The sequence below is a fragment of the Lactuca virosa genome, chromosome 2 (assembly GCF_052849685.1).
Source record: "Lactuca virosa cultivar CGN04683 chromosome 2, Lactuca_virosa_CGN04683_v6, whole genome shotgun sequence".
NCBI classification, from domain to species: Eukaryota; Viridiplantae; Streptophyta; class Magnoliopsida; order Asterales; family Asteraceae; genus Lactuca; species Lactuca virosa.
In genome coordinates, this window is record NC_136427.1 from 11299872 (window position 1) to 11371960 (window position 72089).

General features: G+C 37.5%; 1 protein-coding gene and 2 long non-coding RNA genes across 5 annotated transcripts; 2 read left to right on the plus strand and 1 right to left on the minus strand.

Annotated features, from left to right (window-relative positions):
- Positions 1-23335: 23335 nt before the first annotated feature.
- On the plus strand, positions 23336-25723 carry LOC145158885 (uncharacterized). Of its 2 annotated transcripts, none has more exons than XR_013737347.1 (4): positions 23336-23484; positions 23664-23727; positions 24510-24582; positions 25364-25723. It is a non-coding gene; the product is annotated as an uncharacterized LOC145158885 (long non-coding RNA). The 2 variants fall into 2 exon arrangements; XR_013737346.1 differs by having other exon boundaries at positions 24520-24582.
- LOC145158884 (uncharacterized) lies at positions 24540-46945 on the minus strand. Of its 2 annotated transcripts, XM_079077743.1 has the most exons (9): positions 46858-46945; positions 41519-44222; positions 40843-41385; positions 39578-40225; positions 27544-28029; positions 26369-27019; positions 25284-26077; positions 25105-25157; positions 24540-24992 (listed from the first exon to the last, which is right to left on the minus strand). In XM_079077743.1, exons 2-8 carry the CDS (start codon positions 44192-44194, stop codon positions 25118-25120), a joined length of 5838 nt encoding a protein of 1945 aa, XP_078933869.1. In that variant the 5' UTR covers positions 44195-44222; positions 46858-46945; the 3' UTR covers positions 24540-24992; positions 25105-25117. The 2 variants fall into 2 exon arrangements, with proteins under 2 accessions (XP_078933869.1, XP_078933870.1); XM_079077744.1 differs by lacking the exon at positions 27544-28029.
- Positions 30788-31308, plus strand: LOC145158886 (uncharacterized). Its single transcript, XR_013737348.1, has 2 exons — positions 30788-30986; positions 31076-31308. It is a non-coding gene; the product is annotated as an uncharacterized LOC145158886 (long non-coding RNA).
- Positions 46946-72089: the final 25144 nt, after the last annotated feature.

Consider the following 72089-nt stretch of genomic DNA (forward strand, 5'->3'; position numbering starts at 1 on the left):
CACCAAGATCTCTCTTCCAAAGCTCTATCACACCAAAGAAGCACACACACACGATTTAGGGTTTAAGGGTGCCAAGGAATTGTAAAGGGGAGGTTGGGGAAGGCCAATGATCCTTTAAATAGGGTGCAATACCCCGAGATTTAGGGTTTCATCTGCCAGCTCCTACTCGTCGAGTCCCTTCTTGGACTCGGCGAGTAGGTCACTAAAACACACGGACCAACCCGCTGCTACTCGACGAGTGGGGCAACCAACTCGTCGAGTAGACCTTGGAAATCAAGAAAATTCTTATACGAACCAATACCTGAAAATCGGGGCGTTACAATTCTCCCCCACTTGAACTAGACTTCGTCCTCGAAGTTTGTCGCGGCGAACAGCTCCGGATAGTGCTCCCGCATTTCTGCCTCTGGCTCCCACGTCCACTCGGACCCCCTACGATGCTCCCACTGTACCTTCACCAATGGTATCTCCTTGTTCCTCAAAACTTTCATCTTTCTCTCCAGTATGGCTACAGGCCTCTCCACATAATTCAGGCGTTCATCGACCTGAATATCATCCAACGACACCACTGCCTCCTGATCCATAATGCACTTTCGCAACTGCGAAACGTTGAAAGTGTTGTGGATCCGACTAAGCTCCTCCGGTAGCTCTAGCCTGTAAGCCACCTTGCCAACCCTGGAAATGATCCTGAATGGCCCAATGTAACGGGGACCTAATTTCCCTCTCTTCCTGAAGTGGATCACAACCTTCCAGGGTGAGACCTTCAGGAGAACCATATCACCTACCTGAAATTCTAGCTCAGATCGGCGTCTGTCGGTTGTAACTCTTCTGCCGACTCTGAGCGGTCTGCAGTCGCTGCCTAATCTGCTGAATCTTCTCGGTAGTCTGAAAGACTACTTCCGTCTGTCCCATCACCCTGTTTCGGACCTCACCCCAACAAACCGGGGTGTGACATCTCCGCCCATACAACAGCTCGAAAGGTGGGGCGCCAATGCTGGAATGATAGTTGTTGTTGTAGGCGAACTCTGCAAGCGGTAGGTTGGAATCCCAGCTCCCACCGAAATCAATGACACACGCCCTCAACATATCCTCGAGGGTCAGAATGGTCCGCTCGCTCTGGCCGTTGGTCTGCGGATGGAATGTTGTACTAAAGTGCAACCGCGTGCCCAGTTCCTCGTGGAACTTCTGCCAGAAACGAGAGGTAAATCTAACATCCCGGTTGGAGACAATGGAGACCGGAACCCCATGGCGAGCAACGATCTCGCAGACATATATGTCAGCCAACTTCTCGGCCGACGAACTCTCCCGTATTGCCAAGAAATGGGCACTCTTGGTCAATCCATCCACGATGACCCATATAGCATCAAACCCCTTCGCCGTTCTCGGCAACTTGGTAATAAAATCCATCGTGATATGTTCCCATTTCCACATGGGAATCTCCAGGGGCTGCAGTTTGCCATGCGGCCTCTGATGCTCGGCCTCTGATGCTCGGCCTTGACCATCCTACAGGTCAAGCACCTCTCGACGTACCAAGCGATTTCTCGCTTCATGCACGACCATTAGTAGCTTAAATTCAAATCCCGGTACATCTTGGTGACCCCCGGGTGAATAGAGAAGTGAGACTTATGAGCCTCCTCCATGACCGTCTGTCTGACCCCACCAGTCATCGGAACCCATACCCGACCGCATCGGGTCAACAACCCCCGGCTATCCTGCACAAACCGGGCGTTCTCACCCATGATCCTCTCCAATTTCCAATTCTCTAGTTGCATACCCTCCACCTGAGCATCTCTGATCAAACTCACAAGCGGAGAATCCACTGCTATCCTCATACATATCGCTGGGGTGGGAGTCCTAGCTGACTTGCGGCTCAGAGCGTCCGCCACCACATTCGCTTTACTGGGGTGGTAAAGGATCTCGCAATCATAGTCCTTGACTACATCCAGCCACCTGCGCTGCCTCATGTTCAGGTTCGGCTGATCCATGATATGTCTCAGGCTCTTATGATCCGTGTAAATGGTACAACGGACCCCATAAAGGTAATGTCGCCATATCTTGAGAGCGAACACCACCGCTCCCAGCTCTAAATCATGTGTATGGTATCTCGTCTCATGCGGCTTCAACTTCCGCGATGCATAAGCTATCACCCGTCCCCTCTGCATGAGGACCGCCCCTAAACCTGTGATGGATGCATCAAAAAACACCACAAAATCCTCAACTCCCTCCGGGAGTATCAAAACTGGAGCCTCACACAAACGCTGACGGAGGGTCTCAAACGCCCTCTGCTGCTAAGGGCCCCACCAGAAATCCACCCCTTCCTCGTCAGACAAGTGAGGGGTACTGCAATCTTGGAGAAATCCTGTATGAATCTCCGGTAGTACCCTGCCAATCCCAGAAAACTCCTAATATCTGAGGGAGATTTCGGAACCTCCCACTGCATGACTACCACGATTTTGGCCGGGTCTACCAAAATCCCATCCTCGTTAACGAGGTGCCCGAGGAACTAGACCTCCCGTAACCAAAACTCGCACTTCGAGAACTTGGCATAAAGTTGCTCTTGTCTCAGAACTCCCAACAACTCCCTGAGATGCCCCTCGTGTTACTCTCGAGTCTTGGAATACACCAAGATATCATCTATAAAGACGATGACCGAGCGATCCAGCATCGGTCTGCAGACCCGATTCATCAGGTCCATAAATACTGCTGGCGCGTTGGTGAGCCCAAACGGCATCACCACGAACTCCTGATGACCATAACGAGTCCGAAACACGGTCTTCTCCACGTCCTCCTCTCTGACCCGGACCTGATGATATCCCGACCTCAAATCTATCTTGGAGAACCAAGATGCCCCCTGCAACTGATCAAAGAGATCATTTATCCTCGGGAGTGGATAACGATTTTTCACTGTTAACTTGTTCAACTCCCTATAATCAATGCACATCCGGTGCGAACCGTCCTTCTTCCCGACGAAGAGGATCGGTGCTCCCCATGGAGAACTACTAGGTCGAATGAACTGCTTGCCCAGCAGTTCCTGCAGCTGTGATGACAGCTCCTGCATCTCGGGTGGCGCCAGTCGGTACGACGCCATGGCGATAGGAGCCGCACCCGGCACCAGGTCGATCCGGAACTCGACCTACCTCTCCGGAGGTACTCCTGGCAACTCCTCCGGAAACACATCAGCAAACTCTCTAATCACTGGAACCTCTGAAACTGGAGTCATATCCCTAGCCCGCGTATCCACTACATACGCTAGATAACCCGCACACCCGTGCGGAATGTACTGTCGAGCCCTGGCAGCTGAACAGAACCCTGATCCCACTCTGGTGCCCTCGCCATATACAATCAGTTCTCCCCCACTTGGGGTACGAACTACTACTCGTTGGCCCTCACAATCTATCATGGCACCGAACCGACTAAGCCAATCCATCCCTACAATCACGCACACCTCCCCCATGGGAATCGGTATCAAGTCTATCGGAAAGGACACTCCGTAAATCTCCAACTCACATCCTCGGTAGACTGAAGAAGCAGAAATCCCTTGTTCGTTGGCGATGGAGACTCCCAACGGACACTCGAGCTCACCTACTGGCATACTGAAATCCCTACTGAAAGTCTGAGATACAAACGACCGACTTGCCCCCGAGTCAAATAACACCAATGCGGGTAAGGAGTTTACTAAAAAAGTACCCAGTCACAGGTACAACAGATAAGCATACAACAAATATAACAAATGGGAGTAAGGATAGAAACATACCAGCAACCACATATGGTGCTGCCCTGGCCTCCTCGGCTGTAAGCTGGAAGGCACGACCCTGAGCCTTCGGAGGCTCTGCCCTGACTAGTCTCCCATCCGTGATCCTCAAAGTGGTCGGTGCTGGAGCCTGTGCTGGCTTGGCGGCTAGTAGAGGACATTGGGCCTTCATATGGCTCACCTGCTCACAATGATAGCAAAGCCCGATTCCGGAAGTCGGATTCGACTGCCTGTAATCCCTGGCTAGATGGCCCTGTTTGCCACATCGGTGGCACCCACTCACTCCTCGGCACGTCCCTGAATGAGCCTTTCCGCACTTCCCACAAGTGCGGCCTGGCTGTCCCCTAATCCTGGTATCAGCGGTCTTGGACCGCTTCGGCGTCGGCTGCGACTGCGCTGGGGCCTGCCGCTGCTCCCTCAACTGCAGCTCTAACTCACGCCGCCTGGCGGCCTCCTGTAACTCCAGCAGAGTATCAGATCTCTGAGTGGCAACAAACTGACGGATGTCAGTCTTGAGCATGCTAAGATAGCGTGTCATCTGTGCCTGCTCCGAGGCAAACTCCAAGTAAAACATCGTCCTCTCAGTAAACATACGGGTGATCTTTGTCACTGTCTCAGTACCCTGTCTCAGCTCCAAAAACTCCTGAGATAATCGCTCACGCTCGACCCTCGGAATATAGCGAGTACGGAACATATCCCTGAACTGCTCCCAAGTAACATCAGCTCTCTGGTCATCTGTATACGACCCCGTCATCAATCTCCACCAGTCCTTTGCCCCGAACCTCAGCAGGTTCAGGGCACATCTGACCTTCTGGTCAGTAGGACGTGAACAAGAAAAGAAACACCCCTCCACGTCCGACAGACACCTCATGGCTATAATGGGATCCTGAATACCATCAAAAGTCGGGGGCTTCGTGTTATCGAAGTCCCGATACTAAAAACTCAGCTCGTTCCCCCTCTGCCGCTGTTACAGCCGCGGTAGCTGCAGCGGCAGCTGTCTCAGTAAGGGTTGCATATCTGTCATCAAAGTACTCCATCATAGTGGACTTGATAGTCCCAAACAACTCCGGAATCTGACCCCGGATAATCTCGACCACCTCCTCGCGGATGATCTCCTTGACTCGATCCTCTGTCAACAATGGCCCCTCCTGGCCGATAATCTCAGGTGCTGCTGGGGCCTCCTGATCACCCTGTCCTGATCCCGAGCCGGATCCTACCACGAAACGCCTCATAACCACCATACTGAAAACATAACAGGAAGATATAAGCAAATCCACATAATGACCGGGAACCAACTCTCGACTAAACCCTAGGGATTGTGACTTCCTTGCTACGCGTATGGGTCCTGTGCGTTCAGTAGTATGGCCCCCTACTACCTTCCACACCTACCCATATTTGTCTCAAGTATCACCTCAAGTATCACTCCTAGAGGAAGGCTAACTATCTCATAACTGACCTATCGGTCTCGCACAACCCACCCATCCATGAAACTTCCACCAACCCTGCAGCAATAGTGTATGCTAATCATACATAATGCTGGACCCTATAGACTTTCGAATACCTGATCCTACCCTAAGCCCTTCATCAAACAAGAACAGGAAATAAGGTCAAACCAAACATTCTCAGGCTATAAGATCTTAGATATGTACGATCGCAATGCATACATTAAGCAACTATAGTAATGATGTCAATTTCATATAAGGAAAACCCTAGGCTACCAGGCATCATGTAATCAGGCAATTCCTGACGATCCCTAGCCTAGCACTAGCATGCTGTTCTAACATATCACATAATCAAATAACTGTATGGTATTTTGGGGTCACTTACTGGCTCCGGCTGATCGTACACCCTGCATCCTCCTTTACTTATTTTGAAAACCATTTGAAAATCATTTTTGAAAATCTTTTCCTTGATTTGAGACTGGAGTCACACGAGTGTTCTTCCAATTCACTCAAACCAAGGCTCTGATACCAACTTGTAACACCCATAAAAATCATGCCAAATTTAAACTTTTAAAAACAATTCAAACCATTAAAAATCATTACAACTTGTTTTCAAAATAGTCTAATATCAGAGTTCATCCCAGAAACATACATAAAAACATGAGGAGTTGTACGATCACGCCTTAGCCTTGTCACGATCCCATGATGTACCTGAAACAATAAACTGAAACTGTAAGCCCGAAAGCTTAGCAAGTTTCCCCCAAAATACCCATACCCACAACAATACACATATAACCATAAACAGCATACTATGGGTCTAGTCAACCATCGGGTTGGAAAACCCCAGGCCCTCAACCATCCGGTTGGAATGCCAACATATTATGGGTCCAATCATCCTTGGGATGGAATGCCCCAGGCCCACAACCAACAGGTTGGATTGCCCACATACAATGAGTCCAATCATCCTCGGGATGGAATACTCACGGCTCACAACCAACAGTTTGGAATGCCCAGGTCTATTGGCTTTCGCACAAAGCAGATAAGCCTCAACCGCCAAACAAACATGTGCACATATAACAGATAATCACATAATAGTCTATAGACAACAACTGATCTAACGCATCATACCACATACCACATAATATTATCCTACCCTCTAGGATACCGAACTAACAGGTCATACCACATGTCACATAATATCATCCTACCCTCTAGGATACCGATCTAACAGATAATACTAGCATAACTTAACCAATACCAATTCAAAGGTTCGGCCTTGGTGCCTTAGACCCTTGAGTATAGTGAGGATAACTCACCTCACAATGTCGCACTGAAAATGATAGGCTCAAACTTTAGAATCACCGACACGAACTCCACCACCTATAGTTTCCATGAAACCCTTTTTCCATAAATTTCCAAATTACCAAAATACCCCTAGAGGTCAACTTGGTCAACCCTTGGTCAAAGTCAACAGTCAACAATCAACATCAACAGTCCATGTTGACCCGACTCGTCGAGTGTAGTTCTCCGACTCGTTGAATCCTTCCTGAACTCGAGAAGTCATGAAATCCTTGGTTGACTCGTCGAGTTACCCTATAACTTGTCGATTTCATGCGTGTCCAAAGGTTGGGAAAACCCCTAGCCGACTCGCCGAGTCATCCACTGACTCGCCGAGTTCAAGGCAATCTTCATCGGACCCGCAGAGTCACTCTACTGACTCGCCGAGTCTACGTCAACCTTCATCGGACTCGCCGAGTCGTTCATACGACTCGCCGAGTCCCTTCAGTCCTTCATCAATACAGATGCTTTTTAAGCCATGCAAAGGCTCCAGATTGCAGATCCAACCTTCCAAGGCCTGTTTATCACGTAAAGTTGCAAACTTTACGTGCATGCAAAGCTTTAAGGCCCTAAAATGGCAAAACTAAGCTTGAAATGAAGTCCAACACTTGAGGGAAGGCTCATACTTGCCAAAGATGCTACCTTTATGGATCTAGAGAACAAAGGGAGTCCAGATCTGAAGATGCAACTTCAGATCTTGGCTCAAACACAAAAGCCTTTCCTAAAACACATTCAAAAAGAGGTTAAAGATGAGATGAGTCAAAGAGACAGCTTAATACCTTCCAGAGAGTGTCAATTGATGTATATCTTTGCTTCCCACAAGTTTCTAGCTTCGATTTTACTTGTTTACCTCAAGTGTTCCTCACCAAGATCTCTCTTCCAAGCTCTATCACACCAAAGAAGCACACACACGATTTAGGGTTTAAGGGTGCCAAGGAACTGTAAAGGGGAGGCTGGGGAAGGCCAATGATCCTTTAAATAGGGTGCAATACCCCAGGATTTAAGGTTTCATATGCCAGCTCCTACTCGTCGAGTCCCTTCTTGGACTCGGCGAGTAGGTCACTAAAACACGCGGGCCAACTGAATGCTACTCGACGAGTGGGGCAACCAACTCGTCGAGTAGACCTTGGAAATCAAGAAAATTCTTATATGAACCAACACCTAAAAATCGGGGCGTTACAGTCTAAGAAATTTTGATGATCATTTACTATTTTTCCATGATTTTGTGATTATTCAAGAAATTAAAATGGTGAAAAATAGTTAGACAATTAAAAAATTCAAGAAAATTTATCTTAAGGTCTTTGACTTCAGTTAAAACTGAAATATAAAGTTGGAGAAATTTTGGAACTATATTGATTTAGTTTTTGAATATTTAATCATTGGAACACCTCCTAAAATATCAAATTTTAACATTTTAATAATGAGAATTTCCACTTAAATTTATTATACAACAAATTGATTCATAGAAATCTAAATTTCATAGAAAAATGTTTGTAACTTAACAATATTAAAATTTTGACCCAAATTGGCATAAGTCTATTGTAGTAGTAAATATACTACTATTAGATTTCGATTAGAGACTCATTAGTGTGTAACATTGTTAGGCGTGTCAAACCCAACAAATAATAAGGGTACGATATACTCCTAAAGAACACTACTATATTGCACTAAAAAGTAGTACAAGGCAAGTAGGGTCGATCCACAGAGACACATGACAATCAGTCTAATACCTCTTTGCGCAAGGTACTTATTCACAAAAGATAAGGATGGGGGTTTTGAATGCAATGATTAAACAAAAAAATTAAAGACAAAAGTAATCAGCTAAAAGAGTGAAATAAATTCAGAAATTGTAAGGACTCCAACTTCATGCATGACAACTTAGCGATGTGATTCAAAGATGACAAGATATTTGTTCAATTGTATCTAAGTTGGTACTTGAAAGTGTTAACAAGCTCTAACACTTCCCATTCACCACATTAATTAACTAAAACAAGCTCTTTGATTAACCCTAAGCTTACTAACCTAATCTAAACAAGCTCTTAGAATTAGATTAAAAGATTGCATTAAGATTTATGTGAATGTTCCCAACAACATCCAATACTCCTCATAAGCTTGGAAGCGTAAGAATGTGTGAATAAGATTTACACTAAATTCATTCAAAAGAATTCAATTTGGTGCTTCTTGCTTGTTCAATTTCACAAAACAATTACAGATTTTGCAAAAGAGATAACTTAAATAACCTAACCCTAATTCAAATGGCCAATAAGAATCATAATTAGAATCAAACTTTCGATTAAAGCAAAATCAAATTCACTAGATAGAAATTAAGAACAAACATTAGGTCATATCATTGAAGTCACTACTTAGATGTCAAAACATAAAATTAGAGAAACTAGGGTTCTAGCCACACGTGGCTAGAACAAGATCAAAAGTCAAAAGATGGAAATAGTATGCAATTACAACTTACAAATAAGAGAAATAATGTTTCCAAATGATAATTGATCAAATCCTTGAAAAAACATTTGAAATCCCCTCTCAAAATTTGCTCTGATATGATGTAATAGTGTAAAAATGACCCAAATCCTGTGATATGAAAGATAGAAAAAACTGTCAAAAGGCAGTTTTTGGGTCGAACACGGCCCGTGTTGAAATAGTCTAAACTGGCCCGTGTTGAAATAGGCTAAACTAGCACGGCCCGTGTTCAACATGGTCAACAGCTTCTTCTTTGTCAAACACGCCCCGTGCCCACTTTTCAGTGAAAATCCAACACGACCTGTGTACTCCTCTGACTCCGAATCCAAACTTGATTTTTCCAAATTTTCCGTTTTGTGTCCGATCATCCCGAAATCTTCGCCCATGCTTCCCGGCACTTCCTAAAGCGCGTTCCAACCTCCGGTTTACCTAAAAAGAACTTGAAACCATGCAAATAAGGTTCTTCTAGAGACTAACATGAATATGATGAAATGCAAGAAAAATGAAGAACAACTATGCTAAATAAATGCATAAAAAGGGACTAAAAGGTGTGCAAAAAGGTGCAAAAAATACACCTAAAAAATCTCCCCAAGCTTAGACCTTTCTTGTCCTCAAGAAAGAACAAGAATCAGAACAGGATGATTTCTAGATGGCAAAAAGAAATATAGAGCAAAAAGGGACGGAAAGATCCTAAGGGCTAGGAATGAATGCATGCAATGAAAACCATGAAAAAGGAAAATATGTACAAAAGCACTTGAGAAACAAAATGAACCAAAAGAAAATTTTAAGAACAAAAGCAAATCATGTACTTTTATAAATAAATAAAAATACGATCAGACTTTACATCAATGGGGCTCTAATCATTAATACCTAGGCGACCATCCTGCTTCCTTCCACATATCACAGACTCCCAAAGTGAGGAAGACCCAAAACGGTGTAATCCAATAATCCAACCTTAGTTTTATTTAAACTTAATACCTTAATTAGCTTTATGGGCGAAAATAAAACAGTCCAGGATCTCATGTCCTTAAGAATAGATGGCCAAGAATCAGAATCGACGCATCCTTAAGAACTCGTCACAGCGAATCAGCTTTCGCTGAAACAGCGAGCCCACCCGAAGGGGCCCAGCTCCTATGCTTTCACTTTTTCGAGAGCCACAGGTATCATATCACACAGTTCTTCATTCTCCAGATTTGACTTTGAGATGGCTTTTGATTTTGATTGAACTTGGATTTGTATCTTCATTTTGAGCTTGAGTTCTTCAATCAAGTTTTGAATTTCTGATAATTTCTTCGTTTGAGTGCTTGAAATTCTTATTTGGGTACTGGATATGACAGTTGTACCCGTTCTTCTTTCTTGACTGTGTGGATCTGATACTTAAGCTCTCTGTTACCCTGAGGGTAACGCGTGTCAACAAATAGGTCCGTGTTCTGTGGGTCCAGAGTTGTCGATAAAGATTCTTTTTAAACATTCAGAAGCAAATCAACCTAAAGTTGTTATTACCGCCCACGAAACATTTCAGTGTGCAATTTTTTTTATTATCTAAGGTTGTGGTCTCGAATTAAGGTGTTTGGGCCCCTAGTTATGACAACTGATTCTACACTTCCGGTAGCTATCCGGTCGCCTCAGAATTTTTTCATTTGAGTTCTCATTTTCCCACTTCATGGAGCTATTGTATGTAAAGAGTGTCATCATCTCGTAATTTTTTTTTGAAAATGCATGCATGAATATGAACATGAAAATGCACCTAATGTACAACTCTACCCCTCCCCAAGCTTAAAGATAAGCATCGTCCCCGATGCTCGGAGAGGGTGGAACAACCTAATCATCGGAAGGTGGTACGGGATAGTAGTTGGGTTGGGTAAGGTCCAAAACAGTCACAAGTGCACACAAATTGAAATTTTAAGCAAAATGTGGAGGATTAAAGATATGGAAAGAATTTACCGAATCGTTCTTGGAGCCTTGCAGTTGGTGGTGAGAACCTCCTCTTCAACCTCCCCAAGCTTTCCTACGTGAAGTATCAAGCCTAAAAGCACAAAACAAATTGTGAAAGTTTCGGACCTAGGGGTTCTTGGAAGAGAGAAATTGTTTTGGGGGAGAGTTATGGGTTAATGGGGTGATAAAAACCATATTTGACACTAAACTCAATTTTTTTTCAATTTTTTTTTGCTGCTGCGTCAACACGACCCGTGTTGATTTGCACTAAACTGAAATGGGTCGTATTCAGCAAAAAAGTCTAAAAATGGCATTGGACTTTGAACACGGCCCATGTTAATTTGCCCTAAACTGACACGACCTATGTTCAGCAAAAAAGGCTGAAAATGGTATTGGACTTTTAACACGGCCTGTGTTGATTTCAAGCCAAAATGGGCACGACCCGTGTACGCCTCTGCATGCAAATGCTAAATTTTGAACCCCCGAAATCCCAAATCGTTTGGAAAAAGGATTTTTGTACCCCCGAGATTCATTTTGAAGGCTTAAAAACATGTTGCAACACATTTGGAACATTAAAAACTAAAAAGTTTCAAAGAAACAGAAAAGTTTTGAAGGAAAAGACGAAAATACCCCCAGGTTGCCTCCCGGTTAGCCGCCCTTGTTTTAAGTCGTTGGCTCGAATTGGCCCCAGAATATGCTTTATTCGAAGTATGTGGGCCTTTCCAACACATCAACCTTCTCGCCACCTCCTTCAATGGGACATTCAACCTTCCTTTGGTTTTCTTTTTGCGCACAAACCAAAAAGGACTTAAACCTTTAATATCGGAGATTGTCCACTCAATCCTTCTTTGGTATTTATTCAGCATGGTTATCAACTCCTTCTCTTCCTTCTTCGATAGTTTATTTGAGTTGATGACCGGTTGAATGCTCTCCTTCTTGACATGTATATTCTTTAAAGGGTCCGGTGGAGTTTTTGCTCCCGAATCTTGTGCTTGTTCCACCGGTGGAAGGAATTTGGCTTTGGTAGTAGGTGGCTTGGGTTTCATATCATCACTCCTCATATGCTTACTGTCATCAATAAAATCCAAAATCACCAGCACCTCGTTATTTATATCGAGCTCCTTTGCAAGTTCTTTGGCTTTGTTCCTGTCTAGTTTTCGTGACAAAACTAACTCTAGAAATTCATTGTTAGACAAGTTTAAACCTTTTTTAGTTGAGGGCTGGATCATATTCACAAGATTGACATATTGAACATCGGAAAGAACCTTTTTTGCTTCATGAACATTGAAGTTGATAACTTCACCATCAAATTCCATAGTTAAAGTTCTGTTGTAGACATCAATTTTTGTTTTTGTAGTTTTAAGAAAAGGTCTACCCAAAAGTGTGGAACTTGAACTTGGAGAGTCATCATCTCCCATATCCAGAACATAAAAATCAGTCGGGAAAACAAATTCATCGACTTGCACTAACACATCCTCTAATAACCCTTTAGATGTACCAAAGACCGGTCGGCAAGTTGGATGATCACGCCGGTTTTCCTCAATGTTCCTACACCAATCGATTTAAAAATAGAATATGGTAGGACATTTATGGATGCACCTAGATCGACCATGGCTCGGGGTACATAAAGATTCCCCAATTTGCAAGCCACGATAAAGACACCGGGATCCTTGCACTTTGGGGGCATCCTCTTTTGCAAAACCGCAGATACATTCTCCCCAACTGTTACGATTTGGTTTCCTTTTAATTTCTTTTTAGATACACAAAGATCCTTAAGGAACCTTGCATATCTAGGTACCTGCTTGATGGACTCGAGGAGTGGAATGTTGATTTGAACTTTTTTGAACATTTGCATGATCTCACTCTCCTCCCGTTCTTTCTTTGTGCTCTTTAATCTTTCGGGAAATGGAGCAGGTGTGGCTTTACACTCAGTGACGAAGGGCTTCTTTTCGATTGTTTTATCTTCCTTCTTCTCTTCTTTGGTTGCCTCTTCGACCACTATTTCTTCCTCCTCATGATCAACCGACACTTTTGAACCATTGTAACTATTTCCGCCTCTCAATGTGATGGCACACACGTTGTGCCTTGGGTTCATTTCAGTTTGGGCGTGCAACTTTCCTTGAGATTCTAGTTTGCTTACGGAAGTAGCAAGCTGTGAAACTTGTTGCTCTAAGTTCTTTATGCTTGCTTTTGTTTCTTGTTGGAAAGCTTGTGTGCTAGTTGCCAAACTCTTCACTATGTCCTCTAAGGACATACTTGATGAACCCGCTTGTTGAGGAGGGTGTTGTGGTTTCCTTGGCTGAAGGTTTTGTGGTGGAAAAGGTGGTCTTTGTTGGTATTGATGTGGTTGACTTGGTTGATAACTTTCGTGTTGATGTCCTCCCCAACCTTGATTGTTGCTCCATCTTTGATCACCCCGTGGCTGCTCATATTCCCTTTGATTTGACCCAGGAAAGCCTCCCATGGCTTTTGCTTCTTCATAATCCTCATCTTGAAGTTGTGGGCACATATCGGTTGGATGCCCCACTTGAGTGCAAATACCGCACGGGCGGGGTGTGGGTTGCACACCTTTGTCTTTGGCTAGCATCATAACCACTTTCGTTAGCTTGGACAATTGAGTTTCAATTTGATGGGTTTGAACTTCTTTTACACCTCGGGGTGCATCCGTGTACTATTCTTCATCATGGCTGGAATGTTTAGAATCTTCAGTCATGTTCTTGATTAGGTTGTGGATTTCGGTTGGAGTCTTGTCGGGTAAAGATCCGCCACTTGAAGCATTAAGAAGCCTTCTTTCCATTGGAGTCATTCCTTCAATCAAAATATTGGAGGAGTTGGTACGCGGTAATTCCATGCTTGGGACAACGGGCACAAAGTTTCTTGAATCTCTCCCAATATATGTGAAAAGCTTCTCTCTTATGTTGCTTGATTCCAATGATTTCCCTCCGTAGGGATGAAGCTTTCATCTTCGGAAAGTATTTGTCTAAAAAGAGTCGTGCAAGATCTACCCAGAAGGTAACCATCCCCGGTGGGAGGTCATAGAGCCAGTCTTTTTTTGCATCTTGCACCGCGAAGGGGAATGCCCTAAGCTTGATTTGATCCTCAGTAACATTGTGTGACTTCTTTCCCACACACAGAACATGGAATTCAGTTAGAAACTTGTGAGGATCTTCATTTTCCATGCCTCTAAAGGTTGGGAGTAGATGGTTGAGTCTGGACTTTAGTTCGAGGTTTGTGGCTGCGGGATATGTGATGCAAAGAGGTTGTTGTGTAACCTCTTGCATCGCCCGTTGGCGAAGGGTTTGCTCCGGTGGTGGGTTTGGAGTTGGATTGCCTCCATGGTTATCTCCCATGGTGTGAGTGGTGGGTGATGTTTCTGTGGGTGTGGTGTTTGGGCTATTATGACTAGCTGAAGAGGGTGGAGTGGTATTTATGGGTGAGGATGGTTGTGGTGAGAGTGAGAGGCTTTCTATTTCTGATGCAGATACACTTAAGAGGGGTATGTCCTCCCAAATGTTGATGAATGGAGGGTTAGATTATGAAGAAGTCACGGAGCCCGGTTGCTTCTTACGAAGCTTGGCTTGCTTCCGTATCCTCTTTGCAGTCCTCTCTATCTCCGAGTCAATTGGCAATGGTGTACATATACGGAAAGATCTAGGCATAAACAATCAGTAACACCGTGTCCCCGGCAACGGCGCCAATTTGTTAGGCGTGTCAAACCCAACAAATAATAGGGGTACGATATACTCCTAAAGAACACTACTATATTGCACTAAAAAGTAGTACAAGGCAAGTAGGGTCGATCCACAGAGACACGGGACAATCAGTCTAATACCTCTTTGCGCAAGGTACTTGTTCACAAAAGATAAGGAGTGGGGTTTTGAATGCAATGATTAAACAAACAAATTAAAGACAAAAGTAATCAGCTAAAAGAGTGAATTAAATTCAGAAATTGTAAGGACTCCAACTTCATGCATGACAACTTAGCGATGTGATTCAAAGATGACAAGATATTTGTTCAATTCTATCTAAGTTGGCACTTGAAAGTGTTAACAAGCTCTAACACTTCTCATTCACCACATTAATTAACCAAAACAAGCTCATTGATTAACCCTAACCTTACTAACCTAATCTAAACAAGCTCTTAGAATTAGATTAAAAGATTGCATTAAGCTTTATGTGAATGTTCCCAACACCACCCAATACTCCTCATAAGCTCGGGAGCGTAAGAATGTGTGAATAAGATTTACACTAAATTCATTCAAAAGAATTCAATTTGGTGCTTGTTACTTGTTCAATTTCACAAAACAATTACAGATTTTGCAAAAGAGATAACTTAAATGACCTAACCCTAATTCAAATGGCCAATAAGAATCACAATTAGAATCAAACATTCGATTAAAGCAAAATCAAATTCACTTGATAGAAATTAAGAACAAACATCAGGTCATATGATTGAAGTCACTACTTAGATGTCAAAACATGAAATTGGAGAAGCTAGGATTCTAGCCACACATGGCTAGAACAAGATCACAAGTCAATAGATGGAAATAGTATGTAATTACCACTTACAAATAAGATAAATAATGTTTCTAAATGATAATTGATCTAATCCTTGAAAAAACCTTCGAAATCCCCTCTCAAAATTTGCTCTGATATGATGTGATAGTGTAAAAATGACCCAAATCCCATGATATGAAAGATAGAAAAAACTGTCAAAAGGCAGTTTTTGGGTCGAACTCGGCCCGTGTTGAAATAGGCTAAACTAACACGGGTCGTGTTTAGCAACCAACACGGCCCATGTTGAAATAGGCTAAACTGACACGACCCGTGTTCAGCATGGTCAACAGCTTCTTCTTGGTCAAACACGCCCCGTGCCCACTTTTCAGTGCAAATCCAACACGACCCGTGTACTCCTCTGACTCTGAATCCAAACTTGATTTTTCCAACTTTTCCGTTTTGCGTCCGATCATCCCGAAATCTTCACCCATGCTTCCCGGCACTTCCCAAAGCGCGTTCCAACCCCCGGTTTACCTGAAAAGAACATGAAAGCGTGAAAATAAGGTTAGTCTAGAGACTAACATGAGTATGATGAAATGCAAGAAAAATGAAGAACAACTATGCTAAATAAATGCATAAAAAGGGACTAAAAGGTGTGCAAAAAGGTGCACAAAATGCACCTAACAAACATCGTTGTAGGAATCAATAGTGGTACAAGTGGAGCGTAGTTTAAGGCACTATTTGCATTATTGTTTGTTGTATTTAATTTTACTTATATCAAAATTTGATTGCTATATTTTGTTATGTATGTGTATGCAACTTAAAACATGAGGCCTTATCGTCTTAAGTCTCATACACTTTACTCCAACCATTAACTCTTTGAGCCAATGGTCATTGTGGATAATGCTATTAAGAATTGACAACTCCTCACTCACCCGAATGCTTGGGTGCATGATACCATGTCTATTTATGGAACAATAAGCATAGATCTTGATAGGGTAGCAGTCACAGGCTTGGTTGTGAACTCATTGTTTGCTCATAAACATATAAACTAGCTTACTCATTATAGCAACAAACTTCTATTACTGGAAACTTGTATACTCATTTTAGCAATGAAACTTGTTTATTTATTTTAGCAATGAAATTTGTTTACTCGTTTTAGCAACGAACTTTATTTCACATGAGAATATGAACTTTGCATCTCATTTTTGCAATGTATGTTATTTCTCATGATGACAACAAACTTTGTTTATGCAAACTTATTTACTAATTTTAGCAATGTACTTTTATTTATGGAAACTTCTATCAAAATTTTGATTACGATTCATGAAACCAATATTTTTTTAAACCTATGGACTCACCAACTATTTTTATAGTTGACGCTCGTTTTACATGCTTTTTCAGGAATCATCGAGTAAGTGGCACATAGAGACATATCATGTAACATCCCCCTCTAGCACGTATCACAATATTGTCCGCTTTGGGCCACTCGGCACGAGGACTTCCCAGGGGGTCACCCATCCTGGTACTACTCCCGCCCGAGCACGCTTAACTACAGAGTTCTTATAGGATCTGCTGCCCTCACGGCTTTAAAACGCATTGTGACAAGGAAGGTATCCACACCCCTTATAAGGAAGTGTTTTGTTTTCCTTCCAAGCCGATGTGGGATCAGGTGTAGCCCACCTAATATGGGTTGCACCTGATCCCACATCAGCTTGGAAGGAGAACAAAACACTTCCTTATAAGGGGTGTGGATACCTTCCTTGTCACAATGTGTTTTAAAGCCGTGAGGGCAGCAGATCCTATAAGAACTCTGCAGTTAAGCGTGCTCGGGCGGAAGTAGTACCAGGATGGGTGACCCCCTGGGGGAAGTCCTCGTGCCGAGTGGCCCAAAGTGGATAATATTGTGATACGTGCCAGAGGGGGATGTTACAAATGGTATCAGAGCTGGGGAACGGGTCGATGTGTTTGACGGGGACGTCAAACCCTATAATGGGGGGTGAAGATGGGTTGCACCTGATCCCACATCGGCTTGGAAGGAGAACGAAGCATTTCCTTATAAGGGGTGTAGATACCTTCCTTGTCACAACGCGGTTTAAAGCCGTGAGGGCAGCAGATCCCATAAGAAATATGTAGTTAAGTGTGCCCGAGCGAGAGCAATCCAGGGATGGGTGACCCCCTAGGAAGTTTTCGCGCCGGGAGCCCACAGCGGACAATATTGTGATAGCATGTGTGATACGTGCAAGAGGGGATGTTACATATCACTTGTAGGAGCATTAGCATGTGTGATTCTTTTTATATGTTGTAATTACTTTTAAAAGTTGTTCAAACTTATTTTAAATTGTAATGCTTTTAATATTATGGTTGGTGTTGTCTTTTAGCTTTTACTATGAGACCCTTTGTACTGTTGTACCTCGTGTTTCCGCTTTAGCGGGGTGTGACATGTGGCCCGTTTGACCACAGTTGTAACATCCTGAACTCGTCGCCTGACATGTCCTACTGTGTGGCTTGCCACACTTGCTGCAACGTCCTCGGCCCTGTTGGCCCCTAGAATGAGGCTCCGAAGTCTTGGGCCTCTTAGCTTGGCCCACAACTGTCTGCACCTGCTCCGGCTTACGCTTTGTTTGAAGCTCCAACTCAATCTTCTGCTCACAGGCTCTCTCAATCATGTCATTTAGGGTTTTACACCATGAAAAGCTCACAAAATCCAAGATATCTTCCCTCAACATGGCATGATACCTCGTCTTCCTCGTCTTCTTATCCGCAGCGTACTGCAGGACCAACAAAGCCCTCTCTATGATCTTAGTGGTGATCTCCGCCACAGTCTTGGTCGTCTGGCGAAGGTCCTGGAAATCTCTCGCCAGCTGTTGCACCTCGATAGCTGGTGAAAACTCGCTCTGGAATCTCTAAACAAAATCCTCCTAGGTCATCTCTGCCATTGCCGCCGTCCCTACATCTCGGGTAATATCCTCCCACCAGTCTCGTGCTCTATCCCTCAGCGGGTAGGATACAAATCCCACCTTTGCCCCAACAGGGCAAAAGCTCACCCGCTGAGCATTCTCTATGTCAGCGATCCAGCGTCGGCTAGCAATGGGTACTTAGCCCCAAAGAACTTTAGGGATCCACACGCCTTGAACTCCCGGAATGAAGGAGTCCACGCTCCAGTCTGACCTGCAGAAATCTCGGCTCGAAAGGATCTGATTCACTCATCCATCAGCTCCATAATCCCCTCCTTGATGGTACCAAACATCACAGGGGTACCATCCAAGATGCCACGAGTAACCTCGGCTACTATGAGCTATCACAACCTCTCATCAACTAGTTCTGAGCCAGATCCAGAACCAGAACCTGAACTTGGGCCGGAGCCCATCAATCGAGTGATCACCAAACTCAAACTGAAATATAAACATATAAATGATCAGCATAAACTCGGGAAAATACCAACACACGGACCCAATACTACCTTTCACACCTATTTGTACATTCCTTAAGAACTGATCTGATTCCTCTAAGTCACCACACTAGCACTATAAACCAAACCTATGCTAAATAACATACATATCCTAGACTTTCCTAGGAATCCTCATCTCCCACTGCTTATAATACTGAGAACTTCAATTAATATTGTTGGTTGCCTTATGTATGCAAGTTATACACAAAATGGAATCACATAAACTGTCAAATGATAATTCTACACTAAGTCCACAACCAAACGATGAACATGAAAAGAGGCTAAATTGATCATTCTAGGGCTATATAATCCTGATCTTATACAACTTTGAAAGCATACACTTAGCAATTAACTGAGCCGATATCAATTCCAAGTAATACATAGCATCCAATTCTACTAGGCTATAAGGCATCTCACAAATCAGGCAATTCTATCATATGATTCCTGAAGGTATCCTTAGCTTTACTCTAGCATGCAATTCACATATCAAGCATACTAATCACAATAAATAAGTATGGGTAACTTGGGAAACACTTATTTGAGCTCGGGGGATTGCACGCATCGTACTCCCCTTTTTATTTAAAAATAATATTTAAAAAATTCAATTTCTTTTTATTTTGAAAAGATTATCATTTCCTCAGTTTGAGTTCTGACACACCTAAGAGTGTGCCCAAATCCCTAACCAAGGCCCTAATACCAACTTTCAACGACCCAAAAACCATGATAAAATTTTTCATTTTTTAACAAGAGTTACAGTCATCAAATTGTTCCAAAACCATCACATAGTACAGATGTCAAATCATCAGAGTAACAATATCAAAAAGTGCGGAAAATCCTGAGGGGAGAATGATGTGTCATCATGTCGGGCCCTTCCTCTTACTACCGGATATACCTGAAACCATAAAGATAAACGGTAAACAAAAGCTTAGTGAGTTTCCCAGAGTACCACATACCATACATAAATAAGTTAATGCTATGGGCCAAATCATAGTCTTACAAGCAATTTCTGTTATGGGCCAAATCATGATTTTCCTTGCAATGTCGAGGCCCAAATCTCGGTCTTCGGTATAAGTGCTAGGGGCCAGATCCTGCTCTTTCATACAGATGTAAGGGACCATATCGTGATCTTTCATACAATTGCCAGGGATCAAATCCTAATCTTTCATACATATATCACAAAGATAGCCAGTATCCTATATCATAAATAATGGGCCGGCCTTGGTGCCTTCGACCCATTGATACAGTGTGAAAACTCACCTCATAGACAGATGAAAAGCTGAATCAACAAGCTACTCTGAAAACCGACTCTACTGGTCAACTTTACAAATAATAGCGACCAGAACTCAGTTTATAATTCAAATTACCCAAAATACCCCTAGGTGAAACTTAGGTCAACATCCAAGTCAAGATCCAAAAGTCAAAGTCAATGGTCAAGGTTGACTCCACCATGCCGTGTTGCACCTTGGACACGCCGTGTCGCACAAAAAAACTCAATAGTCGGGAAAACTTCAGCCAACACGCCGTGTTGCCCCTTGGACACGTTGTGTTTGTCGAGGTTCCAACAGCTTAATACATTAAGCTATTTTGTTCGACTCCAAGCACTCTAAAGCTCAGATCTAGTCAAAAATGTGATCTAGAAGAATGAATTTTCTGACTTTATCTAATAGGATCACCCAAAAGGTCCAAAACCCAATCTCTAAGTCCCATAAGGATTAAAAATGTAAGGACTTAATCAATAAGCACTTATTCAATAAAGTTTAAAGTCCATCTCTTGCAGAAATGATTCCAACATCAAAACTAACCTAAAAGTTGGTTCTTTATAGTCATCCATGTCCAATGCATGTCTTCAAGCAATATTACGTTAAAAAGAGGTATTATGACCTAAATCTTTATGCATGACATCAAAACTTGATTATAGTCCAGATCCAAGACACTACTAGACCACCTTTACCTGGGGATTCTTAAAGTTGCAAACTTGATGAGATCTCATCACCTAAATCAAACCAAATCATGGGAAAATGGGACAAAAGCAAGAGATCTATCAGCAAAATAAGAAAAACTGGAGTCTTGGGTACTCACGAAGGTCCAAGAGATGAGCTAAGCTGAAGAAACAAGGCCTTCCACGAAATCACCTCACCAATTTCTTCCTTCACCTTCTAAGATCACTAAAAGTGCACCAAAATGAGCTCACAACTTCAATGTAGGCTAGGGTTAGGGTTTTTGAGGTTGTATGAAGGATGGAGGCTGAAACTCTAGCCTTAATGTTCCTTAAATAGGGTCCAAGGCCTGAAAATTAGGGTTTTCACTAATTGCATCCACCATGTCGTGTTGCCTCAAGTATACGCCGTCTTGGGTCAATTAAGTACCGCGATACAAAATGACACACCGCGACATGGTGATGCCACAGCATGTCGTATTCACCCTCAAAAGAATTAAGGAACAATGAGAAATGATTCGCGCCAAGACTGAATGTTACAACTAGTGACAACATTTAGTGACAAAATGGGTCGTCACAGATTTAGTGACGAGTATATTTTAGTCACTATTTAGTGACCATATTTATATTTTGGTCACTACGTATATGTGGCCTCCCCTCCACCCTTTCATAGCAGAGAACATTCACTGCTTTCTCTTACTCGCACCACCACCAGCTGAAATCTATGTGTGTATGTGTGTGTGTGTTTCCTTATTCACTAGAGAAATCCTAAAAAACAAATGCTAATTTCTTTCTAGTTTTCGTAGGTTTGAGTCTCACTAGAGTGTCATGATGAGGATATGGCGGGTGTGAAGGATCCACAATTGTTGTTGATTAATATATGTAAAGGAGTGGGGAGCAAATTTTGGTGTCTTTTTATTTCTTAGAATATTTAATCCAACAAAAAACGATTCCCAATCATGGCTAATTTTAATAATTTCTTTTAATTTAGTGCATTTCTTGTAGGTTTTATCCTAATTTTTTTTTTCATATACGGATCGATTTTGGTTTTTTGGCAGGTTTTAATCAAATAAAATAGATCTCCAACTCCACAGAATCCCAGTGATGGATGATACATGGATCGAATTTGGTTTTCATAAAGTCTAATCGATTTATGTGATCTTGGTTTTCAATTTTATAAATCGATCAATTTTGTCTTTCATATTCAGAAATTGATCGATTTTGTTCTTCATTTGGCTTTCAGGTTTTGGTTTGCATTTTTATTTTTGATTTTTGATTTTCAATTGATCTAAGGTTCTACGATTTTGGTTTCCGGTATCAATTTTCCGTCAAGGGTTATGATAGGTTAGGTGGCGGTGGCGGTGGAGAAGACAATGAAGAGAATGTAGAATGGAAAGGGGAAATGAGATGGATGGAAGGATATTAGGGAGTGGTGGTGGTTTGCCGGAGACGAAATATCATAAGAAGGGGGTGAGGGGAAAGGGTGGGTTGGGTGGGAGTAGGAGGGGTGTTGGGACCCAATGGTTGTATCCAATAATTAAAATATTTATTTAAATAATTGAAAATATAAAAAATAGTGGGTATGGGTAGTAGAGTAATTTTAAGATGGGAAGGGACGAAACCTGCAACAAAATAAAACCATTGGGATGGTTCTCATTAAAAAATAGTTAGGGACAATTTGTGTAGAAACCTACATGTTTTCCGGATAATAGAAACCTACACACACTTTGGCTCTATCAATTTGTGTAGTATCATTTATTTGTTACATATTAAGTTTTATTTTGTTGTGGAAATGGCTTTTGAAGCTTTTAATACACAAATTCAAAAAGGATGATTCTTTTTAAATATTTGTAGATAAACTTCAATTTTCGCAGATGAGAAGCTACAATTTCATTTTTATTTTCCTCACATGTAGTTTTGGGACCCACTTTTGCGCAAATGGCCATCTACGAAAAATCCTCAAAACGGTATCGTTTCAAAGTTTTCGCCACCTACAAAAATCATTGCTATTTTGGTTAAGTAACTAATTTTTACTTAATTTTGGAAGTTTTTGATGATATTAGTGTGATCGGTCTTTTTCTCTTATTATTTTGAGATGTTAAAATCAAAATTATTAATTTTAGCAATGACCGTTACCAGATAAGAAAAGTAATTTGAAGACTTGTGTTATAAATTTATAACGAAGACTGTCAATTTTTATTTTAACTAACTGGCCTTCCTTATTTTGTAATTAATAAGGGCAACATTCTACCTTCATGTACAACAATGACCAAAACCATAACAAAAACATACCATAAGAAGGGTCTGACCAAAACCATAACAAAAACATACCATAAGAAGGGTCTGAGTTAAAAAAGAGTTAGGAACAAAATATGCCACAGGGACCATTTGGGTAATTTACTCAAAAACTAATTCAATCTTTCATTTTTTTTTTTCTATTATCTAATAGGCTGTAGCGACCATTGAGATATATTAAATTTTCTTAGTATGTTTATCTTGAAATTATTCATGTGATTATGGTCATTCATAGGTTACCCCTTACCCTTGGGGAGTGTCCATAGATCACCTATTTTCATCTACATAGTCCACATGATTATTAGTACAAGTTGTTAGCAACGGAGTTTGTTATGATAAGTGTTGTAAGGGAAGGGATATGATTGAATACGTACGTATCTTCATCACTCTATTTTACTTTGTTATTCCTTAATATGTCTTCTCTTAATTTCAAGAGTCGTTCTTCTATTATTGATGGTTCTGGTTGCTGATATCATCACTTCAGCACAAGTTAATTCAGTCTCAAGTGATTTGTAGCAATTTGATTTTGGGTTTTGTTGAACTGCATAGAGTTATTTTAGGTTTTGAAGCTGGTGATCGAAACAGGAAGCAGAGAAACGTTGGTGTACACCAGGTGTTTGATTTTTTGCCTTAATTAACATATATGAGAAAATGAGAATCAAATTTTATTTGGTTTATATTACTTCAAATTACTGACACTATTTGCATCCCTTTTCACCTCAACAAAATGTCTATTACTTGCATCCCATAGGCACTAAATAGACCCTACACATCATGGTTATAAAAAACATGGTTCTTAACCTCTTTTAATAACATTATCCATGAGATTCATCTTGCACCTTCAGTGTTCTTGACTTCTAAACAACTCAAAATCCAATAATCTCCATAAATACATACATAAACGCTACAAGTGCACCACCAAACACACTATAAATCCTCCCTCTTTTATTTATACAACAAAATGCCAGATTCCACCGATTGCACTTGATATGTAAAAATCTAGGTGAAGAACTGAATACCTCAAACCGGAGAAGCAAAACCTATGAAAATTGTGTAGTAATGAAAAACCTATGAATTTATTGATCCTCAACACATGATGAGCTCATATTGAATAGTTCGATTTACTATAATACAATTTTAGTCTGAATGGTTGATTAACATTGTTGTAGGATACTTTTGTAGTTTTGTATTTCTCAGTTGAATCCTAGTTGCATACAGTTTGAAACTCATTTAAATCTTTTGAATTTACCTTTTTCAAATCTATTGGGGTGTATTAATTTTCTTATGTTACTATGAACTTATTTGTGCCTTTCTGATGACAAATACTTATGAAAATTTGCACCGATCTCTTTTCTTGGGTGGTAAAGAGTAGGAATAACACTAAACTTTAATCAGATTTTTGCAGGTAAGAAAGGAAACAATAAGTTGCTGAAGATGGAAGCAAATTCTGCTTCTAATTACTTTCATGGTATGTGCTTCAAGAATACCCAATAATATTCTCATTAAACATCTCAACCTACCAATTAAGTTTCAAGTATTTCACCATTGCATTTTGCATATATTTTTCACAAGCCATTCCTATTTTTCCATGCCTGAGTACAGCATTTACTAACAAAATAATCTAGCTAGGTTAAGTCATTCGTTATCCCACTAACACTGATAAACCCACATAATGATACCAACGAATCTGAAACATTGAAATCAACATCTTCAACCAACAAACTTAGATCAGTGAGTACTTTGTTATTTGATTCATATGTTAACATCTTCACATCAACCATGTTCTTCTTTAGTATCCTCCTTCATATGATGAACAGTTCTATCCTTGAATACTATCGACAGATAGTCAATTGGTTTAGATGGTCATCACGATTAAACCTAACAATGAATAGGGTATTAGAGCATTTACATTATCATGAAGAATACATCCGAAAATCATGAATTAAAAGGCCATTAATAGGCAATCAGGAAACATGAAAATAGAATTTACCTTTAATAGTTACTTACTTCACATTAATCAGACTCTTCGTCTTTTTTGAATTCCTGCATAAAGTACATAAATATAAATTTGAATATTTAGGTAGCAGATTCTGACAATAACAAAAAAACTTACATGGAAATTTTCAAATGTAGTTTAAGAATTATTAAAGCAAGAAAGATCTAGTTTACCCTTGTTTGATCTTTATAATAGAGGAGTTGATGTCTTCCTCTGCATAAAACAAGCCAAAATTTATTTCTATTTCTTTTAGCTGTGGAGTAGCAGAATTTCCTTTGGTGAAAGTCGTTATTGCTGGGCAGTTGAAGATTTCCAAAGTATCCAATAATGGGAATGAAAAATCCTCCTTCCCCAAGCTAAACCCCTTAAGACATGGAAGGTCTTGTAATTTCAAGGACTTTAGACGAGGTAACACAAGTATCTCATTCCTCTCGCCATCAAATTCTTCTGCTTCTACAACTACATTTGTGTCCTTGCCAATCACCTCCTCCATATGTCTGCAGTTCAATATACGTAGCTCTTGGAGTTGCAATAGACCACCAGCCATGGAACTTGTAAATACATGTTTTAACTTTTTGCATTGATTAATATCAACTCTTGTTAGGTTTGGATACTCAAATGTTGTTCCTTGATTTCTCTTCCATATATGCCTCAGATGAGGTAGCCATTCTAACTCCACTTGTGTTAGGTTTGGAAGATTGACAAGAGTAGTAGTAGTAGTTTGTGACGATTCATCAAAACCACTTCCACTTCCACTATTTCCATTTCTCCCTGCTGCTTCCAATGTTTCAAATACCTCCTCTACCCCAAAACAATAGCCTACATGAATCTTTTGCAGCTTTTGCAGTTTCAGCAACTTACTGGATGGAATAATCTTTTTAACATTAACAAACTGATGTTCCACATGTAATTCGATCAAGTTATGAAAAGACCAAGGCATCCCTTCCGAGGTAGCAGGGAATGTGGTCTGCAAGTCCAACAAAGACACACACACCATGAATTTGAAATGTCATATGCCATAACTATAATGAAATTTGAAGAGTAATGACGAATATCAATATTGAAGAGAGATTATAATTATTATTAAAGATGATGATGCTAATTACGTACCCCAACCAGAAAAATTCGATTTTTGATATCATAAAGCAAGTTATCGATATGTAAAGTTTGTTTAAATGCAAATTTTCTGTGTTTAATTAAAACACTTTTACTTAATTGGATGATGTGGTAAAAATAATAATAATAAAAAAAGTTATACCTGAAAGTTAAGCCCATCGTTATCGACACTATATATGCCAAAGCTTGTTTTTATATACTTGAGCTTGGGAGATGTTGATCCACCAGGTGCGAACATCGACATTTGGGGACATTTTTTGATGGTAACATCATCCAATGATGGCCACCGGAACTCATTCTTCCCCAAGAAGAAACCCTCCAGCTTTGGCAGACCCACTAGTTCAATGGACTTGAGACGAGGAAACACCACAACCTCCTTAGAAGATGCATTTTCTTCCTTCTTCACAATCACTTTCATTGCCTTGCAATATGTTATCATTAACTCTTCGAGCTGCCTCAGGCTTTCGAGTGCAGAGAATGTGAAGGTATGTTCCAAACACCCACAATTGTGGATTTCCAATATCTTTAGATTGGGAAGCATAATAAAGCTATCTTGTCTTGGAATTCCACCATTTCCTTCTTCACAACCACTCTTGTTTTTGTTGCTGCTCGTCCCTTTAGTTTCAAATACCTCCTTCATCCCATCACAAGACCATATTCTCAGCACTTGAAGCTTTTGCATTTGTCCTTCTCTATAACATGGAATCACACTTGACAATGCATCACAATTCCTTATACGTATCTCTCTAGAGTATTGGCATAAGCTCCAAGAAACACCGCCTGCTTCAGACAACTGCAAACACATGGAAAATTGATGTAAAATCAAACTACTATATACTTAGCATAGCTTAATTGTCTGTTACCAACATACAATACTTTGGTATAAGAAAATTAATTCAACAGTTAACGTTTAATGATGCTAAATGACACCAGTGTTCCCACATCAAACATGTAGTTATGGTTTTTTATAATTAACACAGGGATTCATTATAGATCATACAAATGGCCAACTCAATGATTTCTATTAGTTTGGTTGATGATGAAATTGGTTTTGGGTAATATTATACATCGCTGTTAAATTTTGTGCATAAATTACAGCAAAAGCAATTTCATTTATAAAATATTTGATGACAGGAGAACGTTTTTTTGGTTGTTAGTAAGGAGACTGGCCGGAACCCAACCAACAGAACCAGTTCCGGTTCAAAAAATAGGGAATTGGGATCAGTTCCAAAAGCATTGGTTATATTTTTTTTAAACTTCAGTTTTGTTTAAGCATGATGGCCACCGGAACTCATTCTTCCCTAAGAAGAAACCCACCAGCTCTGGTAGATCTTTTAGTACAATGGACGTTAGACGAGGAAACACCACAATCTCCTTAGAAGAAGATGCCTTTAACGTTGTTTTTGTTTGCTGCTCTCCATATTCATCTTCTTCCTTCTTCACAATCACTTTCATTGCCTTGCAATACTTTATCGTTAACTCTTGGAGCTGTCTCAGGCTTTCGAGTGCAGAGAATGTGAATATATGTTCCAAACTACTACAATTGCTGATTTCCAATATCTTTAGATTCAGAAGCATAATTGTGTTATTTACTCTTGGAATTCCACCATTTCCTTCATCACAACCACTGTTTTCAAATACCTCCTTCATCCCTTTGCAAGAGCTTATTTTCAGCACTTGAAGCTTTTGCATTTGTCCTGCTGCATAACATGGAATCACACTTAACAAAGCATCACACCCTTCTATTATTATCTCTCTAGAGTATTGGCATAAGCTCCAAGAAAAACCACCTGCTTTAGACAACTGCAACACATGGAAAATTGATGTAATATAAACTATAGACACAGATTTTGTATAAGAAATTTAATCCAAAATCTAGTTTTTTTATACTAAATGACCCGAGTGCTCTCCACATCAAAAATGTAGTTTTCTTTTTGCTTTTTTTTTTATAATTAATATCCGGATTTATCGAAGGGACAGTAAAAGATATACCACTTTACAACCTAAAATATAGGAATGCAAATTCAATGAAATTAGTAAAAGACATACCACTTTATAACCTCAAATATAGTAATGTAATTTCAGTGAAATCAAGAAAAAACATGTTTAATACAACAGGCTTAGAAAAGTTAGTTTTGGGGTAATATTATAAATTGTTGAATTCTATCCTACAATACCTGTCCTCTGATGGCCCCTAATATCTAAACTAAGTTACATGTTTAACACAACATAGGGTTGTTTCTTAACTCTAAATCTATATGAATTGTTATGTTTTGGTTTTAGAAACACGGAATTGTCTTTATATCAATTTATGGTTGTTGTTTATCAGGGGACAACTCTGATATACATATTGTTTTTATGCAATCGTACAACAACTTGATGAACCCTATCAATATTTTTTACCCGTTGCTTTTAAAATTTCTAATTTGGCTAACTCCTCTAGGGTTTTGCTTTTGATGTTCCTCTTAAATGCTTCTATTTTTTATGGGGTTTCTATGTACCTTGTCGATTGCTCCAATAAAGGTTAGTGACCATGTTTAACAGTCTTTGTGTTGTTGTAGTATTGTTGTAGGTTTCCATCGATCTCATTAATGTAACTAAATTCTTTACAAAGCAACAGATTATGAGTTATCTTGCAAATAGAAACAGCAGTCCAGCTGGACAGAAGGAAGTATTCATCAGCCAGTAGCATCAACCAGGGACGGACGTAGGAATTGACAGTAGGTGTTGCCGATTTTTTTTTCCGGTCAAACATAATATAAAACCAAAAAATAATTCATTACCAATCAAAATCGTTAAACCATGAAGGAACGAAGCTTCTTAATCTATCACCTATTTTCTTTTTTGGAAACTTGTGTAGTCTTATTTGACAAGGTCCTTGAAGCAAATATGTCCTTCTTACATCATCTCTTATTTTTGAGGCATAACTTGTAATCATTGGCCTGTCCGCCGGGTCCTTTGGAAGATCTTTTAAATCAACACCATCATTAGTTTTATTAGAGCATTGTGTTTGTGGAATTGCATTAGAGACCGAAGGAATTGATTGATTGGTGATTGGTGTTTGGGAAGATCCTTCACCACTTTCATTAGGATTAGGTATTGGTCTTTTGGTAAGAAAACCACCAAGGGTAACCTACAATTACGGGTGTAACTGAGCCGAGCTACTCGGGATCGACTCGTTAAAAGCTCGACTCGAGATCGAATTAAACGAGCCCGAGCCGAGCTCGAGCCCAAATATGAGGCTCGTTTATTAAACGAGCTCGAGCCGAGCTTCAGTTAGTGGGCTCGCGAGCCTAAATGAGCCTAAATGAGCCTATATATATATATATATATATATATATATATATATATATATATATATATATATATATATATATATATATATATATATATATATATATATATATATATATGTGTGTGTGTGTGTGTGTGTGTGTGTGTGTGTGTGAGAGAGAGAGAGAGAGAGTGTGTGTGTGTGTGTGTATATATATATATATATATATATATAGGCTCGTTTAGGCTCGCGAGCTCACTAAATTGTTCACGAGCCGAGCTCGAGCTTCATTTTAAGGCTCGAATCGAGCTCGAGCTCGAGCTTGGTTAGGCTCGGGCTCGGCTCGGCTCATTTACACCCCTACCTACAATTCAACATTAAGCTAAATAACGAATAATTTCACCAAATCATCCAATAGCTTCAATAAAAACATACAAATTACAACAAATCAAAATTGAACTTCAATAAAGACAATAAGACATAGCAATTTTATTTCACCAAATCAATCAATAAGTCAATAACATCAATAAAAACATAGCAATTTCACCAATTCAAGATAAAAACATAGTAATTTCGATTTCAACCTAAACAAATTGGTAAAATTTCAATTTTCAAACACTTACTTGTTTCATTCTTAGCTAGGGCTTGGAGTCGAATTGAACAAATGGGAATCGATTTTTGCTACTCAATCAACAAGACACTTAAGAAATTAGAAGGAATTAGCAATGGAAGCATCAAGCACCAAGCAAAAGTCGTCAAGTCGTGTCTTCATGAGTGAAGGTGTCGTGCGTGTGCATCCGTTCTTGACTCCCTGTGTTCGATGGCTTGATGGTTTTTTTTTTCTGTTTTGCAATTGTCGATTACTGATGAATTATCTCCCGAACGTTTTTGTCATTCTCCCAATCGGATCAAAAGATCCAATTATCCAAATGGCATTGGGCTTTATTAGTTTTTTTTGGGCTAAAATTAATAGGCTTTTTGGACTACCAATTGATAAGTCTAAGTTATAAATATATTTTTGGGCTTGGTTGATCCAACAGGGTGACTATTTTGTTTACGTAGTTGCCAATTTTTTTACGTAGTTGCCGATTTTTTTACGTAGTGGCACAATATGCAAAAAAAATAAATAAATAAAATAAAAAAATTGGAAATTTTTACACTGCATACACGGAAACTAGGTGTTGCCGGTGCCACACCGGGCACCTAGTCAAAACCGTCCTTGGCATCAACTCTGATATTCTTCTTTTTGTAGTTTATAAATCCAATTCTTCGATTATAACATTTTAATCTCACAAGCAAGATATTTTATCTACTATTTGTTGAAAATGACATCTTTTTCAAGGTATTCATTACTTTACAGTTTACAACTTTCTATTGATGGGATTGTTTGAGAATCTTGAATTCTAGAAGATGAAATAAGATGACACTGAGACAGGAGACCCGATAGATGAAGACATGTGGACAAATTATTTTAACTCCAATAAGGGTTAGAGACCATGTTTAAAAATATTATTTATTATGTAAAACCAAAATCCTTAGAATATGAAATGAACATATGTTTTTTTGGTATGACAGGTAAAAGGAACTTGAGGTGACTCGAGCACTAATAGACTTTGTTTTGCCCAAAGTAGGAAACAGTCCCAATTTCAACCGGGCAGGGGTAAGAAGCTGAGGTGTGTCATGTATCTATGTTAAACGAGTTAGCTTTTAGCCTTTTCCATGTCACCTTCAAAATGATATTGTTTAGATCATTATTATTACTACTAACACATATAATATTTTAATTAAGGGAGAAATATTGAATTTGATCTTTTGGCTAATTGTTTTGTGATGGAACCTTGAGTTTTGAAGCTATTTGTGGGGTTCTCATTATGATTGCTACTAACACATATAATATTATAATTAAGTCTTTCATCTCATTTGGGGGTTTCTTTTATGTGTATATATGGCTTAAAAACAGTCCTGATTGGGTATAAGGTCTCGTTTGATAATTTATGTCCGAGAAAATGCTGTCTGGTAAAGTGCTTTATGAGAGTTTTCTGAATGGGAAAGAAAACCATGTGTTTGATTGTAAATCTAATTGATTGTGCTGAATGATGAAAAATGACAATATTACCATGCTGTTCTATATTGTGAAGGATAAAGTTGTTGAATAATTATAAAAACATACAAATTGTCATACAAAATCAAAATTACACAATAATCATTAAAAAAATCCAAATATAATGCCGATTAAGTTATTTTTAGTTTATTGTTTGTCAAGTTGATGTTACGTTGTTATTCTTTCTAGCCATTTTTTTATAACTCAACATGTGATTTTGACCCGGTTTATGTCCGATAGTGGTGGGATTGATGAAATTTTTTAAAATGTATTAAGATGATGGTGTTGTCCACAAAAAAAATTAATCCAATAAAAATGAATTAAAATAAATTAATAATCTAATAAAGTAATATTATATATTTATAAATAATATTTTTTAATATATAATAATCCAATAAAAAAGAATTAATCCATAAAAAGGAAATAAAAAAATAATTATTTAAAAGAAATTAATAATCAGAATAAAACAATATCAATTAATACATAAATATTATATATTAAAAATAAATTTATTAATATATAATAATTCAATAAAGAAAGATGCGGAGTTTGGGGCATAATTGTCTTTCCAGCCTATTCATCCAGAAAGATATGGTTTTGGAGTTTTCTGGGAAAGACATATCTTACCGGAAAGACCTATTTTTTGTGCATATCAAACAGTCATCCCGGTCCATTTATCAGAATTTTCCACGGTTTGGTTTTTGATAGATCTTATATAATACACATTTGTTTTTTGGGGACATAGGAATTTCAATGCTCTGTCATATGGTTTGCATCCACCAAGGTAAAACAAATAGCTTTAAGATCTAAAATCTTACTTCTTTTCTCTGATTTTTTCCATCTCCTTATTTTGCAAATTTCCATCCAGAAGATGCATAGAACTCATGGTAGATATTGGTTTCATGAATCTTTGTAATCATTTTTTTCTGGGTCTTCTATGAGCCTCTACAATTTATAGTTCTTCATATCCAAATTTTTGTTTGTCATACTATATTTTTTCAATAAGAAGGTAATTTAACTTTTGTTTAGCTTCCATAGGGGGTATTTGATCAGCTTGGAAAGAACTTAGCATGTGAATGGGGAAAACAATCTTTAATGGTGTAGAATGCCAAGGATATGAGAGTAAAAATTTGGCGAGGATTGGTCAACACTTTTTAACCATTATTTATCAGTTTTTATAAACTATCATCATTTGGATAATATGTTTATTGGTAAAAAAGCTTAGTCAATGCCAACTTCCTATTTTTGCTTTATATTTGCTCAAATGACTACGTTTCACTTGGACTCTTAAAAAAGCTTAGTCAATGCCGACTTCCTATTTTTGCTTTATATTTGCTCCAATGAGTATGTTTCACTTAGACTCCTAATTTTATTTCAGTTTGTCATTGCATTCTAAAAGATTGGTTTTCTGTTTTACATGTATTTCACTTGGAATTTCAATGGATTTTATTTTCTGTTTGACATATATATATAGTAAAACATACATGTTACAAGGTTAATGAGTTTGACGTATAAATAGTAAAGCATCAATTCATTATCCACTCATTTTAAGATTTTTTTTACTTTAGATTTTAAAAATGTTCTTATAAAATAAATGTGGGATTGGAACTTTTCAAGAAAAGTACAAATAAAAAATTGGTTGCATTTAGATGCTAAGTAATGTTAATTGTTATTTATGATGGTTTTTAAAAGTGAAGTAACTAAACCTAATTTTGATTGTTCAATAAGAAAAATAAAAGGGAATTATATTTATAATAAACTGTTAAATAAAGAGCATTTTTAGCTTAATTGTTTTTTGTTTAATACATAGTTTTATTTAGCACATGGTGTCGTTTATAAAAAAAGGTCATCTTGTCTTGTGTTTGTATCTTTTTCATCTCAACTAGAATGGAACAAAATCTTTATTCAAATTTTATATAATCAATAAAAAATTCTAAACAAAACTTATATTATTAGTTTAATAAAATTTTATAAATATTTTACCCGTGAATTCCACAGGTTGTAACCTAGTTTAACTAAATACTTACTACCTTTTTTTATTTCTTTCCGTTTAGATTACAACACATATCTTGGTTTTTATTTATGCAGAAATGCAAACATATATATATATATATATATATATATATATATATATATATATATATATATATATATATATATATATATATATATTGGTTTTTATTTATGGGGAAACAATAGTCATTTAATTTTTGTTACGATATTAATGATATTTATGAACTTTGTTATGATATTAATCATTTAATTTTTCAAAACTCAAAAAAGTAGCAATTTATGGCCCCCGATTAATCACCACCTAGCCAATTAAATCATTAACCCCAGACCACTGACTAGCTAACGTCGATCGTTTTTAAAAACCAGAAACTATTAAAAAAAAAAGCCTTTGAGACGTCTAATATTTTTTTTGAAAACACCATCCATTAAGTCGCTTATTAAGCACTTAATTCGCAGAAAAAAACTAAAGTTATTTTTTTCATATATGCACATTTTCACAACTACATATATTCAAATCAAAAAATGTGCATAGATGCACAAAAAAGACCATTTTCTAAATTTTTTATCAGCGAATTATGTGTTTAATAAGCGACTTAATGGTTTGTATTGTCAAAAAGATGTACATGTATTAAAGCATTTAAAAAAAACGAGAAAAATTCTCAGGTTTTCACGAATCTTTGAGTTCTTAAACGATCCTAAGTCTCTCTCTCTCTCTCTCTCTCTATCTCTCTCTCTCTCTCTCCTTATATATATATATATATATATATATATATATATATATATATATATATATATATATATATATATATATATATATAAGTTCAGTTGAGTAAAAAAAATAAGGAAAATGAGGGAATCAATCTCTCATATACATTTATTTTGCTGCCAACATTTATCGTACCGAGGGAAAGAGAGAAAGAAATGCACGTGTGTTTTTGCAAATTTGTAATATATTTCCTTAAACTATGCTAATCATTACCTTAATATATGCAAACAACTTATTTTTTTGTTTTTTTTTAATTTTAAATAAGTTACTTTATCAAAAGCCGATTTTAAATATATAATATTTCGTAATTTTCTATTCTCTATAAATAGAAATTCATATTGACATAGTTTTAGTATAAAATATTTTTTTTATAGTTTCAGCTATCGTTATTTATAAAGGAGTAACAATGTATCAACTCTTTACTACAGTATATTCGTTATTCACTTATAAATAAATCGTTTAAGTATCATTCGTATAGGAATAATTACATGTTATATTCATATATGAATAAAACGTGTATTCGCTATTCTCACATGTTATATTCATATGTGAATAAAACATTTATTATAATTTTGTTACAATTCATTTGTTATTAATATATGAATAAGTAGTTCGAATTTTCAAAATACTTCGTCTTTTATTAACAAAAAAACGTATTCATATATGAATATCAAATAAACTGTAACAAAAATCTGATAAATATTTTGTTCACATATGAATATAATATATGACAAGAGCTGATACACGTTTTATTCATATATGAATATAACATGTGACAAAAGTTGATGTAAAAAAGTATGTTTAAGGTAAGAAAAACTTTATTACATGTTATATTCATATATTAATGAAACTTAAACTGTAAAAAAAATAATCATACATTTTATTCATAAGTGAATAATGAATGTGCTATGATAAAAATCTGATGTACTTTTATTCATTTATGAGTAACGTGAGTTGAAACTATAAAAAAATTTATTTTATGTTAAAACTTCATCAATATAGATGTCTATTTATAGAGAATAAAAAATGATAAATTTTGATATATTTAAAACCGTTTTTCAATAAAAATAGCTTCCTAAAAGTTTTAAAATGAAAAAAGTATATTTTGTATATATTAAGGTAATGGTTTGGATACTTTAAGGAAAGATGTTAGTTTGTTTGAAAACACACGTGTGGGTTAGCATTCAAATGAGTACTTGAGAATGATTACCCTATTCTAAACTTTTTTTCTCAATTGAACCATCATCTCTCAGTCTCTCTCTCGGTATATATATATATATATATATATATATATATATATATATATATATATATATATATATAGAGCTAGATTATTGTGTTCTAACAATCTATTGTGTGCATGTAGTATTGATTGTGGACCAATCATTTTAGTTATTTTAAGAAAGTAACTAATGCATATTACATGTTGAAGATATAATAAGTATTAATTAAATCTTCAGCATTTAATATGCATTAACTACTTTCTTAAAATAACTAAAATGATTGGTCAAGAATCAATCTTACGTACACACAATAGATAGTAGAAACATTTGAACCTAACTATCTCTCTTTGTATATATATATATATATATATATATATATATATATATATATATATATATATATATATATATATATATATATATGGAAAAGTGAATATACCTAAGAACCTTATATAAGCTTAGTTACCAACCTTCAAAACTACTTCGTTTTGATTTAAATGGTAACTACTCATCTCTATTTTTGGTATATTCCTTCCAAAATCTAGATTATCATCTCCATAATTTTAGGATTACGATTGTGTTACCATATTTATGATGCCATCTTCTTTAATATTTAAGAAATCAAAATTTTAAAAAAACAAGTTCTTTTAGAAAAGACATATGGAAATTGTTTAATAAAAATTGGTTTACAGATCTTACAAATATATTTAAATAGTTGTTTACACAATTATTTTCTTTTCAATGACCGATTATTATTAATTTTTAAATATAAAAAGTTAAATATATTGAACAGAAAGTTAGAATTAATTAAATATTCATTGAAATCATACTAAATGTATATAAAGACGAACTGTATAAACTCAGTTAGTTTCTTTTGCAATGATTGACTACTCCTAATATAAAAAGTTAAATATATTGAACAGAATGTTAGAATTAATTAATGATATTCATTTAATGCATTGCAATTTATTTTAAATTTGGAAATTAGATAAACAAAAATTGAATGTGGAAATAAAATATTAGGAAAGTATTACGTAAATAAGGAAGGAGGAAGTTCTAATTTGAATCAAAACGACTTAGTTTAAATAGTTTACCTAAGCTCAAGGTTGTTAGGTATATTCCCTCTTCCCATATATATATATATATATATATATATATATATATATATATATATATATATATATATATATATATATATATATATATATATATATATATATATATATATAGAGAGAGAGAGGTAAGTTCAATTGAGAAAATAAAAAAGGTTGAGAATGGGGGAATCATTCTCAGACGCTCATTTATTTTTGTCGCAAAAGCCTCCGTGGTACCGGTGTAAATTGAAAAGGAATATACATGTGTATTCCAACAAAAGATATTTCTTTAAACTATGTTAATCATTACCTTAATATATATATACAAAAATATAGTTTTTCGTTTTTTAATTTTTAATAAGCTATTTTTATCGAAAAATGATTTTAAGTATACCGAAATTCATGATTTTTTATTCTCTACAAATAGACATTCATATTGATATAGTTTTAAGATAAAATAAATTATTTATTTTTTTTATATTTTCAATTATTGTTATTCATAACTGAATAAAAATGCATCAAATTTTTGCTACAGTACATTCGTTATTCACTTATGAATAAAAATATATAATTAATTTCTTTACAGTTTAAGTATCATTTATACTACTTATTATTATATGAATAACAAATTAACTGTAACAAAAATATGATAAATGTTTTATTCATATATGAATATAAAATATGACGACAACTAATACACGTTTTATTCATATATATAAATAGAATATATGACGAAAGATGATGTAAAAAATATATTTTAAGTAAGAAAACTTTATTACGTGTCATATTTATATATGAACGATACTTAAACTATAAATAAAAATTTAGCATATGTTTTATTCATAAGTGAATAACGAATGTACTGTAATAAAAATCTGATATATTTTTATTCACTTATGAATAACGAGAGCTGAAACTCTAAAAATAATAATTTTTTATTTTATCTTAAAACTATATCAATATGGATGTCTATTTATAAAGAATAAAAAATTATGAATTCTGATATATTTAAAATAATTTTTCGATAAAAATGTTTTTTTAAAAATAAAAAAGCAAAAAAAGTATGTTTTGTGTTTATTAAGATAATGATTAGCATAGTTTAAGGAAGCATGTTTGGTTAGAAAACACATGTTTATCCGTTATCCATTTCCGCCGGTACGCCTAAGTGTTTTACGGCAAAATAAATGTGTGGCTGAGAATGATTTCCCCATTCTCAACCTTTTTTTTCTCAATTGAACCCTCCTATATATATATATATATATATATATATATATATATATATATATATATATATATATATATATATATATATATATATATATATATATATATATATATATGACAGCGAGTAAGTTGTTGACTCTTACATCATACTTCGTTAGTGTAGTTTACAACGGGTTAACAAGTTATGTGTTACATACATGACCCCTCAAAATAAATGATATTTCATAATGTGATAAAAGATTTGGTTCGATTCTTGTCATTGTTGGAGAACAACAATGGCGAAATTGTCACAAGAATATGATTTTTGTCCATGTATTCAGCATCCGGTATGAACAATTTACAAGAGATCATTTTAACGCACAGATTTGTGGGTTTAGCACTTCAATCGTAGACGTGTTGGGATTTGTGGTCAATTGCTATCAGAAGAGTAATGTAGTAAGTAGTATATATAAAGTACAATGTTAGGATTAGTGGAATTAACCCCAAGACATAATTTTTTGTTGACTTAATTACGTGTATTTTCATTTGTATGTTAAAATAATGATGGTTAACGGTTAATATTTGTTGTTTGTAATGGTTAGCTTATTTATTTTGTAATGAAATTTCTTTTTAATATTTTGAAACCGGTTCCAATATTTATAGACCATGCATGGGTAACCGGTTTTGAGCAATCTAGTCGGGTGCATATCATTGCTCACCCCTAGTTTTTTGTTGAAAAATAAATTTTATTGTTTAATGATTATATATAAAACATAATGTGTCATGACATTTATCGTTTAGGTAACTATCCTCCTAGTATAATGTTTATAAAATGATTTGTTATGTGCATTAAAACTTGAATATATATATATATATATATATATATATATATATATATATATATATATATATATATATATATATATATATATATATATGGTTGGAAGTACAACTATATAAGGGAAAAATGGTCCAAAATAAACACAACTACGAAAATGGAAAAATAATCTAAGATACTTGGTTGTAAAAACAACAGAGGATTCACATAGAATAACAAACCTAATTAGACGTGTGCATTTTTAATTAGGAAAAATAAAAAATAAATCTTATTACTAAATGAGATGAATTATGATAAATAACAAAAATATAAGGTTGTTGGGTTTCATAATAATTTGTTGTGCCAATATTTGTATGCGAACACGTTTTGCAAGTTTGGTCTGTTAATGTAATAAAATCTTCATTTCGTAGGTGAGTATGTTTAGGTCTCGTTATTTAGCCTGGGTTCGCAGTCCTAGGATGTTAGCTTAGGTGTTCATTTCTGACTTCCCTGTATGCCTATATATAGGGATGTCTGTTAGAAGAAAGAGTAATGTTTTGTAGAGAATAGTTCCTTACTTTGTACCGAATTGTTCTCTAGTGCTCTCTAATGAAACAATGATCTTATTTACCTTTTTGTGTTCATAATCATTCATTCATTTAATGATACTTTCGTTAACAAATTAGAATCATTATCGTTCCTATAATTCTTACAAAGGTAATACTTGTTCAAATGAATGGAACTTTTTATGCCTCCAAGTCCCATTCTTGAGTTTGCATGGTATGTAACAGGTGTGCAATAAAAGTTTAAATCTTTTGATAAAGAAATTAAATAAATAATTGAATATGTACAAAACATACCTCAAATTGATGAAGAAAAGTGGTAGTTGTAGTGGTATTGTTGAAATATATTTCATTGCTCCCATCCTTGGCACCACCTCCACCAATACACTTCAGATTGTTCATGTATCCTAGACTGAGAGAATCAAGTTGAGGGAACAAGATGGTGCTTGTGTGGGTAGATATAGTCATTTCTTCATCCTCATCGTCTCTGTTTGAAACAACTTCTTCAATACCAACACACTCGTTTATCATGACTTCCTTTAGGTTGGAAAGAAGCTCTGCAATGAGAGGTGAAAACAAGTACTTAATGCTTTTGCACTCGTACATGTATATGGTTGTGAGGTTGTGGAATGGGGATTGTGATTGTTGTTTTGGGAGAGCAAAGAATTTATTCCAGTTACACTTCCACACATGACTCATGTTGCCCATCTTCCTTAGATTCAATTCCTCGAGGTTGGGAAGTATAAGATTTTGGTTATGGTGAGTTGTTACCAATTCTCTACTTGTTGGACTCTCTATCTCAAACACCACCTCCACTCTTTCATAATCCTCCAACACAAGTTTACGGAGGTTATGAAAAGAGTGTATGGGACAGGATGCGAATACACCATTAGAAATACTATTAGTCCCTTCTTGTAATGTCTCTTCCTCTGACAAAATATCAGTCTGTGCACATATAGCCCAACAAGAAATGTAATTAGTAACTTGGGTACTGAATTGTTTTATTTATTTATAATTCCAAGTCCATTCATAATTATCTCTTAAATGTCAAATCCTGTTACTTTTACTTATTTCGGATTACAGGTTTTTTTGAGCCAAATATTTTTTTGTTAGATAATGACATTTTAAGTTGATAACTTATTAAATCTATTATTTTTTTACTAAAAAGTAAAAGGTGATATTTATAATGATATATTACCTAAAGTTAGATGATGAAAAGTTAGTTGTAATTTATTACGTTTTGAACTATTTTAATCTTACTGTTGTAATGATGATCTCTAATGAAAAGTCATGTTTTATACTTAGTCAAGATATATATATATATATATATATATATATATATATATATATATATATATATATATATATATATATATAAAGTTAAACAACATTTATAAATTACTTGTATTGCAACCATAATTCAAGAAATGGTTTGTCGCTTAACGGTTAGTAATATTTCGTTCTAGTTGTGATGCCTAAGTTTAGTCATCCCACCCCTTTATTATTCATAAAGTAGGAGCTTAATCCTTAATTGAGTAAGAAAGTGAAATTGAAAGCCATACCTGCTCTTCCTCTTGTCTACTCTCTTCCGATTCATGATTTCCCCTGTTTTCTTTGTTTTCTCTGCAGTCATATATCAAAATCTCTAAAAGTGCCCCCAGATCAAAATTGGTGGTGATAGGTGTGAATACATTTCTAAACCTCTCACATTCTCGAATATATATGCGTTCAACTGCTTGAAAGCCACGAACGAGAGGACGAGAGTTATCTGCACCTTTTATCCTCCAAACCTCTCTTAGCTTCCCTAATTCCACCGCATTAATGTTTCTCAAGTTGTTGTTGTCTTCTGGCCCAATTGCACCATCACAATCCAAGTCGATGTTGAATAACGATTCAATGGAACTGCATTTCTTGACATTAAGCTCCTCAAGATGATGCAGCAGAGACATGGGATTGTGCGGAAATAGATTCACAAGTTTATCACAATTTCTCAATTCAATCTCTCTCAACTTAACTTTCTCACCTCTACTAAGTTCACAAGGCCATATTTCCTCTAAGTTCTCCATGTCATCAATTTGAAGTGTCTCTAAGTTAGGAATCACAACCTACAAAATAATCATCTGTTAGTAGCCACATCCAAAAAAATAATATATCATGCAATCAAATTACAAATATATTTTGAAATATTTAGTTAAAAAGATTGTTTAAATTGTATTAGCATAAAGAACATATATCTACCTCTTCCTTCAACAAACTACACGTTTCCAACTTGTTCTGCGGATAAATGCTTGTGAAACCTGGAATGCCCTGAAGTTTCAACTCTACGAGTTGTGGTAGCTCAATTATGTTGACATTAAGGCACAAACCTAATAACTTCGGTAGTCCACCTAAATATAAAAACTTCAACTTAGGGAATGTAATTGTCTCTTCTTCACTAGCCCCAATTCCAGTATGAATGAGTTCTTCCATATTATCGCATTCACAAATTTCCAGATGCTCAAGACTTGACAAAGTGTTTGCAACACAGAGTTTGAAAAGGTATCTCAACTCTATACACTTTGAAACTACAAGGACTCTTAAATTGTAGAATGAAAAGGATTGAGGAGGATGTGTCGACTTCACCTTAACATCTTCAAGATCATTCATTCCATCTATGCTTAAACAAAGCACCTCTGTTTTCACAAACAACTCATTAAAATTAGAGTCGAATACTTCACCCTTTTTGGTCACCAATTGCAACGTGTTTTCATATGAGTGGCTACTCTCAGTGATATTTCCAATTAATAAAGGGCATCCCACTGAGATCTTGAATCGTTCAAGATTCTCAAATGACATATTCTTCACTTGAGATTTGTTATTAAAGAACTCAAATTCTAACGTAGAAAGGTTATTTGAACGCTCTGCCATCTCATTGTAATTAGCCTCTGTAAACGCTGACGTATTTCCAATATAAAGTTCTTCAAGTTTGACCAAATTTTTCAAGACACCCTGTTCTATACGAAGACGATCACAATATCTCAGATCTAGTAGCCTTAGCTTTTTTAAATTTCCAATTGTGGAAGGTAACCATTCAATGTTAGAATTAAAAAAGCTGAGGACTTCCAAATTCAATAGCTTTCCAATACAAGAGCAATCAAACATCCTTAATGAACATTCATGGAGATGAAGCACTCGGATGTTGGTGGAGCATTGAGGTGACGAGGGAAGCAATGGATACTTCATTTTATCATATGATATAACCCGAAGTTTTTCCATTGCTTGATAAAAGTCTTGAGGAAACCTTAGAGACTTATCTCCATGCATAAGTTTCAAAACTGTTAGGTTTGGAAACTTAAGGTCTCCTGGAAACTCAAACCCATACATACTCTTGCATGTTAATGAAATTGTATTGCAAGAGTCAGCCATATTATATTCGGTCCATCCAGGCATATTACCATGGTTGACAATTGAAGCATGCTCGACTGTACAATACATATCCAAAACAAAAGTGCGCACCAGATCGTGTATCTTGACGCACCGAATATCATTACTTTCAATCAACAAATTTGAATCCAGGAGTCGCTCAATACATGCATGCGATCTCGTTCTTGCCTTTCTTATGGTATACACTTTTTTAAATAGATTTAAGCCCCATCCATACCTCACCAACTCCTCAGTAGGAATATCAAAGTCTTCGGGGAACAAACCGCAAAGCAAAAAAATGGCTTTGGTCTCCTCATCTTGGAGATTGCGGTAGCTCATCTCGAAAACTTCATTTGCAACATTTTTAGTGTCATGGTCCTCTAAACGAGAGAGTGCGTCCTTCCATGAATCCTTTCTTTTATTTCTTAAAGTAAGAGCCATGGTTTTAATGACAATGGGTAAACCATAACACTTCTTTACTATATCTACCCCTATCTGATGAAGCTCATGGTACTGGTCACTAATTTCTACAAACCGGAGGAACAACTTTTGTGCTTCTTCTTCTTCTAAGACTTTGACATTGAGAATTAAATCGGCTTCAACTCCCATCATTGTGCAAATATCTCTTTTTCGTGATGTCAACAAGACCTTGAAGTTGACACCTTGATTTGGAAAAGGAGTACTTAAACCAATATCTTCCAAATCAACAGATTGCCAAACATCGTCGAGTATTACGAGGAACTTTTTCTTACCTCCATCTGAGTTGTCCTTGAACCATTTACAAAGTTTATCTGCTCTTGCTAGTTTAGTGCTTTCATTTAGCTCAATATGCAAGTAATCGGCTACAGCTTTCTGAAGAGCAATAGGGTCCGTCTTTTCCCCTATAACCGCCACAACAACATAATCAAACATTTTCCTCTTTTCCACAACATTCTTTATCTTTTTCATCATTGTGGTCTTCCCCACTCCACCCATCCCACATAAGGCTACCATGTGGCCTTTGTGGTTTGGTCCAAGTGCTTTTAATGCTTCTTTAAAAGTCACCTCTCTTGAACGGAAGTCATCGTGTTCGGTTGATGGTGCAGATGTGGACGCCTTCATGGAATCAAGTACTCTTCCCAAAGGAATGGGATGATCAGTCCAAGTGATTAAAGAGTGTCGTCTCATGGCACTGTCAATCTCCTCAGTTATATTGAAGGCATTCCTCCCGACGGTGTGCCTTATCTTTAGATTGAAGCAACTATTGACGTCACTAGGAACTTTTTCGAATTTTTCGATGATTTTTCCTACATCTTTTAACCACCCATCGACATTGGTTGGAACCTCAAGATGGCTACTAGTGTTTCGAGTCAGGTGTTCTTCAACACCAACTCTTGCAGCCTTTAACTCCGTCATTTTAATACACATGTTCCTCACGTACTTCATGCAGGAAATGATGTAGCGTAGGTAATCATTAATGGGAATCATCAGAATCGGAATAACTTGTTTCATGATTTCATTAGCTGCCTCCATTGTTGGATACGCTTACTTGTAGGAGCACCTACATAGTAGCCAACAATTGATCATATAGAATTCAATGGAAATTAATAATGGATGGAGCAACTACATGCACCCTAGATTCGTTGCATTCAGTAAAGTTGTATTAACTTTGGTCCATAAATGGCCAGTCAAATGATCTAATCCTTAAAAAGGTTATATTATAATCTGAAATGAATTAAAAATATAATGCTATAGAATTCTAAAGAAGACGATAGTAATAGAAATCAAGAAAATGGTTTTTCACAGACTAACTATATAAACGTCAAAATATGATTATGTTAAAAATGATGATGGCAATTACATGCATGCTAGATTCATTTTACCGAGTAAGGTTGGAACTGACGGGTGATGTAAAATGTACATAGAAGTCCACCTCGTAATTAATGATGCATTTCCTATTAACCGGTTGTGTTGCTTAATATTTATGGTTGTATATACAAAATATTAATATAAGCAAAAATTATAACCGAATATGCTGAGACATTGTCTTCTTTGTTGAAAGCGATATGTGGAAACACATCATTTTCAATGAAAATGGCCAAACAATTGTTATTAATAATGACCGACCAACGCTACTCTATCATTTTCACTTTGGATTTAAGAATTGTGACGATACATTAATTCAACATGAGCTATTTTAGTGGATCCTTCGGTTTTTTAAAATAGATATCTATGTTAATTTTTTTGTTAGAAAGATGTATGTCTAATTAAGTATACAAAACCCATGCCTTATAATCTTGTGATAATAATTATTTATAAAATACTAAAGATGTGTTTAGTCATTTAAATAAAATACACGCCACTTTTACCGTACATTCCTCAAAATCTACAAGGACTTTTGTTTAGAACACACAGTCACCCACATGTTTTCTCTCACCTTTTTTTCACTTTCAACTTGGGATATTTTAAGATATCTTACTCATGCATTTTTTCTACAGGGATGCAGCACTTACGGATGTATATTATTTTGTTTGGAACCAAAAAAATCGAAAATCAAAACCAACCAAAAGAGAATTTTGACAAAGCTAAATTTAAAATTCGGTTTTTTCTTTGACTTCAGACCAAACCGAATTTGAATTTGGTTTATGGTTTGAGTTATGGTCCATGATGTCCAGACCAAACCAAACCAAACCGAATTACCATATTACATTTATTTATTTATTAAATAATTTATATTTATATTAATTATTACGTTAAATCTAAATTAAAAATTTATATATATATATATATATATATATATATATATATATATATATATATATATATATATAAAAGCATTTACAATTGACATTGCGAATAATGAATTTGGTTTATGGATTGAGTTAGTCTTTTTTCTTCCGTTTTGTTCAAGTAAGCTTGAGTCTAGGGCACCGCCGATTGAGCGTTGTTCTTTCGCCCACTGTCCCCTCATTCGGTCGTCACTACGACTGTGGTCTCTGCCCCAGTCCTCCACTCACCCACCATCTCTAAAGTCTGAACTCTATGTGTGTAATTTGAACTACCTTATAATTCTGAAATCAGAAGTCCGTTTTTACCATCTTCTTTCAACCATTTATAGTACATTAGAGATTTATAGCTCAATTGAAATTTTGGATTTTATTTTTGAAAGATAAAATTGCAAAAATGGACCTTGTGGTATTTTTATTGTAGTTTTAGCCGAAATACTTAAAATGACGACTATGCCAAGGAATTCTAATTTGGTTTTCGATTTAGAGCCAAAAGAATTTCAAACCTAAGAAACCATAAAGTGAACCAATTCCCATGCCTAGCCGTGCTACCCCCAAATACCCTTGTTGCATCCGCCACTAATATTAATTTTTGTGCCAACTTTAAAGAAAATGTAGATTATTATTATTATGGTAATAGTGTTTGTAATTAAATTATTACAAATAATTGTGATTAGTAGGTGTTTGTTAATAGAGTTAACTACGATATAATTGGTAAAAAATAGTCTGTCTTATAATCATTGGCGGACCTACAATAGGGGCAGTGGGGCACTTGCCCCCACAACAAACAAAAATAATAATAATAATAAATAGGTATATTTTTTTGAAAAAATTATTTTGCCCTTTCAAAATAACATATTTTTACTCTTTAAAATTTTTTTGCCCCCAGAAAATAGATTAAATTATTTTTTGCCCCCTCTTCGAAAAAGTTTTGGGTCCGTCCCTGCTCATAATCCAAAATGATTTTGAAGATAAACTATTGGCATATTAATTTTGAACATGATAGTAACAGGATTTAAGGTTAATTGCAAATAATGATATTCAATTTTGTCATATATAATTTAGTTTGGTACTAATTAGAGCTTGCATGAATATCATAAAAAAACTGAGAAATTGTTATGCTTTGTAACTAATTAGCATAACCAATTTGTTATTCGCTTGGGTCATTCTAACTTAAAAGATCAAATTCCATAATAAAACAATTTTGTAGTCATTTTAAGATATCTAGATATATTTGCTCTTTCTAATCACCACAGTTCTTACCCAGTCCCATATTCATACAATATCTTCTGAATCATCAAGTGCGGAAGTCATAATCTAGGTTCAATTTTGGAAAACATACACAAAAAATCATGGATCCTATTGAAAATGCTTGTAGAATATATAATGCATAAGAAAAGAGAATAATACCTGGACCTTTGCTTTGTTTTTACAATCTTCTTGTCTTAAACCCTCTCAAACTCTCTGAGAATAACATACTTATGAGAAGGGTTTTTAAAGAGAGAAAAACAAAAGCATCAATAGGGAAAAGCAAAAGCATCAAGGATGTTTTATATTAGACGTTTGGGCATGGTGTAGGTTTGGTATCCTAACTTTTTATTTATTTATGGTCTTTTCATTATAATTTAAAGGTAAATCTCGTATATCAAATTTTGAATGTCCTATAAATCTAAAAATAGTAAAATTTAGAGATTAGAAACTAATAATTAGCAATAACTAAATGAAAAAAGGTTTATAATGATATTAATTCAATACCAAGCGAATTATAAAATATTAGATCGTGAGACTATCCATATTATCAAGATTTTACTTTTTAAATTTATTACTAAAAAAGTAGCAAAGAATTTATCATTAACGACATAAAATATAATTTGATAATTTTAAATCTTCTTAGAAATATGGAAGTATGTTATTTCCATTCTGACCTAAAAATTTTGTGTGGTAACTTACATATAAGGGTTTATGACTTTATGTGATTTAGTTTATCTATTCATATTAAATTATCTTGAAGATAAACCAAAATGGATAAACATAGAGAAAACATGGTGCAGTACTGTCTTATGTTTTCAGTGAAATGCAAAAACAAGATTTAACTATATATATAACTTGAACCTATAATGCTATAAATTTTGTTTACAAAAGAAAGATTTTAGTTTGTAGAATTATCTATTAAATCATTATAGTTTGAAAATTCTATCAAAAACCGACAATAGATCTCCATTGGGTCCTGTTATCCCCCCTATCAAACCTATATAGCACGCGCTTTTACATCAATTGCCGGGTTTTTTTTTTTTTTTTACATACAAACTCTCTATTTTACACGTATGGTCCCTTTACTTTTGAAGTTTTTCAATTCATTTATAATTATTAACAATATTTTTATTATTTTTTTATAACACATTTAAGTATTTTAATTTTTTGTACCAAACAATAACTTAAATTTTATATAGCCCTATTAATTTAAAAGAATAACATATCACTTCATATGTATAATAATTATTACCGTTCTAGTTTTAATGGTTAAATATGTATAATAATTATTATTGTTTTAGTTTTATTGTTTGACAATTTAATTGCAACCTTGATTAATTATTTATAATTGTTTTTATTTATAATAATATTTATTGAAAAATATACTTATATAATTCTATATTTAAAAATGTTATATATATATATATATATATATATATATATATAATAAAAATGTCAAATAGGGATAAAAAAAGGGAAGAGGGGCTGATTACCTGTCCCCTTATTCTTTTCTTTGTGCCAAAAAAAAAGGAAAAAGGTGGGCCCCCTTATTACCTTTTCCTTTGATGTATCTTATTGGTTATGTTAACTTTTTAACAAAAAAAAAAAAAAAATACTAATCAGGTTAAACTTGAGTTTATTAGTGTAAAAAGCTTTGATATGTTTTAAGATTATATTGATCTCGATTTTTGTAACTTTATTGATGATAATTTGTTTAGTTATCGTCACAGAGTAGAGATTTGCATATTAACTTTGTTGTGAGAGATAGTAGTTGACTAGTTGCTCTTTAATTGAAGTCAAGAAACCTATCATGTTCAATTATTTTAAATTAATTGTTTAAAAAGTCATTTGCTGTTTTATAGATGTATTTCATTGAAATAAAAAAGCTAATTACTTATTTGTGCAACATAGTTATAATTTATGTAACAAAATGATTTTTGTTACCAATTTGCAAAGCCGTGTTTAATATGTTACCATTTTTTCTACTTTATGCAAAAAAAAAATGGTAAATATAAGATATAAATCGGTAAATTGATAGGAAAACAAAACTTATGACATAATTTGAAACAAATTCATGAAACAAATAAAACTATGTTTATGGACTTTCCCTTTTAGGCCGGAGAGAGTCGCTCGGTGGCCAAGCTCGCCTCCAGCTCGCTATGAGCGCTAGCACCACTCCCATCAAAGATGCTACAAGAGTCGCTAAGGTTGGGTCATTATTGACATAGCCAGAGGAGAGAAGAGAGAGAAACTTGGATGGTGGGCTCTCAGAAACTTTTTTTTTTCTAAAATAAAACCTATTAAAATAACACATCACCACTCTCTATATCTTGTAACTTAGATGCTACAATTTTCCCCATCTTGTGGCTTCAAAAAATTTTACATGCCATAAAAAAATATTATGTGGCAACATGCTAACTATGCTACCACTCATTCCAATCTTATAGCCTCACAAAACTTTATTCTAATGTTTGCATAAACCTGAAATTTAAATTTAAAATTTTCTTACAACTTAGTATTTTTTTCAATAATTAGCGGGCTAATTAAACATAACATGGAAAATATTTAGAACAGAAACATAAAATATCATGTCATATTTTTTGTTAAATATTTCTTTAGTAATTAAATATATTTTTAAGTTCCCTTTATATTAATTTTAACTATTTGAAATACTATTTCGAAACGATTTTGCCATCACAAATCGCATTGTAGGAACAAACCGGTTTTTGCTGAGAAATGGTAACAATTTTTTAGTCATAATTTCTATTTTTGACGTCTTTCACACCTTTATTCTAATTTGAAAAAATCATCTAATTTAGAGTAATAAGCACAACTTTGGTTTGAGTAGATATTAAAAACAATAACCCACTTGAGTAATAAGCATAAAATAAGCTAGTAAACTCTAAGCACAAAAGAACACTTAAAGATTGGTTTTGTAATGGAATCTGTGACAACCCGATATTTTCTACCTTGAAAAAGGTCAAACAAACCGGTTAAAAGTCAAAGTTATTGTATTATTAATTTAATTAAGTTAAATTAATAATATTACTGTGCATACACCATTTAGTAAAAGCGTTACAAAAATAAAATGTTAGATAAATCCGATATCAATAAATAAAGTGGTAGTGGTCGTGAAAAGGATTCTAAAAATATAAAGAACACCGAAATCTGAGTTATAACGAAAAAGTTATGACCCATTAAAGTTTCGCGACAGAACCGGCACGACACTTTGTGTCATAAAAAGTGAATTTACAATAAAACGCTTTTTAGCCTTAACAATCAAAATGAAAGTCGTAAAATACGTTAAACCGAGAGTTTACATAAAAAGAACGTCCAAATCTGACTTCGTATGAGGAAGTTATGATTTTACTAAGATTCGGCACAACAGTATACAACCTGAAACTCGAAATTTAGATCGAGCAACTTTTGGCCAAAACAATCTAAACGAGAATTGGAGATCTTATCAAAAGAAATCCAACGATAAAAAGACAGACGAAAACGGACGTCGGATGAAGAAGTTATGAATTTTTAACGGACTTTTCATGTCTCGGCCTGTTAAAAATATAACATTAAAAATAAGGTCAAAATTAGCCGACGGAGTCTAAACGAAAGTTGTAGAGTATAATCTCACCTACGCGTAGATATAAAGAACGTCAAAAATGGAATTCGTATGCAAAAGATATGAATTTTTGAAGTTTGTGGCATAATTTACGAGGCTGGACCGGAGGAGTACGCCCAACGTACTTCATATGTACGCCCAGCGTACTCGGAAACAAGGTCAGCAGCCAGCCACGTCGCCCTTTCCCTCGCATGCAACACGTATTACGCACAGATTGACACGTCCGGAGACACGTATCACCGAACGCGCAGCGTACGAGGGTACGCCCAGCGTAATGAGCAGCTTCAGACCCCCTATAAAAGGAATGCGAGGTCTCCGGATTTATGTTACAAATGTTCTTATTCTTTCACCCTAAAACCCCTCTCTAACCACTCTAAACCACCCCGAAGCCTCGGGAACACCCCTAACACCCGAAGAAAGCCCAGAGCCCCGAAGTTCTTGAGAAAATAATCTTTTCCAGTCAAAACTCTGCCTGCGTAAAGTCCGGTTTTTCATCAGAAACTCGCGGTTTTGTCAAGGAAAATCCTTCCTAGAAACGAAACACTGCCCGAATCACCACTCATTAAGTGAGTTCATACCCCTATGTTTTTACAATTTTTCATTATTTTAGGGGGAAGAGAGGATACAAGTCTAACACAAGAATATTGTGTTTACAAATATATAATTTCTAAATATTTCTAAATCGACGTTAAATATTTTATAAACTCTTTTTGAATTTATATTTTGCCAAAATTATATATATATATATATATATATATATATATATATATATATATATATATATATAAGATTTAAAGGGCTTAGGACTAATAACTCGCTTTATTTCCTTTTCTTTGTTTGGATGTGGGCTTAGGGTAGAGTTATTTGTCCGAATGTCGTTTAACTTTTAATTATGTATCTTTTATATATATATATATATATATATATATATATATATATATATATATATATATATATATATATATATATATATATGAATATAAAAGTTATTTCCAATCAGATTCATATTTCCTTTATAACATGTTAATCAAAGGGGATACTTCACGAATAATACATGTCAAACAAAACACACATATAAATTATAATAGGTATAATTTATGAAACTTTTATATTATGTTTAATAATCAGTTACACAAAGTTTAACAGTATATTCTCGTATAAATAGTTTACATTCAAGTATACTAATTTAGGAACACACTGTCAGTTCATTTACTTCAAAATGACTTTTAATCATTTTATATATGTAATCGTCAATATGCTTTTTGTGAGACAATGTTCAGGTTGCTTATTCATTGAAGCAAATGTAGTTAAAGTCCTGATATTATAACCAGAATCTCTTGTAGGGAGAGCGGGACAAATGTGTATAGATCTATACGGGATTGACAATCCCACACTCAGACTGTTAGCTACAGCCGGGCAGGCATGCCTATGAGTGACAATTGTTATCAACAGTTCTGACGCCTACAAAGCGTCGTTTCAGGCCATCTAATCATAGTATGGTTATAATAACTCACCAACAAGATATGAGTAAATACGATTAGTACATAATTAAATCAAAGGGTATGAATACAAAGTACCGGTTTTACAATAACACGATTTGTAGTATTACATTATAACTAACAAATTACAGCTAGTGGAGCCAGACAGTCGCTCTTACGGGGTTATCAAAGGGTACAATTACAGAACTTGGGAAAACCAAAACAATATAGGAAGCATTCTTTTTATAGTTTTAATGTGAACTAAAACTATGTTACATTATTTTATAAGTACAATAATGCTTACACAGAACGGTTTTATGGTATTAAAACTATTTTTCGGTTATAATAGACAATATTGGATTTTCTGGAAACAGTAAACATATTCAAGAAAAGGAAAACAAGCTTTTAAACATAAATACTTATGCACTCACTCAACTTAAATGTTGATACTCTCTTTTTCAAAATACTTGTATTCTCAGGGAACCAGTAGACAGGTACATCCCTGGAGTTTTTGAGAAGACGGAGCAGTATAGAGTCATGTCTTCTATCTTTTGTTATATAACTTTTGGTGTCAATATACAATGTTTGAACACTTATGTAAAACTTATACATTATTAACACAATGGTTGATGTACTTTGATTACTATGATGCATGTGTTGTGATACTTAACATGAAGTCATCCACCCCCGGACGTTTCCGCCGCTCCGATTTGGGGTGTGACAGAATCTTAGGAGGAAATGTAGAAGGAGAATGGGGGCACATTAATTGATGATCACACCAACACCACTACCAGCAACAACAACACAAAAGAACATTTACAGAGGGGTTTTGTATTTGTTTTCATTCTGATGTTGACTTTGTTTTAATTAGTATAATTATACTAGATAAATAATATACAAAATAATAACAGAAAGAAAAAAAAATATAACAAAATAAGAAAAAGACAAAATAAGGGTAAAATGATCATTTTATAAGGTTTAGTGTCTGAATTTTAACAATATTGGTCAGACTAACCAAACCCTAACCAAACCCAACACAAACTGTGAACCTAAGAGGATGGATCATCTAACAAAAAAAAACAAACAAAAGATGGACTGAACTTGTATGTTTCACTATAACGCATAGACCATGTTTGTAATTTACTATCTATTTATAAAAAGAAAATAAAACAAATTGTAGAAAATGGCAACAAGCTTTGATTTTTATTTTACTGATTTTGGCAATATACTTTAGTTTTAAACTATAGAAGTAACCTACTTAAAACTTTCTTCCCAATGTAACACTTCTCAACTTAGAGAAATTGCAAAATGTTACCATTTTTTTTTATTTTCAATGATGTTAATTATGTGACATCCAAGGAAAGATAACTTAGCACTACATATATGGAATTAACATCCAAACATTACCACATCAAACATATAATAAGCTTTGGAAAAATGAAATCCCAAACCTAAATCATAAAATTTATCAAAACCGATTCTTTTACATATTGATTTTAATTTTGATTTTATGATGTTGATATATTTGGGCACATTTGTTGACAGCCAAAAGGTTTGCCTTTGAGATGGTTTGCAATGTAACGGTGACCAAAGTAGCTTGTTGCGATGTTAGTCACTACTAAAAAACTGGATGAATTCCTACGGAAATTAGTGATTGAATTTTTTCGTCGGAAATTAGTGGCGGGATTCCGACGGTATTGTGACAAAAATAAAAACCCTAATTTTAGTGACGGAACACTGACACAATAGCGACAGAAATAATTTCCGTTGGAAATGTGTACCGACGGAATAACAACGGATTGTAAAAGTAATTTTAGACTTGGGCTATCCGTCGGTATTCCGTCCGTAATCACCGACGAATTTCCGACAGAAATATTTCTTTAGTAAATAAATGAAATTTTATTATTATTATTATTATAAAACTAAATTAATTATTATTATTAAAATTAGTAATTAAATAATTCTTTATTTTTATAATTAAAATAATATATATTTACCAAATAATTCAGATTTCTAATTATTATATTATAAGTACTTTTGTCATTACTTATAATTAATAAGAAAATAATAAATTACCAACATAATATTATTTTAAAAAATAAATATTTTTTTAATTAGTATTATTATAAAAATAACTTAATTACTATTATCAATATTAATAATTAAATAGCTATTAACTTTTATAATTATTATATATATATTAAAGTTGTGGAAGAAATGAATAGTAAAGTTGACATACTTTGTCCAGGTTTGGTCCCTTGATTTACATATCCGGTCCCTGTACTTCTTTAATTAATTTATTCATGTCCTTTTGTTTGTGTTCCATTCAACTTCCCATTTTTTTGGCAGAATTGGTCCCTGTATTATTGTTGGAAGTTAGGAATACTAAATTTGGATTTTTTTTGGCAACTTTGCTCATTATTCTTTACCCATTTTAACACTTTTGGTCCTTGCAATCAATATTTTTACACTTTTGGGCCAAGAGGCCCATTAATGATTTTTAACTTAGACTTTGGGCCCATTAGCAAAGAAGGGATATTGGGGCTCATGAAGGGTTAGAGTTTGGGTTCTTTTGATTAAGTAAGGTCTTGACATTAAGTTATTATTATTATTCAGCACGGGAGGTGTCAGTCTGTTAAGAGAGCAACTTTTGTATTTCAGCGGATATAGGTGAGTCTTCTCACCATACCCATGGGTCTAAGCACCAAGGTCGTCCCATTATGTGATTATGGTATATGTGTTAGTCATTATGTGTTTGATATGCTATGTGATTACGTGTTCTACATGGAAGACCCCAGGGGGAGCCCGAGGTACTGGGTGTAAGGCCATGTGGGGTAGCCCATGACATCCCTAGGTAATGACCATGTGGGGTAGCCCATGGCATTGGATGTAAGACCATGTGGGGTAGCCGATAGCATTCCCTCAGGTTTTATGTATGCATAACTTATATGATGTGTTTGTAGCTCAATTGCTAAAGGGTTATGTGTATGTGATTGTGTATGGTATGCTCTGGGGAACTCACTAAGCTTTTCAGCTTACCGTTTGTGGATTTGTTTCAGGTACTTTGGAGCCCAAGGGCAAGGGCAAGGCGTGTTGACGTGGCGTGCACTCTATCTCTTCTTCACTGATATGAATCGGGGGACACTCTGATGCTTTCTTTTAAATAAATTGCAATTAATATGGAGCTGAAAACAATTAAGATTGGGGCTTTTTGATCTATGCAAGAATGATTGATTAATGAAAATGAAAAAAATTCTTTGTCAAAATTGGGTCGTTACAAGTTGGTATCAAAGCCTTGGTTTGAGGGATTCGGGCACACCCTCGGGCGTGTCAGGACTCAAACTAAGGAAATGGTAAAATGGTTTTCAAAAATAACATAAAAAGGGTTTTAAAAGAAACGAAAAGATGAGAGTGCAACGCACGTGATCATCTGAGCCAAGTAAGTAGTTCCCCAATATGATTAGCTATGTTATGCTGATGTTGAGTCGTGTTGATTAGATGGAACTTGCTATGGGTATGTTTTTTAAAAAATTGTATACGGTTAGGAGCTTATAGCCTCAGAATGATTGGTTTAGCCTTATTTTCTATTCCTTGTTGGATGTGGTCTTAGGGTAGATCTCTTATTCAAAAGTCTATTTGATCATTTCTGTGTATAATTTGCATGCATAAGGCAACCAATTGCGATTGATTTGATTGATATGAGTAGAGTAATCTTAGGACAACCTGAGATTGTTGTTGCGGTAGTTGTGGGTTATGGTTTAGTTGTGGGTCAAGTTAGAGTTAACAGGTAGGCCAGTGGGGCAAGGTACAGGTAGGTGTGGAAGGTAGTATTGGGCCCGTACTACTGGAAGCACAAGACCTGTACCCGAACCAGTGTTAGACCTGACGACTTCAAGGAAGACCGGTGTGGGGAGACCCCCCCTCTTTTTGTATATAAAATCCTGATCATTGTAACTTATAACATTTCAGTTTAGCATGGTGGTGACACGATTTGGAGCAGGAGGATCAGGATCAGGATCTGGATCTGCATCTGGTGCTAGGTCAGGTGACCCCACTGAGGTCTTCTGTCACACCCCCAAACCAAGGATGGCGGAAACGTCCGGGGGTGGAGGACTTCATGTATAGTATCATAACAACATTTTGCAATAGTGATCAAAGTAAACACAACCAACATATATATAACTGAAAGAGTTACATTATTGTATGAATTACATGTTTCCAAAGCAATTACAATATGTTGACAAAATGTGAAATGTTTGACGCCTTAACGTCCCATCCTCAAAAGCACTTGGTTACATGTTTAGTGATTTCCTGAGAATACAAGTTGGTTTGAAAAAGTGTCAACACAAAGGTTGGTGAGTCCATAAGTTTTTTTTGTATGCAATTATGAAAACCTTTTTCTTGTAAAAATAGTGTCCGTTCCAGAAAATCCAATATTTTCCTTAATGTGTAAATGTAGTCTTAAAACCCAAAGACCAGAATGTACAATTAATTTGTCATATTATAGTAAAACAATGCAAGTTTAAATCGACATAAACTCGTTTGATTTCAATGAAATCCCCGTGAATTCTATGTTTGTTAATACTTTCTGTGAGTTATTATAACCATGCTATGACCTAGTTGGCTTGAAACGACGTTCTTCAGGCGTCGGAAATGTTATGACATTTGTCACCCCAGACCTGCCGGTCTAGCTGTTGCAATGCAGCTCAGGTGTGGGTTTGTCAAACCCAATATAGATCTATATACAACTATCACGCTCTCCCTCCAGGAGACTCTGGTTACAGTAGATGACTTATTTGTAAAGTGAAGCGAATGTCTCACAAAGTCATTAACGGAATTACGTGTTGTGTAATGAAAATCCTCTTTGTATAAATGTACCCTTTTGAAATGTATGTATTATGTAATATATCATAAACTATACCTATTATAGTTTATCAAAACAAGGGTAGTAGTAGTAATGTATGTAAACTACACTTAACATAGTTTATCCAAATGTTTGTATGTAATGGATGTACTTTGATCGTAACAATTTGTTATTTCTATGCTTTATCTAGCAAAATCCATTTGTTAACTGTTGTATGTCCTTATACTAAGACAAAATGTCATATAATGCAATAACATATAATCACATAAAGATATACACCTTGCTCAACATGTTACAAGGTGTAATGAAATTGATAGCATTTTTCTGTTGTTAACAATTTCTGTTACTGTTCTTAGAAAATTTATAGAAAAATCATCAAAGGTCCAAATCAGAATCCGTAAATTCTGAGAGTTTGGAAAATGAGTCTAGTTTGTTCATAAATTTTCTCACGATTTTTAGTGACCTCCAACTTAGGTGAAAACGTCCATAATCAGAGACTGGTCCGGATTGGTTCTTGAAATGATAGGCAGTTTTGTAAAAATCACCATAAATTGTAGAAAAATCTTATGGAGATGTGCAAGTAGCCATTTTAAAGCTAAGAACTTGAAATACTTGCACCGTGTACAGTTTTGAAAACAAAAATGTTTAAGTTGACCAAAACAGTCCGTGAATGGAGTCCAACTTTTCTGATGAAAGCTGTTAGAAGAATTAAGTTGTGATCTTGGTGTTTTAACTTGTATTCCCCCCCCCCCCCTTAAAACATAAGAAAACATGAAAATGTAGGGGTATGAACTCACCTTGTGTGATTTTAGTGGATGAGTGTTGGAGAAGGGAAGTGTTCAACTCAAGAACACTTGAAGAAGCCTTGAAGATTTCGAGAATCTAACACCAAAGGGATGGAATTTGTGTGAGCAACCCATGATTTGAGTAGAATGAAGTGTAATAATCACAAGGAGGATGAGTTATACTTACCAAGAGTGGAAGAAAACTTGATGATCAGCCTTGAAATCCCGAAATTGAGAGAGAAAGTTGGAGAGAAAAGTTGTGTTTGATCTTTGGTGGAAATGAGTGAAGTGAGTGAAATGAAGAGAGAGAGTGGGAGTCTTTCAGCTCTTTGGACGAGATAATGGCTGAAAAATGATGAGAAAGTACCTTGACATGACCAGGGTAGGGTGGCAGGAGTGGCTGGCCATAGAGTGGGTGAGGGGGGGGGGGGGTTGCTTGTGTCATAAAGTAAAGCAAGGTCAACACTCCACCTTAATTACTCCAACCACTAAATCTTGGATAAGATTTGCATTAAAAACATGATTAATTAAGACACATGGGTCTTAATATGTTAAAATAAAGTTTTGGGTGGAAATCCCTCGTTAAAATAATTAAAGACGGGCTTAAAACTGAGTCGGGGTCGAAAACCGGGTAGAAAAACGCAAAATCCGAAGTCAGGAGGTGATTCCGGTCTTGGTCGCTGAAGTGGACCCGAAGTGGAGCTCAGTCGCGGATGCAGAAGGAAGGCGCTGCGGTCCGAAGTTAAGAGGCTGCGGTCCGAAGTCAGGAGAACCGGAAGCGAACATCGGATGAGGGCTCCATGCCGCTGCGGTCGGTGGCTGCGGTCGGCGGCTGCTGGCTGCGGCTTGCTGGCTGCGGCTCCTCAAGGAGACTCCGGTTCAAGGAGGGTTTGATCCCTATAGACTAAGAGGCTATTTTCCAAGGTATCTTCCCGTTTCGCATGGTTTTTCACCAAGTCAAGTGTCGGGACGCCCCAATTGATTACAAAAAAAAAACCAAAAGAGGTTTTGAGAGAGATTTGGGAGAGATTTGACGTTCTTGGAGAGATTTCTTATACAGAGAGAGATTTTGGAGAGATTTCACATTCTTGGAGAGATTTGGGAGAGATTTGACGTTCTTGGAGAGATTTCTTATAGAAGGAGATAGAGTGAAAACGATTGAGGGAGGTTTCGTTTGTGACCTTTTTGAGTGTCCGGCTTCGCAATGCAAAGTCCGTAAACCCCGTTAAGTCATGTTTTAGTGTCCTACACACTCCCGATGAGTGTGCAATAGTGTTTTATCTCTTTGGTTCATTGTTTAGCATTATCAAGGCTAAGAAAAATTAAACACACGAATTTTCCAAATGATGTTTCCTCATTAAAATAGCGGGTTGTTTAGTAATTACATAGAGTAAACCCTAACATACAAGGGTCAACTGAGTTGACCGGTTTGACTTGTTGACTTTGTTTGACTTTGACTTGACCGGAAATTGACGATTGTCACATCATCCCCCCGTTAGAGGGAATTTCGTCCCGAAATTTACATTTTGGCTGGGACTTCAAGAGTTTGGGAAGAGATGCGGGTATTTTTGTTTCATTTGATCTTCGCGTTCCCAGGTGAACTCAGGTCCTCGTTTAGCGTTCCAACGGACCTTAACGATGGGAATACGACTTTGTTTTGTTCTTTTGATCTCTCGATCCATGATTTCGACTGGTTCCTCCACGAAGTGGAGATTTTCGTTAACTTCGATTTCGTCGAGTGGTATTACGAGTGTCTCATCAGACAGATACTTCTTTAAATTCGATATGTGAAATGTGGGATGTACGTTATTAAGTTCTTGTGGTAATCGGAGTTTGTACGCCACGGGACCAATCCTGGCAAGGATTTCGAACGGTCCGATGTACCTCGGGTTCAGTTTCCCACGTTTACTGAAACGTATCATTCCTTTCCAAGGGGAAACCTTCAGTAGTACCCGATCTCCGACCTGGAACTCCAAGGGTTTGCGTCGTTTATCCGCATAACTCTTTTGCCGATCTCGGGATGCTTTCATTCTTTCCCGAATTTGAACAATCTTTTCTGTGGTCTCCCTTATGATTTCAGGACCAGTGAGGGTGCTATTAGAGACTTGCCCTCTAGCTAGCTGTGTATCCCTCAGTTCAGCCCAACACAGTGGGGATCTGCACTTGCGGCCGTAGAGAGCTTCGAATGGGGCGACCTTAATACTAGTGTGATAGCTGTTATTGTACGAGAACTCTATAAGCGGTAAATGGGTATCCCATGCCTTACCAAAGTCTATCACACAGGCTCTCAACATGTCTTCCAATGTCTGTATGGTTCGCTCGCTCTGCCCGTCGGTTTGTGGATGGTAGGCCGTACTCATGTCAAGCCTAGTTCCTAGAGATTTCTGTAAGGACTGCCAAAATCGTGAGGTGAATCTACTATCTCGGTCGGAGATAATGGATATGGGTACACCATGCAGTCGCACAATCTCCTTGATGTACGTCCTGGTTAACTTCTCCATCTTGTCGGTTTCCTTTATCGGCAGGAAGTGCGCAGACTTGGTCAATCTGTCTACGATTACCCATATGGTGTCAAGCCCACCCGATGTCTTAGGCAGCTTGGTTATGAAGTCCATGGTTATCCGTTCCCACTTCCACTCGGGTATATCCGGCTGTTGTAGTAGTCCTGATGGCTTTTGGTATTCTACTTTGACCTTGGCGCAAGTCAGGCACTTGCTCACATAAGTAGCAATCTCAGCCTTCATGTTTGGCCACCAGTATAGCTTTTTGAGGTCTAGATACATCTTATCTGATCCGGGATGGATGGAGTATCGAGTCTTGTGTGCTTCATTCATGACAACGTCACGGAATCCACCAAACTTCGGTGTCCAGATTCGGTTCATGAGATAACGAGCTCCATCATACTTGACTTTTAAGTTCTTATCCATTCCCCTTATTGCCTCACCTGCCACATTTTCTGGTTTCAAGGCTTCTAGTTGTGCTCCCTTGATCTGTGCGGTTAGGTGTGAATGGATTGTCATGGTTAAGGATTTTACTCGGCGGCCCGAATATTCTTTTCTGCTTAGGGCATCGACCACTACATTGGCCTTGCCCGGATGGTAGCGGATTTCGCACTCATAGTCGCTCAACAGCTCTACCCATCTTCTTTGTCGCATGTTGAGCTCTTTTTGATTGAGGATATACTGAAGACTTTTGTGATCGGTGAAGATGGTGCACTTTGTGCCGTAGAGGTAGTGCCTCCAGATCTTTAAGGCGAACACTACTGCTCCCAGCTCGAGGTCGTGGGTAGTATAACCAACTTCGTGTGTCTTAAGTTACCTTGACGCGTAAGCGATGACCTTCCCTCTCTGCATGAGCACGCATCCGATGCCTTGACTTGAAGCATCGCAATATACCATGAAGTCATCAGTTCCTTCTGGAAGAGACAAGACCGGTGCGCTACACAGGGCTTGTTTTAACGTTTGGAAGGCGGCTTCCTGTTTATCTCCCACTTAAACATCACAACTTTCCGAGTCAAGGTGGTGAGTGGTTTGGCAATCTTGGAGAAATTCTGTATGAATCTTCGGTAGTAGCCGGCGAGCCCTAAAAATTGTCGGATTTCTGTCGGCGTTGTTGGTGCTGACCAGTTTTCGATTGCTTTGATTTTTGAGGGATCCACGTGTATTCCTTTCTTGCTAACCACGTGGCCAAGAAATCCCACTTCTCGGAGCCAAAATTCGCACTTCGAAAATTTAGCATAAAGCTTCTCTGTTCTTAGAGTCTCCAATACTAGTCGCAGATGTTGGCTGTGTTCTTCTTTGCTTGGTGAATAGACCAGGATATCGTCGATGAATACGATCAAGAATTTGTCTAGGAAGGGTCGACACACTCGGTTCATCAGATCCATGAACACCGCATGCGCGTTTGTTAATCCGAATGGCATCACTACAAACTCGTAGTGTCCATAGCGAGTCCTGAATGCCGTCTTGGGGATATCTTCTTCTTGAACTCGCAGCTGATGATAACCCGACCTCAGGTTGATTTTCGAAAAGTAGCTTGCTCCCTGAAGTTGGTCGAAGAGGTCGTCGATTCGGGGTAGTGGATATCGATTCTTGATGGTAAGTTTGTTTAACTCCCGATAGTCGATGCACATGCGAAAGGATCCGTCCTTCTTCTTTACAAAAAGGATTGGTGCTCCCTAAGGTGAGAAGCTCGGTCTAATGAACCCTTTGCTCAACAGTTCATTCAACTGGCTGGACAGCTCTTGCATTTCTGCTGGTGCTAGGCGGTATGGAGCTTTGGCGACGGGGGTAGCTCCGGGAATTAAGTCGATTCGGAATTCGACTTGTCGCGCGAGCGGTATGCCTGGGAGATCTTCTGGGAATACATCGGGGAAGTTGCACACCTCGGGAATGTCTTTGATGTCCTTCACCTCCTGTTTCTTATCTACTATGTGGGCCAAGAAGGCGCGGTATTCCTTTCGGAGATACTTTTGGGCTTTGACGTAAGAGATGACTTGTAAATTTGCACTGGGTTTATCACCATAAATGAGAAGGGTTTCGCCATTTGGCAGATTTAGGCGAACGACCCTTTCGTAACATAGAATGTCGGCACGATGAGAACTTAACCAATCCATACCCACAATTATGTCAAAACTTTTTATTGTGACTGGCATTAGGTCAATTTTGAATGAATGATTGTCTAAAGTGAGGGTACACCCTGAGTATATATCATCAGCGCGCTCTACTTTTCCATTTGCCATTTCTACGACGTATGAATCTTTTAATGAACGGGGATTTTGTTTAAGTAATTGTTTGTATTGGTGGCTCACAAAACTCCTCTCCGCTCCACTATCAAATAGTACGCATGCATAAGAGTTATTGAGGAGAAACGTACTGGTAACCACTGTAGGATCCTTGACTGCTTCCCCATGTCCTATCGCCAGGACTCTCCCCACGCCACCAGCATTTGGGGCTTGTGCTTTGAGGCAGTTTCTCCTGAAGTGTCTTGCTTCACCACATCCATAGCAGGTTTGGCTTGCCCCTGCATTGGCAACTTGGTTGATCGGTCGTGCTGGCGCTTTACAGAAACGAGCGGTATGCCCCTTCCTGTCGCAGTTTTTGCAATGCATTTCCCGACAAGCACCAGTGTGGTGGAAGTTGCACTTGTTGCACTTAGGGAGATTTCCAACATATTGCTTCAGTGGTGCTGGGGTGTTAGCAGTAGTGGCAGCACGGACAGCCACAATTTGTTGCTTCTTGGCGGGGTCCTGTGCCGGTTGCTTCTTTTTATTGTTCCAGAACTTCCTCTTGTTGTTCCCTCATTTTGCTTGGTTAGTGGTGGTGATCACAGTACCACGGCTGGCCCTGTGATCGATAAGTTGTTGTGCCAGTTCCTTGGCACTTTCAAAGGTAACGGGTTTCGAGGCCAGTACACTATCTTGAATCTGGGATGATAGCCCCCAGAGGTATCGTTCCACCTTTTTCTCCTCTGGAGTGACCATTGTTGGACAGAGGAGTGCTAGGTCATTGAATCGGGAAGTGTAAGTTTCAAGATCTGTGCCTGACATTCTGAGGTTCCAGAGTTCTTCTTCGAGTTTTTGTATTTCACCCCTCGGGCAATACTCCTTTAGCATCAACGCTTTTAGGTCTTCCCAACTTATGGAGTTAGCCACTGTTGGAGTAAGTGATTTAACTCGGCCATTCCACCAAGTGAGAGCCCTACCGGTGAAAGTGAATGCCGCGTACTTGACCTTGCTCGCTTCGGGACAAGCACAGATTTCGAAGACTGCTTCGGTCCTTTCGAACCATTGCATCAATGTGATGACGCCCCCGCTCCCATTGAAGGTATCGGGTTTGCCATTGGTGAAGTCCTTGTAGGTGCATTCCTTTGTGCGCCCCGAACTGTCACCCTGGTTAGAGGGTGTAGCACCAGATCCAGATCCACCATTGCCATTAGTGCCGATTTGTGACATAGCTGCCGCCACAGCTGCTGCTACTGCAGCCTGGAACATTGCCGGATCAAATTGCGGAGGCGGCGGCGGAGGAGGTGGTGCTGCGCTGCTGGAAGGTCTTGGTCTTCTCCTTGGCAGCATAGCTCTGTCACAAGTTTTTAAAATGACAAGTCGGTAAGGACTTCAATATTAATACAAGTCGAGTGTCACTTGTTTTCTCTCATTTGTATTATATTCCGACTTTATTGCATTAGCAAGTAATTCATGGAGAAAGTTTATGCAATTAAACTTATGAATTGAATAGTGGTGACTCAAACGGAGTCATGTGTTCGGTTCCGTGTCTGACCCACTCCTAAGATTCGCTCAATGTGCCCCAGTTATGTGTAATTAAAATTTTAATAAGCTGTTGATACTAATGAGTATGCCCTAAGTCCACAACCAAACAAGGAATAGGTCCTAAGGCGGACTCACCATTTCTAGGTCGATTACTTCTTTAATTACACATAACGACGAGGTACACTTTAAAAAAATCTTAGAGTTATCAGTTGTAAATTGTTTGTAATACCACATAGTAAAATCTAATGTCAACATCCAATGAAGTAAAATGCATGCCAAATTCATTGATAAACTTTTAGTACATATTGTTTTGGAGAAAATTTGACCTCATAAGGGTCTACATTACATCAATGTAAAAGATAGTTTCGACAGCACAAAAGCCCCTTGAATTGTGTAATGACTTAATCGCAGGGTCAACCTACATACAAAAGAGTAGCACCAACGCATGCTCATAAACTTATACTACGAAGTTGTGTGAGTAGTAATGAATCCTACTCACGACGATCCTTCCCTGATGGAGCTTGGGATGATGTCGATGCGCCTTGCAGTTCTGCTAATCTCCGTTCGGTTGCAACCATTCTCTCCTTAAGCGCCAAGTATCTTTCCCGATACTCCCTTGCTTCTGCTCGAGCAGCGAGAAGGTCCTGAATGAGTTGATCTCTGTAGTGGGAGTCTCGTTCTAGGTCTCTGGTGCGAGCAGTGGTAGACTCTATGATGGCACTTAGTTCCTGGACCTGATCGGTCGTCATTCTACCGCGATCATCCATAATCGCTATCTGTTGAGTCATGACTGGGAGGGCTCTATCGGCTGGTCCTCCGTGGCCGAGGTCATAGAAACCTCGTTGACCTCCGTAAGGTGATCGTTGTCGTTGACGGCGACCCCATCCCTCAATTGTGGTCGCCCATCGAGGTACGGGTCCGAAGAAGTCGTATCGGTTGGCGGGAACTCTGGCTATGTAGGGAGGATTGATGACCTCTGGTTCTTCTTCACTTTCGTCTTCATCCATGTCTGCCTCGATGTCTTCCTCTTCTTCTTCTTCTTCTTCTTCCGGTTCCTCCTCGGGTTCCTCTTCGGGGTCCTCTTCGGGATCCTCTTCGATCAGTTCTTCGGGCTCTTCTTCGATCCAGCCGGCGTTTCCCTGATTGGGAAAGTATGGGTCTCCTGGTAAGTGGAATCCTGCCATGTCGTCTGTGCAAGAATGGGGGCGTAAGAAGCATGTAACGGTTAATAATATTAATATTGCGCTATAGCAACATACAGATACTCCTATAGTATTTTAAATGTTTAGATTTGGTTCTTAGAGCATTCTTTGTAAAGTGAAGTTAGGTTATTAGATTTGTTGCCCACTACGACTATCCCCCGGTATGTGTAAGTCACTTCTCGAACAGATATAGTTGATCAGGCTATATCCCTCCCAGACTTGATTCACATATACTAAAGCAAACTCATAGGGTACAACTCCTCTTCTTTTACTTTATGTTCTCCTAGTTATGACACTACGCGAGTATGTAATGCATGTATGTATACTTTAAACGAGAAAACTATTTATTTTCTAAAAGTATATCCCATTAAAATGTTTTAAAATCAGAGACTTTTAGTCCCAAATGTGTTTATAGTTTGTATATCTTATGTGGTTTGATATACTTAATTCACTATAAACCGTGCTCTGATACCAATCTGTCACACCCCCAAACCAAGGATGGCGGAAACGTCCGGGGGTGGAGGACTTCATGTATAGTATCATAACAACATTTTGCAATAGGGATCAAAGTAAACACAACCAACATATATATAATTGAAAGAGTTACATTATTGTATGGATTACATGTTTCCAAACCAATTACAATATGTTGACAAAATGTGAAATGTTTGACGCCTTAACGTCCCATCCTCAAAAGCACTTGGTTACCTGTTTAGTGATTTCCTGAGAATACAAGTTGGTTTGAAAAAGTGTCAACACAAAGGTTGGTGAGTCCATAAGTTTTTTTTTTGTATGCAATTATGAAAACCTTTTTCTTGTAAAAGTAGTGTCCGTTCCAGAAAATCCAATATTTTCCTTAATGTGTAAATGTAGTCTTAAAACCCAAAGACCAGAATGTACAATTAATTTGTCATATTATAGTAAAACAATGCAAGTTTAAATCGACATAAACTCGTTTGATTTCAATGAAATCCCCGTGAATTCTATGTTTGTTAATACTTTCTGTGAGTTATTATAACCATGTTATGACCTAGTTGGCTTGAAACGACGTTCTTCAGGCGTCGGAAATGTTATGACATTTGTCACCCCAGACCTGCCGGTCTAGCTGTTGCAATGCAGCTCAGGTGTGGGTTTGTCAAACCCAATATAGATCTATATACAACTATCACGCTCTCCCTCCAGGAGACTCTGGTTACAGTAGATGACTTATTTGTAAAGTGAAGCGAATGTCTCACAAAGTCATTAACGGAATTACGTGTTGTGTAATGAAAATCCTCTTTGTATAAATGTACCCTTTTGAAATGTATGTATTATGTAATATATCATAAACTATACCTATTATAGTTTATCAAAACAAGGGTAGTAGTAGTAATGTATGTAAACTACACTTAACATAGTTTATCCAAATGTTTGTATGTAATGGATGTACTTTGATCGTAACAATTTGTTATTTCTATGCTTTATCTAGCAAAATCCATTTGTTAACTGTTGTATGTCCTTATACTAAGACAAAATGTCATATAATGCAATAACATATAATCACATAAAGATATACACCTTGCTCAACATGTTACAAGGTGTAATGAAATTGATAGCATTTTTCTGTTGTTAACAATTTCTGTTACTGTTCTTAGAAAATTTGTAGAAAAATCATAAAAGGTCCAAATCAGAATCCGTAAATTCTGAGAGTTTGGAAAATGAGTCTAGTTTGTTCATAAATTTTCTCACGATTTTTAGTGACCTCCAACTTAGGTGAAAACGTCCATAATCACAGACTGGTCCGGATTGGTTCTTGAAATGATAGGCAGTTTTGTAAAAATCACCATAAATTGTAGAAAAATCTTATGGAGATGTGCAAGTAGCCATTTTAAAGCTAAGAACTTGAAATACTTGCACCGTGTATAGTTTTGAAAACAAAAATGTTTAAGTTGACCAAAACAGTCCGTGAATGGAGTCCAACTTTTCTGATGAAAGCTGTTAGAAGAATTAAGTTGTGATCTTGGTGTTTTAACTTGTATTCCCCCCCCCCCCCCTTAAAACATAAGAAAACATGAAAATGTAGGGGTATGAACTCACCTTGTGTGATTTCAGTGGATGAGTGTTGGAGAAGGGAAGTGTTCAACTCAAGAACACTTGAAGAAGCCTTGAAGATTTCGAGAATCTAACACCAAAAGGATGGAATTTGTGTGAGCAACCCATGATTTGAGTAGAATGAAGTGTAATAATCACAAGGAGGATGAGTTATACTTACCAAGAGTGGAAGAAAACTTGATGATCAGCCTTGAAATCCCGAAATTGAGAGAGAAAGTTGGAGAGAAAAGTTGTGTTTGATCTTTGGTGGAAACGAGTGAAGTGGGTGAAATGAAGAGAGAGAGTGGGAGTCTTTCAGCTCTTTGGACGAGATAATGGCTGAAAAATGATGAGAAAGTACCTTGACATGACCAGGGTAGGGTGGCAGGAGTGGCTGGCCATAGAGTGGGTGAGGGGGGGGGTTGCTTGTGTCATAAAGTAAAGCAAGGTCAACACTCCACCTTAATTACTCCAACCACTAAATCTTGGATAAGATTTGCATTAAAAACATGATTAATTAAGACACATGGGTCTTAATATGTTAAAATAAAGTTTTGGGTGGAAATCCCTCGTTAAAATAATTAAAGACGGGCTTAAAACTGAGTCGGGGTCGAAAACCGGGTAGAAAAACGCAAAATCCGAAGTCAGGAGGTGATTCCGGTCTTGGTCGCTGAAGTGGACCCGAAGTGGAGCTCAGTCGCGGATGCAGAAGGAAGGCGCTGCGGTCCAAAGTTAAGAGGCTGCGGTCCGAAGTCAGGAGAACCGGAAGCGAACATCGGATGCGGGCTCCATGCCGCTGCGGTCGGTGGCTGCGGTCGGCGGCTGCTGGCTGCGGCTCCTCAAGGAGACTCCGGTTCAAGGAGGGTTTGATCCCTATAGAAGGGATCCGGCCCTAAGAGGCTATTTTCCAAGGTATCTTCCCGTTTCGCATGGTTTTTCACCAAGTCAAGTGTCGGGACGCCCAATTGATTACGAAAAAAAAACCAAAAGAGGTTTTGAGAGAGATTTGGGAGAGATTTGACGTTCTTGGAGATATTTCTTATACAGAGAGAGATTTTGGAGAGATTTCACATTCTTGGAGAGATTTGGGAGAGATTTGACGTTCTTGGAGAGATTTCTTATAGAAGGAGATAGAGTGAAAACGATTGAGGGAGGTTTCGTTTGTGACCTTTTTGAGTGTCCGGCTTCGCAATGCAAAGTCCGTAAACCCCGTTAAGTCATGTTTTAGTGTCCTACACACTCCCGATGAGTGTGCAATAGTGTTTTATCTCTTTGGTTCATTGTTTAGCCTTATCAAGGCTAAGAAAAATTAAACACACGAATTTTCCAAATGATGTTTCCTCATTAAAATAGCGGGTTGTTTAGTAATTACATAGAGTAAACCCTAACATACAAGGATCAACTGAGTTGACCGGTTTGACTTGTTGACTTTGTTTGAATTTGTTTGACTTTGACTTGATCGGAAATTGACGGAAGCCGGAGCAGGCGCATGCAGCAGTGGGTCAGGCTAAGAAGCCTAAGACTTCAGATGTTTGTAGCAGGGGCCAGCAGGGTCGGGGCCGGTGTGCCAAGTGCGGGAGATTTCATAGCGGGGCTTGTCGGACAGCTGGGGTGTCGGGCTGTTACTATAACATCCCGAAATTCAGATACAACTATTTAACCCTTCTCCTTTTTCCAAGTTGTAAAGTTAAGTCCCTTAAGTAAAAATGTTAAGTTTATGAGTACACTGGGCGTACTGGGGAGTACGTTGCGCGTACTCGCGCGCTTAACTTGGACGCAGACTCACCCGGGTACGCGGGGCGTACCCAAGGTTACGCGGGGCGTAACCGGCCCAGATGCAAACCCTAATTTTGTGTCTTGTGCACTATAAAAGGAATGATATGGTCTTGTCCCCAGCCACCATCCCTCAGAGAGAAACCCTAGGAGAGCAATATTATCGTTCTAAAGCTAGTGTGTGATCTTGAGCTAGAAAGTGCCTTTGTGTGTTAGTAAAGAAGAAGAGGAGGTTCTTGCGGAGGCTATAAGTTGGAGTACCTGCTTAGATCTGAGTTCTACAGAGGGAGAAGCTTCACTTGGAGGTATAAAGCTCAAAGCTTTCCTTGTTATTCTTGATTTATGCTTCATGGACCATTTCTAGGGTTAAAAGTCCCAAAGGTGGAGACTTTATGAGCATAAGGGACTCCATGGACCTAGATCTGTCCCATTTCAGTGATATATGTGTTGTAGATCCATAAAAATCCCATCTTGGTCGTTGTTATGAGGTCATGCTTGAGTTATGAGCTTTCTAGAGTATGGAAATGGAATGTTATGGGTGTTAGTGACTTGTCCAGCCATGCAAAGGCTTAAAGTCACAAACTTTATGGATGAAGGGGCTTAGGGAGTGTCAGATCTGAAAGTTGGACGTGTGTCTTAACTGTTTAAGACCCCAAATGAAAGGAAGTCTGAAACTGGGATTTACGCTGGGCGTAATCCCAGTACGCGCAGCGTAGGGGGTCGCGTTCCCCGTTTCTGTGAGGACACCGGGTATGCCCAGCGTACAGGTTTGGTACGCGCAGGGTAACCCGGAGGGTTGACTTTTGTTGACTTTTAGGGTTTGGTCAACTTTAGGGTCTTTGAGCCATAAGAGGGGTAAAATGGTCTTTTACCCTTCTGAGAGTGCTAAGGAAGGGATTAGTCTAGCCTTGAGAGCCGTTAATGATTTGAAGTAATTACTTTATGTGATTAGGCGGGGCTAGGTCGTTGTTTCGAGATTCAGGGATATCGAGCACGTGAGTTACTAGACATCATACGAGGTGAGTCTTCTCACTATACTGTACCTGGAAGGGTACCTATGTGTGACCGGAAGGTCTTGTATGCTATGAGATGTATGTGCTATATGCGGTTATGTGATATGTGTGTACTATGTATGTTATGTATGGTATGGACCGGAAGGTCAAGATGATATGGACCAGAAGGTCAAGATGATATGGACCGGAAGGTCAAGAGGTTACGGACCGGAAGGTCGATACGGGTCGGACCGGAAGGTCTACCGGGATTTGGGACGGAAGTCCCTGAGACACATGGATCGGAAGATCCTACAGAGTTAGGGCCTGGAAAGGCGTATGTGTGGTATGTGGTATTTTGGGGAACTCACTAAGCATTTATGCTTACAGTTGTTGTGTTATGTGTTTCAGGTACTAGCGAGGATCGCGGGAAGGCGCCGGCATGATCCGTACACACTGAGAGGATTTCTGTATATGAGATCTTGGGACATGTTTTGTTATGCGACAGTGGATACATTATGTTTTTATGACTATCGTGTGAATGAAAGTATGTTTTAAAATGAAAAATTGTTTTGAAAATTCACGTCGTTACAACTTGGTATCAGAGCCTTGGTTTGAGGGATTCGGGTGCATCTTCGGATGAATCTGAACTCAAACTGAGGAATTGAGAAAGTTTTTCATAAAATAAACAATTTTTCTAAAAGAGTAAAAGATTTTGAGAAAGGCAGAAGGAAGCAGTGTGTACGATCAGCCACCGCCCGAACGGTGATTTCCCAAAATACCCTTACATTATGTGTTATGAGATATGTTATGATATGATATGCATGCTAGAGTTGGCTAGGTATTCATATTAGGACTAGAGTGGCCTGATTTTGTGATGCCTTAGCCTAGGAAGGATTTTGCTGCTATGTGATGCTTGAGAGCGAGTAGGTAGCAGTGAGGAGCTGATGAGGGGTCTAACGAAGGGTAGCCTATGCCAATGAGATATAGAGTGCTTGTGATTTAGGATCCAAGGAGGAGGACTTAGAGTGAATGCTGATGCGGTGTGGACGGTAGTATAGGGCCCGTACTACTGAAGACACCGGAGTAGTGCGCACTCTAAGTAAGAATCCTTTGGGTACTAGAGAACAAGTAGGGTTGAGTGATCGAGTGCAAGTATGCTCGAGCGAGTCTCTGATATTATTATGTTGTATTTGAGAGACATCATGGTTGGGACACGTCACAGACCTGAGTCAAGTGGCGTGAGTGACGATGAGCTTCGTCAGATGATCTACGATGAGGTGGCAGCGGCGATCAGGGCCGAGATTCCGGAGATGTTTGGGTCTATCAAGACCACACTGATTGAGACTTTCGATGAACGGTACGCCGCGGTGACTGAGGCTGCGGCTGCTGCAGCTGTGGCTGCTGCCAGGCCTCAGGGAGGTGACTCGTTGTTGTTTTGGGAGTTCAGCAACACGAAGCCACCAGAGTTTGATGGGACGTAACATCCAATCGCTGCGATGAGATGGATTTCTGACATCGAGGGATGCTTCTACACGTGTTCATGTCCGGAGCATCTGAGGGTACGGTTCGCGTTGAACCAGCTTCGATTGGGAGCGAAGGATTGGTGGAAGTTCGTGACGGAGAGCTTCACTCTTGCAGAGATTTCAGCGGTGACCTGGGAGAGGTTCACCACCATATTCAGAGATGAGTATGTTCCCCCTGTGGAGAGGGAACGGTTGGTTCAGGAGTTCTTGACCCTCAAGCAGGGTACTGATTCGGTTACTGTGGTTACCAGGAAGTTTCATGAGAGGGCGATGTTCTGCCCTGAGCAGGTGTCTACTGAGCAGGCACGCATGAGCCGGTATTTAGGCGTATTGAGGAGGGACATACGGGAGTTCGTGTCGAACTCGACTTACCGGACATTTGCTGAGCTCCAGACAAATGCCCGGAAGAGGGAGATTGAGTTGGAGACTCAGGCCAGGGAGGAGGCCGAGTCTCAGAGGATGGATCGGCGGCCGACACAGTCTCAGCCGGCAGCCAAGCGGGCCAAGTCCGCTGATACGAGATCTGGAGGCCAGAAGGGCCGCACTTGTGGGATGTGCGACAAGGGACATGATGGGGTCTGTCGATCGGGTGCTTGCTACAAATGTGGCAAGGAGGGGCATATCGCCAAGGATTGCCCCAAGGGATTTATGGTTTGCTTTCATTGCAACCAGACTGGCCATCGGAAGGCCGAGTGCCCGCAACTACATCAGGGATCAGCACAGGGATCTGCACCTGCTGCTAGGGCTACCGAGATTCGGCCAGCGAAGGCCGAGGCACCGAAGGCTCGTGGGAGAGCTTTCCAGTTGACAGCGGAGG

Coding starts and splice junctions, on each gene's coding strand:
- LOC145158884 (XM_079077743.1), bottom strand. CDS start 44,194: ATGGAGGCAGCTAATGAAATCATGAAACAAGTTATTCCGATTCTGATG. Junction 40,226..40,842: donor GTAGACAAGAGGAAGAGCAG/GTATGGCTTTCA, acceptor ATATGTGCACAG/ACTGATATTTTGTCAGAGGA. Junction 25,158..25,283: donor ATTATAAAGATCAAACAAGG/GTAAACTAGATC, acceptor TACTTTATGCAG/GAATTCAAAAAAGACGAAGA.